Genomic DNA, 72,089 nt, shown 5'->3' on the forward strand with positions numbered 1-72,089 from the left:
TTTGGGTTAGCGAGAATGTAATATAATTTTTTGTGAAATTGTTGTACTTTCACATCAACTAAAACTATTACTTAGTAAGATCACAATTCTAGCAAGAGATTTGCTTATTGGTTTGTAAACGATGAAGATGTGATCATGTTTAAATATTTTATATATATATATATATATATATTCAAATAGTTGTTGTATACTTACATATAGTTGTCAGGAGTCTTGTAATTTAACTGATTGACATCTCTTAGTGTTTTCAACAGAGATATCCAGGGTTTGAATTTCCATCTCCCCTAACAATCGAATCTTTTTTAAAAAAAATTTAGAATGAACCCATAACCAATGCAACATATGTTATGCGTATAAGTGTCATTGAGTTTTCAATATTTGTTTCAAGATTAGAAATTTAAGTTTTTGTAGGCAAGTCATGCACCCTTCATTATCCATATAAAGATGTCTCAATTTCATCTGTTTCATATTTAAGATTTATTTATTTATTTATTTATTTTGCATCTAATAATGTACAGATTTCCATATCATTTAAATTTTAAATAATATTGCAATCTATACACTTTTAAATATAAAATTTAATACGGTATGAACTATGAAATGAACTCATTTCAAATAGAGATTATCCTTTTCGATATTGAAAGGTCCTTTGTACTTCTTTGTTCATTTACTTGGAGTCAGTATCTCATTTTATTTTGCATTAAATGGGGTTAAACTCGATACTCAAAGTAGGTATTTGACAAAGGTGATCTTAAAAAAAAACGAGAAATTATTTCTTACACCTTGTATGGTATACTATAATTTCTCTCTTTCATATGCAAAAGCAAAACCCTAAAGATGGATTTTTTTTTTTTTTTGGTTTCTTGACAAACGAGAGTATTCAGACCTCTTTGAGAATCTAATTATTCACTCAGATGTATGTAATCCTCTGTCCTACACACACCAGGTTATTATAGGGAAAAAATCCTTTAGAGGTAGCTCCAAAATGTTGGCAAGAGATTTTGAATCTAGAATCTCATAAATATTATGAGGCCTTAGAAATCACTTAGCCAACCCCTAAGGTTTGGATGAAATTATTCAATATACCAATTTCCTCTTACATAAAAATGGACCCCACATGTGGCACTTGCATTGTTGTGCATGGGATCCATATTTATATGAGAGGGAGACATTGTGTAATACTATAGCATATAAAAGGACTAGAGACTTCGATTCTCTTTCTATGAAGATGGGTATTAGTTAAAGGACTAGAGACTTCGATTCTCTTTCTATGAAGATGGGTATCAATTTTTGGTGAATCTGATGAACGTTGGAGGTGGGAGAGACATTGCGAACTTGTGGTTGAAGGGAAGTAAAACAAGTAGGATAAGAATGACCTATAATTGGAGAGCTTTTTATCATGGGAGGGGTGTAAGAAGACAATACTTCCGAGAAGAGGTGAGGGTTTTAAGCATGGCTCTGACTATATCAACTAGGCAATCCTTTATGGCAAAAACTAGGACCAAATGATAGTAACTTAATCGGATTAACATAATTTATTTATGTAGACACTTCATTATGCAACAACCATTTGAACTCAATTGCATTGCTATTTTCATCCCATTGCAAATATCATCACCACATCATATCATAGGAAAGAACTATAGTTTTTTCTGTTTTCCATTGCATGATATAAATCTTGAAGTCATAACCCTCAAAACGACAGTTCTTGAACCTTAATTGGACAACCGAATTAGAAGATATCAAAGAAACAAGTTTTAACGTTAATGTGCACTTGTATAAATTAAATCCTGACTACATGTGATTAAGAACTCTTGATTTTAATTGGTCTATTTTTAGTCCAAATTAAATTAAATGATGTGTGATAACACTATTGGTTGACGATACAATTTACCATGGAGTTGCATGCACTAAATTAATCTAGTTGTTAAAGCATTAATGTTTCCCTTTATTTTGGATGAAATTACTCTATTAAAGGGATGATTTAATGATAATTGAGGCATGAAAATTTTGGAAGGAAGTTAGTTGGGTCTTATTTATGGTAAAGTAAAGTTAATTTTGGAGCAATTAATGATAATTAGGCTGAAACTGTTCTCCATGAATGAATCTTGCTCTTCGTGAATATCTCTCAAACTACTTCGAATTTTTAAGTGAGGTCAATTTTTATGGAAAATGGACCATTTTCATTAAGCAATGAGCGAGATATGATCTTTTAAAGTTAACCCTGCTAGTTGTTATGGGAAGAACCGAACTTTCAACCTTTTTACTTGCTCTTCAATCCGTCCAAACTCTCAATTAATGCTCCTAATTCATAATTTTCATAATCCCACATTGAAAATCTCTCATTCTAAACCCCACAGTATCCAACATAAATATTCCCCTCTATTATCAGTTCAAAGCACTCTAATTTCGTTATTTAGAGTTTTTCCTAGTTATAAATGTGTTTCCATGTTTTTGATTTAAAATACTAGAATAACATATTCTAGATTAAGGTTTATCACATCACACGCATATTCACCATTTGTTTCAATTCTTTCAATCTATCGTTGCATACCTAGAATAGAGTTTCATCGTTCTCTTGAATGTTTTTTTTTTTTTTTTATCTTTGCAATCACATGTTCTTGGATATAGAAACTGATTGAATGATTTGATATGATCATTAGCCACCAAAGTCTGGAAGACAGTTTCATTGGGCCATATGGGTGCCTAACTCCTTCCTATCTTGGAACCAAGCCTCCAAACTTAGATCAAAGGTTATAGATCAAGTCTTTTCCATGTAATATTATTTTTGTAGAATTTAACTAGGATTCAAAATCATGTACTTTTGACTTAGATTGTATTTAGGACCAAAACCAAGTAATATTCAGTTACTACACAAATATGTACAATTTCAATTCATTAATAAAATTCAATTCATCAATAAAGATGAACTTTTTAATTCTTTTGGTTTTCTTATGTTTCAAATTAAATAAGTTGCAACTCAATGTAAAACCCTTAATTTAGAAGGATGATAAAATGAATAAATCTTTCATTCTTGAGAGGCAATAATACAACTCCACCCATTTGCATGGATTATGCCAAACCATTTGAAAGGTTGAGGCATGGATGTGATTTCTCACAACTTCTCATAAACAAAAACTCTATAATTCTAAGTTTTTTAATTTTTTAATTTTTTTTTTTAATATGACAAGGTTCATATAGGACAAACACATCTAATCCAAAGTTAGGCTCTAGTAGGTCACGTGCCAACACTTTTATTATTTTTTAATTTTCTTGGTCACTTTTGATAGACAATAGTAGGGATTTTCACCAAACCGCACAAAACTGCCTACAAAATGGCATAACAGTAGCGCACCGTAAGTAGCAGTGCACTACATCGCATAATGTAGTGCAATGTATAGTTTTATAATAAAAAAACCACACAAACCGCACCCTTTCTATATATATTAATATATTTATTTTTTTAATATTAAATATATTATTAATAGTTTAATAACCCTAGTTTTCAACGAAAATAAAGTTTAATTACCCTAGCAAGTGTTGATTAAAAAAGCCAACCCAAAATAAAGAAAAACTAGCTCAATAGTTTAAAACTTAACCTAAAACAAAGGGAAAAATCAATTTTGGGCTAGGCAGGAAAAGCCAAAAATTTGAAAAATATGCCGACTTTAAACCGCTCAAATCACATCTTATATACTGCACTGCACATGTGATCGCAAAAAAGAAGTGCAGTGTGGTTATAGTTTTAGTTAAACCTTAAACCGCACAGCACTGCACATATGACCACAAAAATGAAGTGCGGTACAATTATAGTTTTGGTTAAATCAAATCACAAAGTGCGATACTAAAAATGGCCTAAAACCACACTGTATCGCAAACACCCTTACACAATAGTGTACGGAGTAATTTCTCCATAAATAAAATCCACTCTTATAGATGAGAGTGTAGTACAACTCAATAATTTTATTAAAATAGAAATACTAGATACATAATCAATTCTTACCAATTAAATAGAGAGATAGCAAACACTTATTTCAAGCTAGATATATTTTTTGTGAAACTTCTAGCTTGATACCAAGTTTCACGGTTAAGATGTACACATATAACCATATAGAAAAGTCTTATAATAAAATTACGACAAACTAAAATAAGTTCACATTCATAGTCATATGTCCAAGGCGTTTCCATAGTAAAATTACTACGGGGCCATGAACAAGTTCAAAATGAAACCACAATTATGCCATGTCATAACAATATAATTAAACATAATTAATGCATAGAGATAATAAAGTTTCTCCGCAACTGGATTGGATCACAACTTTCTCACTCTAGCAGCTGCAGGTTGGGGCTAAGACTAAACAAGGAGTCGATGAAGTCGTCCTCCCATCCCTTAACAAAAAAATCAAACCCAAAATTTTCATTAGAAAAAGTTAAGAGATTTTGAAACTTAAAAAAAAAAAAAAAAAAAAAAAACAATTTAGTATATTCAGTAGTGATAAAATTAGAGCTCTTTAAGATCATGCCTGGCTTTCCAATGGGGTATTAACATTATTCTCCACCTGAGATGTGCCATAAAGATCATTTGAGCTCACGAGTTGTTGCTGTACACATTATAACAAAAGGGTTACGAACTTAATTATGATAAGGAGGCAAAAATGATTGTATCAAAGCAGTGGCGAAGCCAGACTGTCTTTTTAAGAGGGCTAATGTGTAAAAGTCAATATATATGTTTTTACTTTTTCATAGAAATTGCAAGAATGAGGAATGATTTTTTCAAAAACCTAGGCCAGTGTTTCGAAGAAATGTTAAGGAACATCAATGTTTTCATTACTTCATTGAGAAGCTCTTAAACTATGTGTCTGATTCAAAAAATTATTAAAAATAGTTTAGAGGTAAATCATATATGAACTCAAAAGTAATTTCCTCTCTTAATAGGGTTTGTGTAGACTTATTGTAAGTAAGATATTATAGAATGCTTAAAATAAAATAAAAGCTGAATTTACCTGGTTGAGGTTTTGATCAGGGCTCTCTGCCGAAATAAACATGTCGACATCAAAGTCCAAGTCCACTAGTTGTTCACCGCCTTGATTCTGAACACAGTGATAGTAAATTTGGCGTCAAGAATTATCACAGTGACTATGACAATGCAAACAATAAAATTTCTTGGTTGAAATTTTGAATATTGTCAATGGCTACTAATTCTTGAGATTATTTGAGGTTTTTGTGAGGAAAAAAAAATAGAGAAACAAACAAGCAAGTAGCGAACAAGAAAATTAACTATAAACAAGTTGGCTACTAATATATGCGAATTATAAATTCTTCTTGCATTTGTATATTGGAGAGGGAAACTAGATTAAGTACTACAAGAATAATTTAATTATATGTATTTATTGTAAAGCAAAATCAATACTGAAATGCATTAGAAATATACCTGGCTAAAGGCTGGTTCACTTAAAGGTGGATTCTCTTCAAGACTGGATGAACCAGAAAGTTCAAGAATTTGGAGTTCATTCACAAGAGGATTCTCTTCAAAAGGTTCTTCTTCCTCACCTTGTTGCTACATACAAAGTAAAACAATGGTTCTTAATGAAGCAATTAAGAATATATATATATATATATAGACACACACATACAAAATGACTTGTCACCATTTAAAAAAAAATAATTCAAAATATTTATTTATTATATTATTTAACACCAATTACATTCTTATCACATTAATTTTTGAGTTGTTTATAGTAAAATTTGTAATATTTTTTTCAGTGTTTCATAAATTCATTCACAACCATTGAGATGATTTGTTATTAATGATAAATAATAGAGTAATATCAATAGTAAGCTTGTACAAAATTCAATAATAACTTGTTACCCTAATAAGTTCTAAAACAAACTGTCTTACATATGAACCACTATAAACATAAAAATCAAACTCAAAGTGACTTTTTGCTAAAATATTTTTTTTTCTAACACACCTGAGAAGGAGGTTGGTTGTAGGTTTCCTCCAAGAAAAGCTCATTGAGATCATCCTCCCCTAAGTTTGGCATGAGAGAAATGGCATTCAGCAGATCATCATAGGAATAGTCATTTTCTCCTCCATTCACAAGATTGGGTTGTTGCTGTGACTGTGTTTGAAATATTGGCAAACCATTTTCTTGTTGATTGACATTGTTAAACCATGGTTGCAATTGGTTTGCATTCTCAAACCCAGCAGAAGAAGACTCTCCTTGTTCCATGTTTTTACCAAAAGTTCCATTCCCCATTGTTGCAAGACCGATATTGTCATTGTTCCCGTTCAACATTCCATAGCCACTGTAACGACCATTTGGTGTCCCATTGTCATTGAAACTCTTTTCATTTGTTCCAATTAGCTCTCTCCCGTTAGTTATTTGGATTCCAGCATTAACACCGTTGTTATTGCCAAAATTTTGAGCTGCATTTGAACTGTTGAGAGACCCCGTATTGTTGTTCGCAGTTTCTGGAATATAACTAGGGTTGAGAATTCCAGGTGTGTAAAAGTTGTAGTTCAACATGGAATCATTTCGAAGATGAGGCCTAATTGGTTGAGCTTGTTGTGGGTATGTGTCATTACAATTTGAAGTATTCACTAGACCATTAGTAGCATTATTCTTAGGGCCACATGTCATATCTCCCAGCGATGGAAAATTCAATCCAACATTGTTAGCAAAAATTGGACGATTTGCCTGATAAAGAGGAGGTCCATTTATGTTTCCAAACAATGGCTGCTGAAGATTGTTTGATGAGCGCCATTGCTCTTGTCCTAGTTGAGGCACAAAGTTGGAACTTGAAGAATTATGCTTAACGGGAAAATGTGCAGGGCCTATGTTAAGAGCATTAAAGGAATCCCCATAACCAAATTGAGCTCCACTTGAAGATGCCCTATTAGAAGGGATACCACCAAGGACAGAACCATTAAGTGTCATAAAATTACCTCCAAATCCTGGTTGGAACATAGATGTTCTCCTTTGTTGTTGTTCTGGGAATTGGGGATAGTTTTGTTGGAAATTTTTGAATATGAGTGATGGAGGAAGACCAGAGGCAAAGCTTGATCTCATAGACAAGCCCTTTGAGGTGTAAAGACCTCTTTCCGCGACTCTCTTTAGGAATAAACGATACTTCTGCAATATTCATATGCATATATATGAGCAATTATAACGATTAAGAAATAATTAACATAATTGTGCAAGTATGTTTTCATTGAAAAACAATAGTGATTCATAATGACTTAGACTCCAATTCATAAGTGCACCTTACTTCTTTCAATAATGGTAGAACAGTTTCCATCATTGGCAAAAGCGGTGGCATAAAGGCTAAAACTATTGTTAGGGTCTAAGGTACTCTAATGTTTTTAGTGTGTAATCTAATACACTTAAAAAAAAAAAAAAAAAAATTCTTATCAATCTTTATAAACGAACGGATATGTTCATATCTGTACATTTTAAATACTCTATTTTCGCACAAAAACAAAATAATAATAATAATAATAATAATGATAATATTACTTATACCCACTTGAAAAGTGGTGCATTTCTTATTAGGTACAAATTTATATTGGTCAGAGCAATTGAGATAAACTTTGTTCAATTGGTGATACGTGGACTTCGCAACATAACATATTTCAAAGAGTTATATCATCTATATACTTGCAAACAAAAAATTTAATATTTTATGAACATCAATTACTTCATTGTATATGCACTATTTTATTATATTTTTTGTATTTCTATTTGTTAGAAATATGATGTTAAATTATTAAATTTATCATTTTTTAAAATTTTTAGGACAGTCAATTATTTATTTATTTTTTGATACAAAATAGAATTTTTATTCTAGCCTAATCTAAGTGTATATGTGTGTGAAACTCCCTTTTAGAGACTTGAATTTCGGCCCTTGCCCCTCGCACTCAATAGGCATTTATACTTGTGAAGTGACCACCACACTAAGGGTGCGCGATAGTAGACAATCGATTATTTAATGTGGTAACAAAGCAAGAGATCTCAAGTTCAATCTTTATCTCCTCTACTCTACTTCTCATTTAAAATCTCAAATATTGAGCATCACCTATTATAAAGGAATTTGAGTCTACATATGAGAAGAAGTGTTAGAACTTAGAAGTATGTGGTTAAATGATTAAATTTACCATTTGTTAATTACTTAAACTTTTGAAAAAATTAATAATTTAACACTATTCCCTATGTGAAACTATGAATACTAATTGGTTGTTTTTGTAAATGTTGTTTTTGAATAAGAATAAGAATCAGAATTATGTAAATGTTGTTTTTGAATAAGTGTCTACTTTATGATGTTTATGCCAGCAAAATTTTATGATATTATTAAGGAAATTTAAACAACTTTTAGTATTCTTTTTGAGAAACAAACTAACTTCTAAACACACACACTTTAATATTTAATTACACTATTTGAGGGCCCAAGTAAAATAAAACACAAAGATGTAATGCAAATAAAAAGATCTAGGATTTTTCTTGATGGTTCCCCTGTATGGCATCTGTAGGTTTTTTTTTTTTTTTTTTTTTTTTTTTTTTTTTTTTTTTTTTTTTTCCTTATAAAAAAAGCTACACTTGTTTAGAATGCAAAATTTTCACTTAATTTTAAGAATTTGAGTTGTTCTCATTCAATTCAACGTCTATTTCCAATATATAAAAAATAAAAAATAAAAAATTCAACATCTATTTGTGGGTGGCATTTTTTAAGAAGTTAACAAAAAAATTTCCCCCATTTTTTTTTCTCTTTGGAGGTGAGGTTATAAGGATGAAGAGATTAATCTTTTAATAAATTGATGATTTCAAAAATCATAATTATTTAATTCAAAAATTCTTTTTGATAGGATTTGATGAATTGCATACGGACTACCCTAATAATCCAATTGGATCTTGATCCCTTATTTTCTTTCCGCATTATCTACAAAATGAATTAGGGTATAAAGCCTAAAGCGCTTTTGGAAATAAAGACATGAGATTTTATCTTGGAAATATTATTTGAAAATAAATAGTCCTATACAATCTAATTGTCTGTTTCGAACAGCTCATGAACACTTGGTTGGAGGTCTTTAGAACCATCCTTTTGCAACTTTCTTTTATTATTTTTTAAGTTTTTAATGGTCTAAGTTGTCAAATTTCTAGCCAAGAGTTTCGTAACTTAATTGGCATCTCTTCATGCACATAGTATTTGGAGTTTAATTAGAAAGAAAAAAGGTTTAAGCTAGCATATTGTAACTATCTAAAAAATAGGTTATCAATGTTCTATGTTCAATAACTGAATGTACAAGATGCTCAATTGTACAAGTTTTATAATTAAATTATAACAAATGACATTTAAAAAATTAAATAAATTTTGATCTTTTTTATTTGCTTCCATTTTGCATGAAATTATGATGGCACATTGAACTTAACAACAAAAACCTAAGCTTAGCCAAAAAGGATATATTAATGAAAATTTTAATGTAGAACCAAACCTGTAAATGACTGGCGACATTTTCTCTAGTTAAGCCCCGCACATTCATGATCTCGAGAATCCTCTTAGGCACAGCCTCTGAAAGAATCAAAATTAGAAAGATAAACATTAGAAATACTAACATAAATATATAAATTGCTACTGAAAATAAGCTTAAACAAAGTGGGAAAAGTATTTGTAATTAGCAAGAGATCCCTTACTGTCCAAGCCTATATGCCTTATGGCTTCCAAGAATCGGTTGTGAAGTGAAGTTGTCCAAATCACCTTTGGCCTTTTACGGGCTCCACGACTCTTTTGATTCCCATCTTCCTTTCCCTTTTTTGGGGCACCCTTTCTCTTGGAATCCTTTTTATCATGTTTTTCTTGATTCACAGATGATTCTGCAGATTGTTTTTTCTCGCAAGAAACAACCGATGATTTAGCTGGAGTGTTTTTGACTTCTTCGATAACAACAGATTTGCCTCTTTTAGCTGCAACAGCATACTGCCATAAATTTTTGAGGTCTTCTGGGCTTACTGGTTTTACCATATAGAAAGCAGCTCCACCCTCTAAACTCTTCAACATGGCATTCTCTTCATCATCAGCGGACATCACTGCATTACAGTGAACAAATACATTAGGTAAGAAAATTATGTTTTAAGATGAAATAATACAAGTTTAGTGAAAGGTTTTTTAATTTTATATTTTTGGGTGTGTGCATGTGTACAAAAACTTGAAATGCATAGTTTTTAAAAAGAACAAAAAAGTTTAGATAAAAAATTAGTTGTAACCTTAGGTTACAACTTTACTCAATAAAATAAATATTAATATATATTTTAAAAAACTAACATTTGAATTGTATGTTCTTTATGCTCTTGTATTAATCGGATATTATTTATTATATGATATGTAAACTTATATTTTATGCATAATTTTAAATTACAAAAACTTACAATTTAAACAATTTATTGATGACATAGCTATTGATATTTAATTATCCAGAAATTTTGCAAGCATGAAAGATACAAGAAGAAGATATAATTCAATTGTGAATTTGTCAAAATTCATCTCTAATAAAAAGATATTAAATAAGATTATAATCTTAGGTTACAATCAATTTTGTAGATAAATTTTGTCCTTTGAAAAAATGATGAGAAAATATCGTGCTTAATGCGTTTATCCTTATGTATAACAAAAGCCTATTGAACTATGTAGACAAACATTTAGCGGAACATTTTATAGATGAAATCAATGGCTTGTTATTTAAGCAAACAAAACCATAGCTAGTGAATTTTTTTTTTTTTTTTAAATGTGAAACAATTAGAATCATTGATGTAAAATGGTACTCACTAATCACAGGCAGCTTGAATTCTTCTTCGACTTGCTTTTGCAATTCAAGCCCATTCATTACAGGCATATGCAGATCTGTAATAACAAGGTCGAATTTTTGCATCCGGAGAGTAGCCAAAGCATCCAGTGGGTTTCTAACAGCCACAACTAAAGTAATAGCAACAAAGTTATTAGCTTATAAAGGAATCGCTGTAGAAAGGAAATATTGAAATCTTTTTCCTACTATGTTCAAATTAAACAAAAGTGATTTCACATATATAGCATTCCCAACTAAGATTTAATTTTAAATGCTTGGTTGAAGAATGTTAAATTAATTGATCGGAGGAAATTTGATCATTATAATGCAATATAAAAATCGTTCCACAAAATTGACAAATATATATATATATATATATATTACATGTAAAAAATAATAGAGTAGGGTTGTCTACAGGTCGGGTCGGGTTTACGCCCAACCTGCAATCGATCAAATCAAATCGGGTGGGGTGGGGGTTGCCAGACCCGCAATTGACCCATAAAAGTATCTGGTTTCACGAGTTGGGTTTCATTTGGGTGGTGATTGATTTTGGGTGAAATCGAAAATTGCCGAAAATCAACGAGATCTAGCTAGATCCGGCCAAGATCTAGTGAGATCTAACCAAATTTGGCGGAGATCTCATCGAATTCGATGAGATTCCCGCTAAATCGTGCTAGGAACTCACTGGATCTAGTGTATTTATGCCGGTATAGCTATATTGCTTTCCAAAAATCTGTTAAAAATTAAGCTGAAAAGGCTGCTGGAATGCTTGAAAAATTGCTGAAATTGATGTATTTCAGGAGGATCGGGTTTCATGGGTTCTAAAAGAGGATACCCGCAACCGACCCGCTAGGGTTTTAGGTAGGTCAAGACCCATGTTTGACCGTTGGAGAAATAGGATCGGGTGGCAACGAGTTGAGTAGGATTGGGTGGCAATGGATCAAGTACGGTCGGGTTGGACGAGTGGGCGGGTGGGTTGGACACCCCTAGAATAGAGTATATACCCAAATCTTGTAAATCTTGGGAAAGGATTAGAGGCATATATAGTCTCTTGGTAAGAAAAGAATATTATATATTTCAATCATTTATGTCATGGATTATAAATTTAAAAAAAAAAAAAAAAATTGTAGTACACAAGTAAGAACTTTGAGCCAATGAAAGAGTAAATACAATCAAAACATAATAGTTTGAGAGAATAAGATTATAAAATTTCAATTTGTAATATATGTGAACAAAAATTAAATCTATTATATGTGCAATAGATGAAGACACTAATTATGCAACATTTTTCACGAAACTTTTTCTCATAGTGAAATGTAGATAAATGGAAGGAATATCTAAAAACAAGTGAAAAAACATGCATGCATAACAAATTAATGACTATAAGAAAATTCATGAAACATAATACTAACAATATAAGGAAAGGTTTCAAACCAATCGTGTCAAGAAAGAACATTAAAACAATTTACCGTGTTTTAGTAGAAAGCCAAGTATGTTAACTTAAATTCTCCCTTCAATCTTCTCCAAAAAAAAAAAATCTCCCTTCAATGTCTTGCAGACAATGAAAACGAAGAAATCTTTTAGATTAAGTCAAAAAACATGCACACAAAGCCTTACCAAATTAGTGTGATATGAGATCCATAATCACAATACTAGAAAACAAGTGTGAGATCTATTTTAAAGGGAAAAATTAAAATAAAAAATCATATTTTTTGGAAATTAATGAAATTCAAAATTTTATAGGCAGAAGAATTTTAATCGTCTGTGTATGTAATTCAAAAGTTATTAGTCCCCAAACACATAAATGAAATAAAAATGGCTGGAATGAAAGTGTGTACCAATAGAATGAACATTATAAAACATGTATATAAAGGCTTGTCAAAACCCTAACCATGCAATTATCTGTGAATTAAACAAGAAGCTAAATTCAAAGAGATTAAAGTCTTTAAACAAAAGTAAAAAGTACCATCATATTTCCATGTTCTAAGCATCGCAGAAACAATGGCAAGAGATGTAGTATCATCATCTACAACCAAAATATGGATATCTACAATGGGGGTTTTGTTTTTGAAAGATTGATCTACTCTAACTCTCTCACTAGCCATGGCCATGGTCAATAAATTATGATTTTTTTTTTTTTTTTTTGATGAGAATATATACTATGAATTTGGGGAGAAGAGGGGGATATATTTATAGTAGAAGCTGCTAATGGAATCAAAAAATGAACGCAAAGAATGTGCAACACTTGTCAAATGACTGCTTTTGTAGAGATAGACGAAAGGAGAGAGCTTTATAACAATTTTTTTTTTTTTTTTTTTAAATCTCTAGATAAATGTATGTCTTTTCTATCAAATTTTGAAGGAGGCATACATGCATCACCCCCTGAATTTTAATACTAATTAAATTAAAAAATCTAACCCGACATAAATATTCAATGCAATTTAGCTAAAATAGGAGGTTTTAACATAGAGCCTTTCTAAAGAAGATTTCGCAATCTTTCATTTAAATTGCCTCATCATGTACTTCTTAGTGGACGTAACTTGTTAATTGTTGAAAAAAGAAAACATTTTAATGCAAAATAGATGGTGTTTAGTTATGTCCACATTGATTTGATGTTGGTAATTAGCATTGGTAAAATAAGCATTAATTTTTTTTAAGTTATATTAATTTTTCTTTTAGTTTTAATCACTTTTATTAATTAAAACATGAAATAATGTATAAGATAGCTTCAAAGATGATCTAACTTAATTTTTAAGTATTCCTCAAAATATTTGAAGAATTTATTTTGATGTGGAGAGTTACATAATAGGGTTTTAGGGTTTTTTTTTCTTATACTATTTATAACAATCAGAGAATCACATGAGGGATATTCGGATTAACGGTAATAACGACTTAACGACCAAATCATATATCTTAAATATAACTCATCTACGTGTCGCAAATCCTTCTAATACTTCATTTCATCTTATTAATAAATTTTAGATCACTTTAAATATAACTCATTCACTTAATAAAATGTTAAAACACTTTAGACTTTACTAACAATCTAGCTAGTTGTTTAATATTATTATGAGAAGTATAATTAAAAGAAGAATTTATTCATGGCATCTATTCCAATTTTTAATTTTAAGTGGTTACTATTTATTTATTTATTTAAAGATGAGGGGAAGAAATTCACATGACTTCATTCAAGTTTTTTTTTTTTTTATAATTAAATTGAGATTTTCCCTCTTTTATAACTTAAAAGGAGGATTTCAATTCTTAAAAAGAATCAAAATGTTTTGAAATATCAAACAAAGACACTTGGCCCATAAGCATGAGCCTAACGTCTAATACAAAATCACAGATTAATCAGGTACAGTGCCAAAACGTGTGCCAAAACGTGTGCCAACAGAGAGACACTCTCATTGGGCTAATTTGGTGGGCTTCTGAAAAAATCTATATGGATACCAATGGACCCACTTCCATAAATTTCTTTCCATACTTAACCCACCTTTATATAAAAAGGAAAATTAATAAATGTGGCTTATCGCATACAGTACAGAAAATTACTCCTAACAAATTTTTGTTTGTCACATTATAACGTGATTAAGTAGGTTAAGACCTACTTAGTGTAACTTGTAATATTTTTTATTCTTCCTCTAAGAGATTTAGAGATTAAACCTCGACTACATTAAGGATTAATTAGTATTTTAATTTGATGACAAATAACAAGCTCCACCATAAAGACAAAAACCCTACACTGCCCTTAAAAAAAAATCACAAAACAACATTAATTATAATTGATTGAAATACGTTTCTTTTTTTTACCAAAAAAGGATAGAAAAACCAGATCTGGCCCATGGAGATTGTAAAACCACTCAATTAGTTTCTATCCAAAATTGTCTCTACATTCCACAATGAAATGACTCTATAGCCCTCGATTAAGTCGAGTCAAATGTCTAAAATACCACCAATGGGTGACTCTTCTTCCATACTTGGATATATAATTGCAAGTGACGTGGCGCCACATCACAGTATCACAGTGATGAAACAAGGTCCTTGGCCCACAGTTTGAGACCACTGCATTTCACATAATTAAAAAGGATCCAAAATCTTGATAAAATCTTAATAATAAATTGCTTAGATAAGGATGCACTGTAAAGTCTGATCCTCATTAATTAAACCCAAATTTTACTCATTTTAGGTCAAATTACTTTTTAGTGTAGGAACCTCAAAAAAAAATTATTTATTTTTATAGAAAGTAAAAGTAATAAATAAATTTATAATTGGCAGTTTCAATAAAGAAAAAGTTTAGCCTGAAACAAGTTTGAAGCTCTTTTCTCCACCTTCACCTTTTCCAATATATGTTTATCTTAAAAAAAAATAGCTTTAGGCTCAATTTATTCATAACTTAACTTTACCGGTCTTGAACTTATTGTAAAACCACATGAATATTGGAAAACAGAAACGAGGTGTTTCACAAGTATTTTAAATATGGCAAAGGACAATATGATATTTGTGATTTTTTTTTTTTTTTTTTCCTTAGGTCAAAGTTTGGTTACAAACTTAATAATAGCCTTAGGGTACAGCCAACAATAGGAAGATAATATGTTATGACAAAATTGATGGCCTTAGGCTACAACCCATGGTTTGTAAATCAATTTATTGGATCACCATAAATAACTTGTTTTGACTAAATCTACAGTGTAATTGCTTTAAAATTTTTGAGGATCTTTTTATTGTTAGGACTTTAGACATGAGTAATGTGTTGCATTTAGATAAATTAATAGCTAGACATAAGCTCTTATAGTTAAGTCTAGTACTCGTACTAGTGAGTCATTAGTTAGCTACTACTATTGTTTTTCGTCTTATATAATAAAATAATGTAATGAGTGAGTGAAGTAAATAATTAAGGGTCCAGTTAACATATGTCCTTAAGACACACATTAATAATTTATTTTTGGAAACATTTTATGGGGAATTGAAAAAACTGTCAAAAAAGTTAGTAACTTTTTCATTTTTCATAAAATGTTTCTTAAAATGTTTACTAATGTATGTCCTAAAGACACGCGTTATTAAAACTCAATAAATAATGGGAGTGAAGTAGTCTTTAATTGATAGGGAAATTTTAGTCATAAATTTAATACCCCCAAAACATCGCGCAGAAAGGTCGTTGGCACCCACATACCTGTTAGCTTCACGAAAACCAGTGGAAGAGTTAGGCTGACAACCCCATACGAGACAACCCCACAAGGAAACTTGACAGGCGACTCTATAGGCCGACAAAATGCTAGGACGGAGCAGACGACTAGCGGATGTGGAGAGGCCAACGAGGTTAAAAAGGCCGACGGGTCCAACTTGGCTTAACTTGACCCCCACAGATATCTATGTAAGGAAATTTCTTGTATCTCACAATCAACCCCCAATCAAAGTAATCCCTACAAGGAAAAGATCCTACAAAGTACGTGCATTAATGAGGATCATCCCTATAAGGAAAAATCTTTTCCACCAAGCAACGAAGGTCAGCCCTACACTAATATAAAAATCCCAAAACCCTCACAAATCAAGGTACCCATAATTTACCCCAGTTCTGGCACTATAGAGTTGCAAAAGTTTCTAACTTAACCTTCGGAGGATATTTGGCTGGTACCACACTAGTGCTCTCTACAACGTCTTCTTTGTTTCTGTTTTGCAGGTTCTGTCTAAGGCACATGAGGATAGTGCGGCTCGCTAACGATTTTTAGGCATCATCAGTTGGTGCCGTCTCTGGAAAGTGTAGAGAGTAAAACAGTAACACCTTATTACCACTTCTCAGACAAAGAGTTGTATGGTACTCTTTCACTCGATGGCAACCAATAACTATACCGGAGAAGAACCACACACTGTAACCCTAGAAAGACAGGTATAGACCCTAGCTGCGGCGGTGGAACGCCTTACCAAGCAAAACCACGGCCTGGAAGAACAGTTGCGCCAAAGGGATGCTGGGCCTAACAATCATAAGGAGGAGCAAGAGGGCACCAGCACCGAAAGGAGGGACCAAGAAGGACCGAAAGGCAGCCATGCCCTAAATAGGTAAGAGCAACAAGATACCAGTCGTTTGTCCGTCATAGATATGGCACCACCACATATAGTTGTGGAGATGCAGATGATGAAGGAAAGGATAGACTTCATGATGAATGCCTTTAAGGGGCGGGTGTCAAACGACCTTAACAAGTTGGTCCATCGAATGGACTCGCCTTTCACAGCAGCCATTGTTTCATTCCCCCTTCTTGCAGAGTTTCGTATGCTGCAAATAGAAGCTTATGACGGGTTAAAGGATCCCTTGGATCACTTGGAGTCATTCAAAACCCTTATATACTTACAAGGTGTGGCAGATGAGATCATGTGCCGAGCCTTCCCAACTACGCTGAAGGGTCTCGTGAGGGTGTGGTTCAACAAATTAATGCCTAACTCTATCAGTACCTTCAAGTAGCCGAACGCGCAGTTTTCCTCGCACTTTATCGAGGGATACAGGTATAAGAAGTTCACTGCATGCCTGATGAGCATCAAGCAATAGGAGGACGAGACACTAAGGTCTTACATAACCTGTTTCAACAAGGAAGCTCTTTCGATAGACTAAGCTGATGACAAGATACTAGTTACTACATTCACCAATGGTCTATGGAAGGGGAAGTTTCTATTCTCCTTATACAAGAATGACCCAAAGACTCTGACAGATGTGCTTTATCGAGCTACTAAATACATAAACGCAAAGGATGCACTGCTAGCCCAAAAAGAGGAACCTAAGAAAATGGAAAGGCAAGAAGATGTTCAGCAGGAAAGGGGACGAAAGATAACTAGAACTGAAGACCGACGGGAGAACAGACGCTCCAAACCCCCCACTGGAAGGTTCACCAACTTCACCACACTAACTGCCCCAATTGATCAGGTATTGATGTAGATCAAGGACGACACAGCCTTGACGTGGTCTGACAAGTTAAAGGGAGATCCCAGCAAGAGGTCCATGGATAAATATCACCGCTTTCATCGGGACTACGGTCATGACACGTCTGAATGCTATGACCTGAAGTAGCAGATTGAAGCCCTTATTAGACAAATGAAACTACAACGATTTGTCAGCAAAGAAAAGGCAAATCCACCATAGGACCAGGTTGCTAGAAGGGATAACAAGTGCCCCAGGCCAACAATAGAGGACATAAGGATGATTGTAGGGGGCACTACGACTTCAGGTTCATCCAAGAAGGCCCGTAAGACTTACCTTTGGATGGTTCAGAACGTCCAACTAACAAGCTTCATCCCAAAAATGGCGTGAGTCAACAACCTTATAATTGGATTCTCAAAAGAAGACGCTTGACGCCTCCACCACCCACACGACGATGCACTCGTTGTTAGTATTCGGGTAAAAGACTATAATACTCACCGGGTCCTGGATGATAATGGAAGCTCTACTAATATCCTCTACTACCTGGCATTCCAGCAGATAAGGATTGAGAGAAAACGACTCATACCAGCCAATGCCCCACTCGTTGGGTTCGAATGAATAAGGGTATACCCCTTCGACGTGGTCACATTGCTCGTGACGGTCGACGACTACCCTCAGCAAATTACTAAGTTCATTACATTCCTTGTTGTCGACTACTTGTCTACCTACAATGCCATACTAGGTTGACCTACCCTCAACTCATGGAAGGCTGTGACTTTAGCCTATCACCTGATGATCAAATCTCCTATCGAATATGCAGTAGAAGATGTACGTGGGGACCAAGTTGCAGGACAAGAGTGCTACATAGCAATGCTGGAGATGGACGACCACTTGCAAACCATGAACATTGAAGACCAGAAGGCGGTCACAAAGCCCGTTGAAGGATTGGAGGAGATACTTCTTGATAACTCTAGGCCTGAACGAACGACTAGGATCAGCACCCTCGCCAGTTTGTCAGTCTGTCAAGTGTTCACAGCATTCCTAAGAGAAAACCAGGTCGACTTTGCATAGAGTTATGAAGACGTGCTAAGGATCGATCCTTCAGTCATGGTGCACAAATTGAATATGTCACCCTCTTTTCCAACTATCCGTCAAAAGAAACGAGTGTTCGCCTAAGAACAAGACAGGGCTATAGCAAAAGAAGTTTGCAAATTACAAGATGCAGAGGTCATCAGAGAGGTGTACTAACCCGACTGGCTGGTCAATGTAGTGATGGTTAAAAAAGCCAACGAGAAATGGAGGATGTGTGTAGACTTCACGGACTTAAACAAGGTGTGCCCCAAGGATAGCTACACCCTCTCGCGGGTTGACATCCTGATAGACTCAACAGTAAGACATCAATTATTGAGTTTCATGGATGCATTTTCTAGTTAAAACCAAATCAAATTGGATAAAGTTGACCAGGAGAAAATTTAGTTCGTCACCAACCAAGGCCTCTTCTACTATAAGGTGATGTCATTCAGTCTCAAGAACACGGGCGCAACATATCAAAGCTCATGAATAAAATGTTTGCATATCAGATTGGAAGAAATGTCCAAGTTTACATAGACGATATGCTAGTGAAAAGCCAAAGGGAGGATGATCAATTAGACGACCTCAATGAGAACTTTAACACCCTTCGCTCTTACAACATGAAGCATAATCCAAGAAAATGCGCATTTAGGGTGACGGCTGGAAAATTCTTATGGTTCATGGTGTCTCAGAGAGGTATCGAAATCAACCCAAACAAGATCCGGGCCATAACAGAGATGGCACCACCAAGGAACACAAAAGAAGTGCAACGCCTCAACGATAAGGTAGCCGCAGTGAATAGGTTTGTTTCAAGGGCGATGGATAAGTGTCTACCTTTCTTCCACATGCTGAAGAAGTCCTTTGAGTGGACGCCCGAATGCCAACAAGCTTTTGATGTTCTAAAAGCATACCTCTCCTCCCCACCATTACTAAGTCCTTCCCAGTTAGAGGAGGACCTATTTCTCTATCGAGCCCTCTCCCAAGCTGCTATCAATGTGGCCTTAGTCAAAGAAGAAGAGAAGGTGCAGAAGCCCGTGTACTACACTAGCCAGGCACTTCGTGGTGTAGAGGAGAGGTACCCACCAATGGAAAAGCTCACATTCGCTTTAGTTATAGCAGCCCGTAAGCTCAAGCCATACTTACAGGTCCACATTGTGGTTGTTCTGACAGATAAGTCCCTATGGTGGGCAATGAGTAACCTTGAAGTGGCTAGACAGATGGCACTATGGGCAATAGAGTTGAGCAAGTTTGACATACAGTGCTACCCATGTACTACCATAAAGGGACAAGTGGTCGCTAACTACATTGCGGAATTCACCAACATGGAAGGCCAAGGTAGGAGAACTTTCCCAATAGAGTATTCACACGAATGGATCGTCTAACGGGCAAGCTAGTAGAGCAGGTATAATGCTTTATTCTTTAGAAGGGGATGAGATCGAGTGTATGGTTTGTCTCGACTTCCCTACGACCAACAATGAAACAAAATACAAGGCCCTAGTGGCAGGACTAGATCTTGCCAAAGCCGCAAGGGCCACGAGTGTGGTTGTATACTTAGATTCTCATGTGGTCACCAGCCAGGCGAAAGGTGACTATGAATGCAAAGGGGAAAAAAATGAAGAAATACCTAGAGCAAGTAAAGAAATGGATAGGTGAGTTTCAGACTAAGTTTGTTCAAATCCCCAGGGAAGAGAACGAGCAGGCTGACCATCTTACGAAAGCCGCATCAATAGAACACAAGATCATCCTCGGCAAGGTACTTTCTTTTGTTCAGCTCTTACCTTTCATAAATGGCGTCAGAGTGCAGGCAATAAACTCAGGAAGCAACTGGACCACATCGATAGTTTCTTATTTGAAAGACGGCACACTACTTGACGATAAGGAGGCCGTAAGAAAGCTAAAGGTCCAGGCAGAACGTTTCATCATGATAAAGGATGTCTTGTACAAAAAAGACTTCTCCCACCTATACCTAAGGTGCTTAGACCCCGAGGAAGCAGACTATGTCATGAAAGAAGTCTATGAGGGGATCTGCGAGAACCATTCCAGGTCACGGTCGTTGGTGCATAAGTTGACTTGGGTTGGATACTATTAGCTCACCATGCAAAAGGATGCCCAAGCCTATGTCAAAGTATGCAATAAATGTCAAAAGTTCAGCCACATCATTAGACAACCCTCAAAAGAGCTCACTCCAATGATAGCCCCGTGACCTTTTGTTCAATAGGCGTTGGACATCATAGGCCCATTCCTAATAGCGATGAGACAGTTGAAGTTCCTAATGGTCGACATAGATTACTTTACCAAATAGGTGGAAGCTGAAGCCCTAACCATTACCAAAGAGAAGAACATACGAGGTTTTGTATGGATGAACATCATCTGTAGATACGACATACCTAGAGTATTGATCTCAGACAACAGGAAGCAGTTTGACAACAACTTGTTCAGAGATTTTTGCTCGCAATTGGGGATCAAGAATCACTATTCTTCACCCGCCCACCCTCAGGCCAATGGACAGGTCAAAGTAACGAACTGATCCTTACTCAAAATCATCAATAAGGGGGCAAAGGGTATATGGCCAGAAGAATTGCCAAGCACTCTATAGGCGTACAAGACAACGACAAGGATGCCTACAAGAGAAACACCGTTTAGACTAGCATACAAAAGCGAGGTTGTCATCCCAGCTAAGGTCAGACTTACAAGCTACAGAGTGGGAAACCATGATGAGAGCAAGAATGATGAAGCCATGCATTTGTAGCTTGACTTGGTGGATGAGGACAAAGCAGTGGCTGAACAAAAATTAGCGCAGTATTAGAATTGCCTAATCCTTTGACAAAACTCACTTTACTTGTAATTTGGTAGATCTAAGATGTGTTCAATGCTTCAAGGAACAAGGTTTCAAGTTCAAGTATTAAAGCCATGCAAGTCTGTCTAAGAATCAAGTGAAGAAGTGCTGAATTTTAAAGCTTGACAACTAGCTCGACAACTAGCTCGACAAATAGCATCTATCGAGGTTTAAAAGGCAGTTTAGCCCGATGCTCAACAGCTTCTTGATAGATAGAGTATCTATCGAGATTAAAGAAAATCAATTTTTCATATCTGATTTCACTCCAATCTGTGTATAAATGTTTAGGCTTTCTTATCTCACAACCCTAAACATATATAAGAATTGTTTTAAGGGCCATCACAGCTGATACACCTTAATGCAAAAGTTTTTCACAAACATATTGTGAACCGAAGACATATGCCCTAGTTCATCTTTCTCTTGAAAAAGCTGCTGCATTTGTACGCCATAGGGTTTAGTAACCAAGGAACTTCGTGATCTTCATTGTATTGATGAACTAAATAACTTTGCAGCCAATATCCTTCCCAAGTTGGTGTGTAAGTCACGTACTGGGATCCGCGCATCAAAGTGATTAGTCACATACTATGAGCCGTGCATTAAAAAAAGAGATTGTCACTACAAAACAAGTCCAACTGGGTATTGGGGTAAGGATTCAACTATAGATTGGTATAAGGAATTGGGATTCCTTTACTTGTAACCGCTTGTTGTGATAATAGTGGATTCTCAAGAATTGTGACCTTAAAATCACCTGGTGCAGTTTTTGCCATGTAGGTTTACTCCATTCGTAAACAAATCATCGTGTCAATTTATTTTTCACTACACATTAACTTAGTTGGTAATTTGTTTGTGTTACCATGCTTATTGCATGCTAATTGAATTAATTTATCAACTTGGCTAATTAATTGGTTAATTTATCACAAGTGGTCAATACATTCTTGGCCTATCAAGTGGTATCAGAACAAGCACACTCTAATTAGGATTAATATTTGCTGTGTGGTCCATTAACCCCTGTTGTCATGGCTGCAACCGGCATGAAAAGATCTTTGTTTTCAAATACATCTTGTTTTTCTAATCTCTAGTTGTTTGAATGTATCAGAAAATGCAAGTCTAAAAGTTATTTGAATTCTATCATGATGATCATTGGAAAAGATCTTAACTTGACAAAGAAGAAATTAGACTGTCTCATAATGAAATTGTGCAAAGGAGTTTGTCTGAGAATAGTGAAAGTTAAAAGTTTTGTTCATAAATGGCATATGAGAGAAAACACTATTCCTACTGATCTATCATCTAAGCACGAAATGTACTTCATGATGAAGTTCGCATTTAAGGTTATGGACATAAGTTTGAGGTACCTTAATAGCGGCTACTCAAAACACATGACTGGAGACCGATCTCTCTTTAAGGTTTTCGATTCTAAGAAATGTGATAATGTCACTTTTGGTGATGGGAGCAAATCACAGATTAAAGGAAAAGGAACCATCTCACTACCTGGACTGCCAGACATTGCAAATGTGCTATATGTAGAAGGCCTGAGAGTGAACTTGTTGGGCATAAGTCAAAAATGTGATCAAGACTTTATGGTTCTATTCTCAAAAGGAAAATGCCTTGTGTTGGATAAGTCTGGAAAGAAACTCATAAGTGGTTTTCATACTTTAGACAATTGTTATGGTTTAGTCCCTGATGCTGATATTATGTGCAATAGTATTCGATTGCCAAACAAAAATCTATGGCATCAAAGGATGGGATATGCTAGTTACAAACATCTTTCAATTGTATCTAAGCATGAATTAGTTTTAAGGATGCCTAAGCCCAATAGAGTGAACAATGTGGTGTATGGACCATGTCAGCTTGGGAAACAGATGAAAGCTAAACATCTGGGTACTTAGGCATTTGCTACATCCAGACCATTGGAGCTACTGCATCTGGATCTCATGGGTCCAACTACAATTGAGTCCCTTGGTGGAAAGAGATATATCATGGTTGTGGTAGATGACTTTACTAAGTACACTAGGGTCATCCTTCTACAATCCAAGACTGATGCTCCTGAGCACAAGATTGTAGAATGAGAAGAGTTTGAAGATTAATCAAATTCAAAGTAATCATGGTAAAGAATTCGAGAACTCTTACATGGAGTCCTTTTGCACTAGATCAGGTATATCTTAGGAATTCTCTGCTCCTATTACTCCTCAGCAGAATGGTGTAGTAGAAATAAATAACATAGTTATTCAGGAGATAGCTAGAGCCATGCTGCATAACAAGGATGTGGCTAGAAACTTGTGTGGAGAAGCCATCAACACTGCGTGTCATACGGTTAACAATGTGTATTTCAAACCCGATATCAAAAAGACTCCCTATGAGCTATGGAAGGGAAGGAAACCAAATGTTAAGTATTTTTGAATCTTTAGAAGTACTTGTTTCATTCTTAAGGATAGAAAGAATGTGGGAAAATTTGACTCCTGAAGTGATGAAGGAATATTTCTAAGATACTCTTCTACAAGCAAGGCTTATCGAGTATACAACAAAAGAACCAAGAAGGTAATGAAAACTATAAATGTTGTTAAGGATGAATCTTCAGAGTCCGATTCTAAGAAACTTAGTGAGGAAATCCCCAAATAAATCCTTCTTCCTGAGCCCAAGGACGTTCAAGAAATTGTTGATCAAGAGCCCGCATCTCTAAGTATTCCCGACACTCTAAGTGTTATAGAAGGTTCAGCAGACATACCTACTTCACCTGATTCTAAATCCCATGAAGAGAAAGGACCTTCCTCCTAGATTAAATTGAATCATCCTCCCAAAGTTATTGTGGGAAACATGAATAAACTTACACTAAGGAAGCATACAATTGATAAATGGGTTGCTAATTTTGTGTTATATTTTTGTTATTTGTCGCAGGTTGAACCCAACAAGGTTGAAGAAGCTCTTCAAGAAGAAATTTGGTTTGAGGCTATGCATGATGAACTGCTTCAATTTTAAAAGAATGATGTCTGGACTCTAGTACCTAGATCGGAAGGTGAGCACATTATCGGCACAAACTGGATATTCTGCAATAAGACTGATAAGAAGGGTAATGTGATTCGCAACAAGGCTCGTCTTGTGGCTCAAGGATACTCCCAAATGGAAGGTGTAGACTATGATGAGACATTTACTCCGGTAGCCCGTATAGAGTCTATCAGAATTCTTCTAGCCCTGGCATGTCACTTGAAGATCAAGTTTTACCAAATGGACATAAAGACTACTTTCTTGAATGGGTTCCTTAAGGAAGATGTTTATGTGGCTCAACCAAAAGAATTCATTGATCCACACATTTTAGATCATGTGTTGTACCTCAAGAAGGCACTTTATGGCTTAAAATAAGCCCCTAGAGCTTGGTATGATCGACTTACACAATACTTGGTGTCACATAGTTTCACACGAGAAAAAACTGATCAAACTCTCTTCATCAAAAGGGAAGATGACGAGTTGATAGTTGCTCAAGTCTATATTGATGATATCATCTTTGTGTCGACTAAGGATGAACTTGTGCTCATAGTTTCTCAAAACTCATGCAGGCCGAGTTTGAGATGAGTATGATTGGAGATTTGACTCACTTCCTTGGTTTGCAGATCCGTCAACAAGCGTTAGGTATATTCCTATCTCAATCAAAATATACTAAAAATCTTGTGAAAAAATTTGGTTTGGAATCTGCTAGTTTTGTTAAAACCCCTATGAGCCCCAATGTTAAACTCACTATTGATTTGTTAGGTAAAAGTGTTGATTTATCTCTTTATAGAAGCATGATAAGTAGTCTTTTTTACCTTACTGCTAGTAGGCCTGACATTAGTTACAGTGTGGGAGTATGCTAGATATCATGCTAATCTCAAAGAGTCTCATATGATTGGTTTGAAAAAAATCATAAAATATGTCAAAACCATTGTCGACTTTGGTGTGTGGTATAGCAAGGACACAAATGGTGTCTTAGCTGGGTATTCTGACGCAGACTAGGTTAGGAACGCTGATGATAGAAAGAGTACATCGGGGGGTTGTTTTTATGTGGATAATAATCTTGTCTCCTAGATAAGTAAAAAGCAGAATTCCATCTCATTATCCACTACAAATGCTGAGTACATCATTGCTGGTGGCTGTTGCACCCAACTTCTATGGATGCAAAAACTCCTTGATTACAGTATTAGTCAAGAGCATTTTACCATCTTCTGTGACAATACCAGTGCCATCAACATCTCTAAGAATCCAGTTCAACATTCTCGAACTAAACACATAGAGATTCGACATCACTTCATTCGAGAGCTTGTCGAAGATGGTACTCTCACTCTTGAGTTCATTCACACTGATGATCAAAAGGTTGATTTGTTCACCAAACCTCTTAATAGCAAACAGTTTGAATTCCTTTGCCAAAACATTGGTGTTATCTCCATAGATTGATCTCTTCTTCTCCTCCTCCTTCCTCATGCATTTACATCTAGTTTATGCTTCGCTTTGTTTAACATTTTTTTGTTTGTTTATTTTTCAGTTTTGCTTTATTTTGTATTTCATAAAAATAAAAAAATAAAAAAATAAAAAATTGAAAAATCAGAAAAATACAAAAACAATGAGTGTTTGTGTACATTGGTACTTATGTACCTTAGATGGCCATTGAAACAAAATTTTCTAAACTTGTATCATTTGTAGTTTAGATGAGCATTTCTATACACAACTAAGCAAGTGAGTTTTGTGGCTCATGTTTGTGATGAGTAAGATTAAGTAATATATTGTACTTAACACTCGTATCACTCTTTTTGACGAGAATGACTAGAAAATCCTAAAAGAAATGCATAAATAACCATCTCATCACTATTGCCTGCCAATCATGATATGACATCTATATGTTTTGGCATAGCAAAAGTGCAATGTCAAAAGCTTAACATCATTGGTATTTCTTTTCTCTCTCTTATATGCCCATGCACGGTATGCTTAACAAAAGAAAATATGCAAAGAAAAATAAAAGCAAAAAGAATCAAAATGTTTTATATATGATTGTAAGCATGTCTTCTAGGAGATGTGGAAGTTATATGATGTACCTCGAAAGTAATAGTCTCCATCAAGCAATTATGATTGTGTGTGAGTTAAAGTAATTTTCTCATATCTCAAATCATCATAACATGTAAACACTCATGCAATCTTGTGATGTTTTTCACACACAACATGTAATATTCTTTGCTACTCTTGATACATGTGCAAGTAATATGTGTTAATGTATGCTCACTAAACTATCTTGACTTGTTTTTTAAATATAAAATTGGTTAGACTTATTTAGTGTGTGTGTGTGTGTGTGTGTATTTTGGATTTAAATAATTGACATTTTTCTTGATGAGAGATGTTTTTGAGAGCTTAAAATATTTTTTGGATCTTTGGTTGAGTAGCATGTTTGATTGCATTCATGTCTGTGTTTTTCTATTCTTTGAAAAACTGTTTTTCAGCAATCTCGACAGCTTCTCGATACCTCTCAACAGCAAGGCTATCTATCGAGCCTCTTAAGCTTCCTTTCTCGATAGCTATTATCGCATTTTCGATCCATCGAGGTTTTTGAGAATCAGGTTCAATAGCTACTCAACAGATTCTCGATCCATCGAGGAAGTTTCTGTATGCTCGATAGATGCTCAATAGCTTCTCGATCCATCAAGGTCACATTGTTGTATACACCTCTTGATAGCTTCTCGATAGCTCTATCTCGCTTTTTTTAATTCTCGACAGCTATCGACACCTCTCGATCCATCGAGAAACTGATATTTCTATAAAAAGGGTCAGTACGATTCTTTTCATTTTCTCTGATTTCTCTCAATAGAAACTCTCTCCTCTCTCTCCCAAACACCTTAAACTAAAACTCTTCACTTACCCCACTTGATTTTCAGCCTAAATCAAGTTTTCTTTATCTGGTATGATCCATTTTCTCTATTTTATCATGCATTTCATATTTTCTGACCTAAGTTTTGGGTTTTTGAAAAGTTTTCGAGGTTTTTCATGTTGAATGAGGTTTTTGTGAAATTTTTGGGATGGGTTTTTGTTCAAATGATTTTAAATCATCATGCATTGCATCACATGTGCATTTTAACTACGATTCATGCATTTTAGATGTGTGAATATTATGTTGAAATGTTGTGTGTTAGTAGGTTTGGATTGGGCTGAGCCCGTGATATTTTTACTATTGCATATCACATGCTCATGCATTTTTCATGCATACGTACCTTCGTTTCTTTATATTCTTATATTGAACTGTTTAGTGCTTTTCTACATGTCTCAATCTCTCCCTCTCTCTTTCTTGCATTAGTTTGCTCTATGCTAAACGCAAATCTACTTCGTCTCGAAACCATCTTCGTTCCGGGGCATCTTCTTTTTCTTCCCCTTCTGATTCTACTCCATCTCATATCCGGTTTCGTGATGATAAACCCCGTAAGGACTTTTCGGAGAACTTCTCATAACGAGGCATTCATTCGAAACGCCAAGTCGTTCTATCGGATTTTTTCAATATTAACCTTCCCACTATTATCTACAGTAGGGTTTGGAAGTCACTGTGTGGCATCCTGGTCACTTGTCCCTCCATGATCATACAGGAATTTACTCTAATATGCACAGATTCGATTATTTAGTACCTCATTTTGTCACTCGCGTTAGAGGTACGCACATCGTAGTCACTCCGGATCTTATATCCAAGGTGCTACATGTACCAATAGTAAAGTTTGCTGACTACCTCAGTTGTGAGCGTATAAGGACTGTGTCCAAAGACGAGCTCTCATCTCACTTTTGTGAGACACCTTCATCTTGGGGTGACTGTCAAAACACCCCTTGCTCGGGCTTTCCAAAAGGTCCAAGGTTTCTTAGCATGGTAATGACATTTGTTCTTCATCCATTGTCTCACTATAACTCTATCATAAAGCCTCATGCTCAATTTTTGTTATTCCTTCTTAAGGGACTCACTATTGATTTTCCCCTCTCACTTCATTCTTTCCCTCATAGATGTCTATAAGGATACGATGACCTGTGATAAGCTTATTTTCCCTTCAGCTATCACATGGATTCTCTGCCATTTTTTTGTCTCCTATCTAGAATCTACACACTTTTCCCCTATGTGTGCCATAAACGCTGCTACCGTCAGACAGAGCAAGGCCCAGCTTCGACCGAAGCGGCCACGAACAGAGACAGCTACTCCTCCAACTTCTTCCGCTCCTTCCACGTTCGCACCTTTTTCATCGGTGGGTGGTGTGACCCTCAAGGCGATCATGGCACAGCTGCAGCACATGGATGCTCACCTTGACACACTTAGTGATGAGTTGTGTCAAGTGAACACTCATATCAGTGATGAGTTGTGTCAAGTGAACACTCATGTCAGTGATGAGTTGTGTTAAGTGAACACTCATGTTAGTGATGAGTTGTGTCAAGTGAACACCCATGTCAGGCGTATTACTCAACAACAGGCTCACCTTAATGGCTTCGTAGAGTCTCCCTCTCCTTCTCCAGAGGCATCTAAGGACGAGGACGATAATGGTAACTCTGGCAACGATGATGATGATGAGGATGAGGATGCTAGCTCTTCCGGTGACGATGAGATGACTGCTTCATTTACTTACTCTTTGTCATTCATGACAAAAAAAGTGAGTAGTTTTGGATATGAAAGTAATCATGTACATATGGGGAAGGTTAGCATAGGAGATTTTTGTTAAAAAAATGTTTATATTTTGAGGGATGTAGTGAGGACTTATGTATTTTTTTTCTTACTTTCTAGATACATGGCTCTTACTTTGTGATAGCAAACCTAGTACTTATGATGTTATATATATATGATAAGGTTGTTATTACAGTTCTTTCACCTATCTCTACATGTGTTGTTTATTTCCTCTCTTTATGCAAATGCTTCTTATATATTGTATACAATATTTTATTTCTATTTCACACTAAGATGTCGTGATGAGTTTTGTTTAAAGTGTTTCAGAAATACAGGTTGTCAAAGTCTTCTTGCCATAAACTCTCTTCTTGCAAAGTTTTTCAAAAGTTCGTGCTAGGATAGATTTTATTGTATTCAACAAGTGAGTATAAGTTGAGTGACTTATGACTTCTCTCATATGTTCATTTGTTTGTTGTGGTTTTGTCACGGATTGCCAAATGGAGAGATTGTTAAGACATATGTGAATCATGTTATGTTAGGAACATATGTCAATATAGAATTGGCTAATCCTTTTACAAAATGCACTTTACTTGTAATTGGGTAGATCTAGGATGAGTTTAATGCTTCAAGGAACAAGGTTTCAAGTTCAAGTGTTAAAGTCATGCAAGTTTATCCAAGAATCAAGTGAAGAAGTGCTGAATTTTAAAGTTTGATAGCTAGTTTGACAGCTAATATCTATCGAGGTTTAAAAGGCTGTTTAAGCCTGATACTCAACAATTGCTCGATAGATAGGGTACCTATCGAGATTTAAGAAAATCATTTTTTTAGATCTGATTTCACTCAAATCCTTGTATAGATGTTTGGGCTTTCTTTTCTCACCATCCTAAACATATATAAGGATTATTTTAAAGGCCATCACAGCTGATGCACCTCAATGCAAAAGTTTTTCACAAGCATATTGTGAATCGAAGACATATGCCCTAATTCATCTTTCTCTTGAAAAAGCTACTGCGTTTGTACGCCATAGGGTTTTGTAACTAAGGAGTTTTGTGATCTTCATCGTGTTATTGAACTAAAGAACTGTGCAGCCAACATCCTTCTTAAGTTAGTGTGTAAGCTGTGTACTGGGATCCGCGCATCAAATTAGTTAGTCACGTATTGGGAGCCATGCATTAAAAGGAGAGATTGTTACTAGTCCAATTAGGTATTGGGGTAAGGGTTCAACTGTAGGTTAGTATAAGTGGATTCTCGGGAGTGGTGACCTTAAAATCACTTAGTGGGGTCTTTGCCATGTAGGTTTTCTCTATTCGTAAACAAATTACCGTATTAATTTATTTTCCCCTGTATATTAACTTAGTGATTTGTTTGTACTACCACACTTATTGCATGCTAATTGAATTAATTAATTAACTTGCTAATTAATTGGTTAATTTATCACAAGGAGTCAATACATTCTTAGCCTATCAACGCTTCATGGGATCTCCACCCATCTTATTTGGCCACTTGAATTATGGCTCATTCTTTATCTTCTCCAGGATTTCATGTACAGGCTCCTTGAACACCGTGTTAACTACCTAGGCAGTAGCAGGCCCAATATGCCTAGCAAAATCTCTCCTAGGCCTATTGTTGTTGTACCTCGGTCTAAAATATCTTCGGTCTTGAGTAATTACCTTCGCCTTCCCCTTTTCTTGCTGGTGATCCTCTTCAACCCGTTTATACTCATCAATTTGATCCATTAGCTGATGCACACTTTGAGCAAGCTTCCTAGTCAAGGACTTCCTCAAATTATGCTCAGTAGGCAGGCCGACCTTAAACGTGTTTATTGCTATAACATCAAAATTTCCATCTATCTCGTTAAACATCTCCCAGTACCTATTTGAGTATGTCTTCAAGGTTTCTCCCTTTCGCATAGCCATAGATAGAAAGGAATCTAAAGGATGAGGAACTCTACTATAAGTGACAAATCGGGCCCCAAAGGCCCTGGTAAGCTCTTGAAAAGAGCTAATTGATCTTTCCTCCAACCCATCAAACCATCTCATTGCCACTAGCCCTAAATTATATGGGAATACCTTGCACATTAAGGCCTCATTCTTTAAGTGGACAGCCATTCTTTGGTTAAAATGGCTAACGTGCTCCACTGGATCCATCCTACCATTATACATGGCAAATGTTGGTTGAGTAAACCACCAAGGAAGTTTCCCCCCCTCAATTCTTTAGGTAAATGGTGATTTTGAAATTTGGTGCAAAGCCGTACTAATAGCATCATTTCCTAAGCCCCTATGGGCTGGGCTTCTGCTCCTTCGTTTATGATGGCAATCTTCAACATAAGAGAAAGACTCACTAGGGGGGAGTCCTTGATCTGGGTCTATAACTGTCATCATCATTAGACTGAGACTCTGAGCTTGAAGGAGTCCCCCTCCCTTGCTTACGGCATAGCTTCCTCCATAAATGATCTATCTCCAGCTGCATGTTTCTGGTGTCTTCTCCATAGGACACATGACTCCCACTTCTAGAATGACTCCTATTGGTATGAGTGGTGTGTACACTAACTTCACGATTTCCCCTTCGTTCAAGATTAAAGAAATGATCTTGACGTTGGGATCCTATAGATTTTTCACAGTTTGGCCCTAATCCCACCACGATTGAACAAGCTCAAGAATGTTCAATTTCCCATAGACGATGCCAATTGTAAGAGCACGTTTTGCTCCACAGCCAAAAAAATGGATGGACAATGGCCCAATGAGCCCAAAACAATGAATTTGTTAGACAGTGGGCTTGAGACTGAACGCTCAATGAGTTAGGAAGATATTGTCACAATAGCATAGTTATTAGTGGAATGAACAAATTGTTTGAACAAAAAAGGCTCTTCTCAGTCAAGTCCGAGGAAGGTATGTTCTTATATATTTCTCTTAGACTCATACAAAAATTACTGTTCTTGGTTACATAGTCATACTTTCTATGGTTTTTCTCCCCTATCTTTCTGTAAAGGAGTTCATCCCTTTTATACTTCATTTATTTCTTTCATCTTAGCTCTTCACGTGTAGAACAGACTACTAATCTTCTTGATACTTGTCTTATTAGCACCTTCCTGAAATCTTTGGCGTTAACTATAAGGCTAAAAGTTACTGTTCAGGTATTACTTTCACATTAATGCGACCAGGAGGTTAGATGTAGATCTTTCAATGCGGTGATAGTAACTTTCTTCTCAGATATTTCTCACTTCTCTTTTGTCTTATATCTTTCTGACGCTTATCCATCCAAGCACGATTGCCTGCTGCCCATTACTTAATGGGTAGTCGGACTTTAGGCCTCCGTACTGTTGGCCGAGGTAGCATTGCTTCTCGGACAACATCACTTACTCATCATGTCCTGACCTCTTCCTCGGTCTAATATCTATCTGCCTTCATTTGCACTGGTCTATCTTCGGGCTATTTGATGTCCCTTGGCGCGGCCCATGGCCCAATATTCTCAGTTGGGTCCTTCATCCCTATAATTATGATAATCAAAACTCATAACAAACTTATACTAAATATGTATAATTTATTCTCTAAATTTTATTGTAGATAATTTGTTCTCCCTAAAAATTAAACAATTTCAAAAAGTAATTTCCATCACTCAATTTTTACATATATATAATTTTATCATTTTTTATTGATATTATTCTTTTATGAAATGGTCATATTCTTCTAACTATTTTTGTTATGCATTATATTTTCCTTTTTTTTTTTTTTGGTACAATTATAAATTTCAAAGTTATTATTCAAATTCTCATTCTCTTAAGGAGATTATTATGATAACCAAATAATTAATAGTACTCTCAACCCAAACTTGTATTTTGCCATTCTTAAGAAGGTACACCGAATTGTACCGAAGTTATCTGAAATGGACCAAATAGACCAAAGTGGACCGAATTGATCATAGTGGACCGAATAGACCTAATTGGATCGAATATACCTTAGTGGACCGTATGGACCAAATTGGACCGAATTGATTGAATAGGCCAAATTGGACTGAAGTAGAACATATGGACTGAATTGGACTAAATAGACAGAATTGGATCGAATTGGGCCGAAGTAGACCGAATGGACCTAATTGAACCAAATTTGACCGAATTGGACCAAAATTGATCGAAGTGGACTGAAGTAGACCGAACCAGACCTAATTGATGAAGTGGATCAAAATAGACCGAAATGGACCGAATGCCGATTTGTAGATTGTGTTTTGATATAAACTCAATTTCTTACTTCCAAAATAATCAAATTTTAACTCAAACAAAATCAAACCAACCAAAACTATGAGAGAGAGAGAGAGAGAGAGAGAGAGAGAGAGAGAGAGAGAGAGTACTTATAATAGGGAACTAAAAAACATGACACCAAAACGTATGAGCCCAAAATAAAGTTTTAAAAATCACAATTATTCATTAATATAAAGTAGAGTTATAAGAAAGAATAAAAAAAATGAAGAGAGAGAGAGAGAGAGAGAGAGTAGCCACTTTTCAATAGAGAATGTGAGAGAGAATACTAAGAAATTTATAGAAAATTATATGAGAAGAAAAACAAGTAAAAATAAAAAATATTGTAATAAACACCAAATTATCCAAGTCATGTTATGTTATGTAATAAAATAACATTATATTCTTATATATTTTCTTTATATATAATGCAATAGGATAACATCTATGAAATGAAAGAGACAAAAAAAGATAACAACTTAATCACATCAACCCAAAGTAAAGTTCCTAATAAGTTTTTTTTTTTTTTTTTTTTTTTNCTAGGAGTTGGGTTGTCACGTTTACGACTCTGGTAGCGCTCATCCTCGTGGGAGAAAGTTTCGCTCAGGGGTGTTTTCGACCTTTGCCTGTAGTCGTCATCATTTTCGTCGACAGAGGGTAAGTCAGGGTTGGGCTCGGATTGCCTTCGCCGTGCATGGCGCAGCTTTCTCTTCAAATCATCTATTTCTCGCTGCATGGCCACCTTATCGTCCTGTCTCTGGGATGCGTGACTCTTAACCTCTTGCGATCGCATGGCCTGGTCATTATTGTGCCTCTAGGGCACGCGGCCGCTTCTATGGGTGTGGCTTTCGCTAGTTTGTGAGGTATGTACGCTTCCCTCTCGAAATCGTCTGTTCTCCTCGTCTTGGCCATGCCCAGTGTCACCATAGTTATTCTGAAGCTGGGATCTAGCCGGTTCATGCCGATGGGAACTCCCTTGGTGAGGGTCTGATCCTACCATGCCTGGCTGTTGTCCTTACTAATGCACGATTTATTCCCACAGACAGCGCCAATTGTAGGGACCAGGTTCGGGCCTTCCAACGTGTTAAGGGAGTTGACCTAAGCCCAGCTAGCCCTGCAATTAATTTGTAGAGAGCGGGGTCAAGAACTAGGCCCTAGTAAGGGATACAATGACCATGCATGGTATCTCGTAGATGAAAATGAACTATGATGCTCCTCGGCCTTTCTCTTGGGAGCTTGCAGTTCTTATTACTTCTTTGGTGATTGGTTACAATTGCTTCCAGGAGAATGCCGATTGCTACCGTCTTCTCCTCCCTTTTTTCCCTTTTTTCTCCCCCCTTTTCCTAAGAGGGATCCCTTACTATATATACTCCTTTCCCTATTGATCCTAGCCCTACATTTGTTGAGCAACCAGGCCACTACTTGAGTACCTGTCCATCAGCCACCTTCCCATTCTTCCTGTGGGTTACAACAACCAAGGCAACACTGTTCTGTAATCCCCTCCTCATTAATGCGGCCAGGACGTTAGTTGTGAGCATTTAATGTGGAGGTGACAGCTCGTCTTAAACTTGCTCCTCCGCCGTGCTCCTATTGTTGACGCGTGGCACTTGCTCTTTCCTCCTCAGATATTCAAGAAGACCCCCTTGATGGTGTGGTGCTTGTGCACTTCTATGGTCTCAGATGTCCGAGGACAGAATCGTCCTCGGACCAGCTCCTTGGACACTGGATTTCTTACTTTTATCCTCGGACCCTACATACATCCTCAGTATAGGCTTTTGGGCCTGATTCGAAGTGGGCCGGGGCTGCCTGACTTTCTGGCCCCACATATATATATATATATAATCAAATGGTTGATATATGTGTGTGTGTGTGTGTGTGTAGATACATATGTATGTACGTTACTGTCTATATATATGAACAAGATGAGTGGTAGAGATCATGAAAATTTGACAACTAATTAATTTTGGTTGTATCTATTGTCAAAATTTTAGTATAAAACCATATTCATTCTTGGTTTTTTTTTTTTTTTTTTTTAATTTTATTATTATATATATTATATATATATATATATATATATTTATAATGATTATATTAGTTGGTTTACATAATACACATGTTTTAAATTATACAAGAAATATATATAATTTTTAAAATTGTATACCAAACACCATAAAACATTCTTAAGATCATTTTCAAGGTCATTATCAAACATTGGAAATAAGACAGTTTTTTAGAAAATACTTTTTGAAAAATAAACCATTTTTTAGAAAACGTTAATGCTAAAACAAACAGAGCGTGAAAGTCTTCCTCTCATTTAGCAAGATAAGCGAGGTGCATTTGATTTTTTTTTCTCCCTCATCCCTTTAGAGCGTTGCCATCAGCATTAGTTGTGCTAAAAAAAAAAAAAAAAAGAAGAAAAAAAGAAGAAGAAGCTATTTTGACACATTAAAAAGAAAGTTTATTTATTTTAACACACCAATTTACAATTCACCTACATCACATCTCTTACTTTTAACACATCACCATTAAAATAACCTAAAATAAGATCAACATCTATATCTATATATTATTATTATTATTATTTATAAAAGCTAAAACATAACATTTATTGTTGCTATGCTTTTGTTGAATAACATCAGGGCTACATCATCCACTCATTTCCAACATTCTCTTTCTTATTTTTAACTCTCTTATTTTGTTATTAATTTCTCAATTTAATGTTATATTTTCTCCAACTTTTCCTCTCCCTTTTACTTTTTCATTTCCCCACTACTGTCTATCTTAATATCACTTATCCTCTATTCTTTTATCTTCCTTTATTTTGGGCTTTTCTTATTCCCCCCTTCCCCCTCTTACTATAAATTTCAATTTTTAATCTCATTCTATACATAGTTTTCCCACACACAAAATGTTATTTCTCTATCTCTCTCTCTCTCAATTTATTTTTCCATTTTTTGGTGATTTTTTTTTTCCTTGTATCTTTACTTTAGGTTGATGATTTTTTTGGGAGAAATTATACCTTACCCACTTATAGTTTGCCCGAAAAACACTTTGCCTACCTGTGGTTTAAAAATTAACATTTTACCCATCTGAAGTTAATTTCGTTTGTCTCCCATTACCCACCTTTGTTAAAAACAGGGATAAATTTGTATTTTTGTTACCATTTTATGTCTCAATCCTCTCAAAACATTAAAAAAAAAAAAAAAAAAAAAAACTGAAAAATCAAGGAAAAGAAGATCTAAAAGCTAAGTTTTGTAAAAATTAAAACCTAATTTTAACATCTTCTTTTCATGCATCAACTTTTAAATCTTCTATTTCAAAACCTTCCCCTTTTTCTATAGAACTAAAAGTTAGAATAGAAGATCTACATGACCAGACAAAAAAATGGAATTAAGGATCACTTTGAAATACTTACATGGAGAGAACGGTGAAGAGCAAGACCATCAAGAACATTAGGAAATAATGATGATCCAAATACTTCATAAATGGCCAAGAGGCACTGCTTGGCTTCTTCATGATTTAGAAAATTCCAAATCCCGCCCACACAGCAACCAAACTACCCCAATTGCATAACCATAGGCTCCTGTAAATGCCGCAGACTGGAAAAAAAAAAAAAAAAAAAAAAAAAAAAAAAAAAAAAAAAGAAGAAGAAGAAGAAGAAGAAGAGAAAAACACACTAAATCAATCCCATTTTCCTTAACCCACATTATTATTGTTGATTTTCTAAAAAAATTCTATTTTCTAATAACATCATGGTTGACTGCTCCAAAAAAATTTGACATGTGCTTGGGAGTTGGGACCCTTATATATCCAGTTATATTACATGATGTGGGTTCTATCCTCACCAAGAAAAAAACACAGAAAAGCAAGGATGAATCATGTTATGTATATCCTCCTCAAGAGGCAATGTAACTTACAGCCCAGTAATGCTTGTTCCAAACATTGTAACTTCCTTTGTAGTAATGGAAGTGGTGCAGAGGATCAGCCCTCTTGAAGTTTGGTTTCTCAGTTGACACTATACATTTTGGTGAAAACAAAGTGGTGTAAACCAAGAAGAGAACAAAAGGAAGAAGAATCCCATTTGGATTTAAAATAGATCTAAAAGTTGATATATGAAAAGAAGATATAAAAATTAGGTTTTAATTTTTATAAAACCTAGCTTTTAGATTTTCTTTTCATTTTTTAAGTTTTTTAAGTTTTGAGAGGGGAGAGACATCAAAGGGTAACAAAAATACAAATTTATTATTGTTTTTAAAAAAGACGAGTAATCGGAGACAAACGGAGCTAACTTCAGGTGGGTAAAGTATCAATTTTTAAACAATAGGTAGGCAAAATGTTTTTGGGGTAAATCACAGGTGGGCAAAGTGTAATTTTTCTTTAAAAAAAAAAAAAAAAAAAAAAAACTTATTAGGAACTTTACTTTGGGTTGATGTGATTAAGTTGTTATCTTTTTTTGTCTCTTTCATTTCATAGATGTTATCCTATTGCATTATATATAAAGAAAATATATAAGAATATAATGTTATTTTATTACATAACATAACATGACTTGGATAATTTGGTGTTTATTACAATATTTTTTATTTTTACTTGTTTTTCTTCTCATATAATTTTCTATAAATTTCTTAGTATTCTCTCTCACATTCTCTATTGAAAAGTGGCTACTCTCTCTCTCTCTCTCTCTCTCTTCATTTTTTTTATTCTTTCTTATAACTCTACTTTATATTAATGAATAATTGTGATTTTTAAAACTTTATTTTGGGCTCATACGTTTTGGTGTCACCTCAAGAGGAACCTTGACATGTTCGCATAGGATCCCTGCAATGCCCTAGGGATCGATCCATCCTTCATCTGTTACCACCTTAACATCAACCCGTCTGTGACCCCCAAAAAGCAGCCGCCCCGACGCCCGTCAAAAGAGCACGCCAATGCAATTAGGGAAGAGGTCAATAAGCTTAAGCGCGCGGGGGCTATTAAAGAAGTTTTTTACCCCAAGTGGTTGGCCAACACTGTGGTGGTCAAGAACAAAAGCGGGAAATGGAGGGTTTGCGTAGACTTCACGGACCTGAATAAAGCATGCCCAAATGACCCCTTCCCAATGCCACGAATAGACCAGCTGGTAGATACAATCGCAGGCCATCCTCGAATGAGCTTTCTAGATGCCTTTCAGGGCTATCATCAGATCCCACTAGCCTCGAAGGATCAGGAGAAGACAGCCTTCGTGACACCCATCGGGAACTACCACTACAAGGTGATGTCATTCGGCCTGAAAAACGTTGGATCTACTTATCAGAGGATGATGACAAGAATGTTCAAGCCGTTGTTGGGCAAAACCATCGAGGTCTATATTGACGATATGGTGGTGAAGAGCAAACTGGTGTCCGAGCATCTGGGGGACCTCGGCTGTATATTTGACGTCCTAAGAAAGCACAAGCTACGACTAAATGCTTCCAAGTGCTCGTTTGGCGTGAGATCTGGCAAGTTCTTAGGCTACATCATTACCCACCGAGGGATCGAGGTTGACCTCTACCAAATCAGGGCTATCCAAAACCTAAGGCCTCAGCGAAACCCCAAGGAGATCCAGAAGCTCGCTAGAATGATCGCGGCTCTGAATCGATTCATTTCCAGGTCGGCTGACAGGTGCAGACCCTTCTATCTCCTGATCAATAAGTGGAAAGGATTCGAGTGGTCCGAAGAATATGCCATGGCCTTCCAGCAACTCAAAGAGTACCTAGCCTGGCCACCCATCATGTCTAATCCAGAAGCCGATGAGGTCTTATACGCATACATTGCCGTGGCGCACCACGCTGTGAGCCTGGTGCTGATACGAGATGACAGTGGCGTTCAAAAACCAGTCTACTAAGTAAGCAAGTCATTGCACGAAGCCGAGGTTAAGTACTTACCCTTGTAGAAAGCCATACTCGCTGTGGTCCACGCTATGCGAAAGCTGCCCCATTATTTCCAGGCTCACACGGTGGTCGTTTTAACCCAATTACCCTTGAAGTCCGTACTTCAGGCTGCTAATTATACGGGAAGAATTGCGAAGTGGAATACCATCCTAGGGGCCTTCAACGTTAAATACATGCCTCGGACCTCCATAAAGGGCCAGGTTCTGGCAGACTTGACGGCAGAGTTTGCTGAGCCAACTATAGAAGTGGGGGCCGAGGGAAGGATCTTTGATGAGAAGCTAGTTGGAGCAGTCTCCGTCCTAAGGTCACCATGTTGGAAAGTATATGTTAATGGCGCGGTAAACTAGAGAGGGTCAGGAGTGGGACTAGTCTTAGTATCCCCTGAAGATCATGTCATAGAGAAGTCCTTGAGGCTCGGATTCTCGGCCATAAACAACGAGGCCAAGTATGAGGCATTATTGCAAGGAATGGTCATGGTACAAAAGATGGGAGGAAAGTCAGTGGAGATATTCTCAAACTCGAAATTAGTGGTAGGGCAGGTAAAGGGAGAGATGGAGGCCAAAGACTCGAGAATGCAAGAGTACCTGAGCCAGGTCAAGCGCTTGCAGTCGGAGTTCAGCCCCTTCAGCTTGTCTCACATTCCCAGGAGTGGGAACAGCCACGCCGATTCGTTAGCCACACTCGTGACTTCCTCGACAGGGGGTCTGCCTCGGATCATACTTATGGAGCATCTGGAGAGAGTGAGTGAGGTGGCGAAGGGAGCAATCCCCATCCATCAGGTTGGGATGGGCCCCGGCTGGATGGACCCCATAATGAGATTCCTCAAAGACGATGTTCTGCCCGAGGAAAGGTCAGAGGCAGAGAAAATACGAAGGAGTGCTTCTCGGTTCTGGTTGTCTGAGGACCACAAGTTGTATAGGCGCTCCTACTCTGAACCATACCTACTGTGCATCCACCCCAAAGCAGCAGAATTACTGCTCGAAGAGCTGCACGAAGGAATCTGTGGGAGCCATACGAGAGGAAGATCCCTGTCCCACCGAGCCGTCACGCAAGGATACTGGTGGCCAGGAATGTAGAAGGAGGCCCTAGATTATGTCAAAAAGTGTGACCAATGCCAAAGGTTCGCCCCGAATATTCATCAACCCGGAGGGGCCCTCAATCCTTTGTCCAGTTCATAGTCGTTTGCCCAGTGGGGCTTGGACATTGTAGGACCTTTCCCCAAAGCGCCAAGGAATAAGAGATATCTCCTAGTGGCCACGAACTACTTCACCAAGTGGGTGGAGGCAGAGCCCCTGGCCAACATCAGGGTCGTGGACGCAAAGAAATTCCTTTGGAGGAACATTGTCACACGATTCGGTGTCCCGCATACCCTCATCTCGGATAATGGGCTCCAATTCGATAGCAAGGCCTTCAGAAGGTACTCTTGTGAACTTGAGATCACAAATAGATACTCAACGCCCGCCTACCCTCAAGGAAACGGACAGGCCAAGGCTGTCAATAAGGTCATCGTCAATGGGCTCAAGAAAAGACTGGCTGACGCCAAGAAAAGATGGGTAGAAGAGCTGCCCCACGTTCTCTGGACGTACCGAACTACGCCCAGGCAATCAACAGGGGAAACACCTTTTGCCATGACTTATGGTGCCAAGGCGGTGATCCCTCTGGAGACAAACTTCCTAATGCTAAGGACGAGCTCTTTCACTCCAGGTAGCAACGACGAACTGCTGGGGAGGAGCCTGGACCTGGTTGACGAACGAAGAGAATGAGCAATGGTCCAGCTGGCCTATTACCAACAAAAACTCTAGTAGAGATATGACGCCAATGTAAAGCTCAGACCACTAGCATTGGGGGACTTGGTGCTGAGGAAAGTCGTAAGGGCTGCCAAAAACCCTTCCTGGGGAAAGCTGGGACCTACCGAATTACCTCAATAGCAGGAATAAGTGCATACTATTTAGAAGATTTAGATGAAAAACACGTACTTCGCCCATGGAATGTAAATAATCTGAAAAGATATTATTATTAATGAAAAAGTTTCTTTTGATCCAGATTTTAAGCCTGTCCTGATTATGTAGCTCCCATTTCGATGGCCATTCTAAGTGAAACTAACTATTTCAAAAATATCCTAAGGGTTGGACAGAACCAAGGCCTTGCATGGTCCTCGGACTCAAGCCTATGGGGAAACTAACTACTTCAAAAAGGTCCTAAGTGTTAGACAAAACCAAGGCCTTGCATTGTCTTCGGACTCAAGCCTATGGGGAAACTAACTACTTCAAAAAGGTCCTAAGTGTTAGACAGAACCAAGGCCTTGCATGGTCTTCGGACTCAAGCCTATAGGGAAACTAACTACTTCAAAAAGATCCTAAGTGTTAAACAGAACCAAGGCCTTGCATGGTCCTCAGACTCAAGCCTATGGGAAAACTAACTACTTTAAAAAGGTCCTAAGTGTTAGATAGAACCAATACCTTGCATGGTCCTCGAACTCAAGCCTATGGGGAAACTAACTACTTCAAAAAGGTCCTAAAGGTTAGACAGAACCAAGGCCTTGCATGGTCCTCGGACTCAAGCCTATGGGGAAACTAACCACTTCAAAAAGGTCCTAAGTGTTAGACAGAACCAAGGCCTTACATAGTCCTCAGACTCAAGCCTATAGGGAAACTAACCACTTCAAAAAGGTCCTAAGGGTTGGACAGAACCAAGGCCTTGCATAGTCCTCGAACTCAAGCCTATGGGGAAACTAACCACTTCAAAAAGGTCCTAAGGGTTAGACAGAACCAAGGCCTTGCATAGTCCTCGGACTCAAGCCTATGGGAAAACTAACCACTTCAAAAAGGTCCTAAGTGTTAGACAGAACCAAGACCTTACATGGTCTTCAGACTCAAGCCTACGGGAAAATAACTACCCCAAAGGGGACCTATGTTAGAAAGGACCAGAACCCTACCTAGTCCTTAGGACATAAAGGGTCTGCCCAAGCATACACGCCCTCCCGTTATTATAATTATTGCCATGATTGGCCGAGATACAAGTAAAGTTAAAATTATGCAAGTAAAAAAAAAAAGGGAGCGGATAACATGCAAGCGAATAAACAGCCAGAACAGATAAAAAGGGAAATGAAACTCGCATTGCGATAAGTCCTTAAAAGTTGCATGACAAGAGTTGCATTACATTGTAAAAAAAAATAAAATAAAATAAAAAGACAAAGCAAACGGCAAAGGCAGAGTAGACCGGGGCGCCAAGGGACCTATTCCTTCTACTCAATCTCGCCCCCAGTGGATGGCCGATTAGCGGCAGCCTCAAGGTCCTCTGAGCTCTAGTTTAAAGGGATAGCCTGCAGAGGCACGGCAAGTATGGCTGCCTCCTCGGTGGTGGGGACCTAGGCGTCGGAGGGGGGATTCGCAACCTCTTGGGGCGCCTCCTCGTTGGGGCCTTCCTTTGATTCAGCAACCAAAGCTCCCTCACTCGGAGTAGCCCCAACCTCCTTAACAACCTCTTCAGCCTCAGAGCCATCAAGAGCGGCCTCGCTGATGGTAGGGGGGTAGTATACGCTCTCCGCCTTCCACAAGTCGAACAAGGCCTCCACCCCGGCTTGTTTGAGGGCCTTACCCCAGACCTGGGAACAATAGCGCCAGCATACACCAGGAACCTGAGCTTTGTAGGCGGCTTCTATCTCAGCTACCCCCCCAGCATAAGCTGCCGCCTCGGCATCCTCCTTAGAAGCCAGGGCCTCTTCCCTACCAAAATCCGCCTCAGCCTTAGCCCTCAGGGCCTCGTCTTTGGCCCATTCTGCCGCCTTTTGGGCCCCCTCAGCAGCAACCACCTTCGCTGTCAGATCCTCAATCAGCTCCTTTACGATCATCAGCTGATCTTCCGCCTCGCCCAGACGCCTCGTCTGCTCTTTGGCCTGGTTCTAGGCACCAGCGAGACCCGACTCCGCGCTATCTCGAGCCCTGGTCATCGCCTTTAACTCTTCCCTGGCCGTGGCGAGGTCAGCCTCGGAGGTCTTGAGAGTCTAGGTGGCCTGTAAGCACTTCTCACGCTCCATGTCCAGGGCCCTCCCCTGGTCGTTGGCCGCCGCCTCTAACCTAAAGGTAGCCTAGACAGCCTGCCAGAATAACGAATGCACAATAAGCCAAACTCAGAAAATGGAAGAAAAGTTGAAGTCAGAAAATTCATAAGTACTGGGGTTCTTACCATTCCCAAGTACCGCTTGAGGCTGAGGAAGACCTGTTTGCTCCTCAAGGAATCCAACTCAGCCATATCCGCAGGGAGCAGCAGGTATCTCTCTAGCGCATCAGCCACATGCGCACCTTCGCCCTCCTTAAAATCCCTGAAGGATGCGTCATCCCTCAGAGGCTCCCCATGGAGCATTGGAGCGGGGAGCCAGGCTTGAGCCTCAAGCGGGGTGATGACCTGCCTATCTTGACTTTTGGTGCCTATCTTTATCTGCTTATAAGGCTACAGAGTGTTGTCCCCATCTTGCGAGGACACTGACTTATCCTCCATAAGCCTTTTGCCCTTGTCCTTCTTCTGCTTGGGATCGGTGGGCACGGACCCAGAGGGCAGACTCGTCTGAGGCGGAGGAGGGGGAAGCCTAGACTAGGCAGAAGCCGACCTGGTCTGGGCAGGCTGAGTCTTGGGAGGAGGAGGGGGAAGCTTTGGCTGGGACTTCCTCGGTTGGCCTTCGATCAGATCTAGCAGACTGGTGTGGGATTTCCTCTTGTAACCCATCTCGAGCCGAGGAGAGGTCTTTGACGCTAGGAGGTCTGCTTCGATCAGACAAGGATCGCCCAAGTCTCCAAAAGGATCCTCGAACTGATTGACTTGGTCAAAAATGTCAAACTCTTCCTCAGCGGGGCCAAAATCAGCTACTTCCTCTTCCCTCTCTGGATTTTCCTCTGTGGCCTCGGCGAATCTGTGGGAGGAAGAAGGGCCGGCCAATGTGACGACTTCTGGAATGAAAGGCTCCTCGGGGAACAGAAACCTGTCCTCGGTTATAGTGATTCTCTGCAGCCAAGGGTCGTTTGCTCTGATCACGTGCTTCGGAGCCGCGAACGATTTTTGAACAGGAGTGTACCCCAAGATTTTGTGGGCGGCCCTAACTTGATGGTCAGCTTCGTTCATGAAAACCGCCGCCCTTAGCACTTTCAGCAAATCCTCCCTATTAACTAGGTTGAAGTAGCGCTCGAAAGCGTGCCGGTCTGCAGGAAGAAGACACATTCATGTTAGTAACCAAACGAGGCAAATTACACCAACAATAAAAAATAAATAAAAAATAAAAATAAAAATAAAAACTTGAACCCCCTCCTATTCCCACTGCCCCACCTGGTGTCCCCTCCGTCGTTGGGCAGTAAAGGCCATCGTGCCACTCTCCGAACACAATGAGGAAATCCTCGTTCAGCTCCTTGCTAGACTCAGGGAGACACTGGATAAGCCGTACCCTATCATCCCTTGTCTTTATGTAATACGACTTGCCCTTTAAGAGCTGAAGGTTGTAACACCAGTTTACATCGTGGTGGGTCAACCTCAACCCCATCTTCTCGTTCAAGGCGTCCACACAACCCAAAATTCTTAAAACGTTGATGGCGCATAATGTGGGGGCTAGCCGGAAGTGCGTAAGGTAGTCCCTCATCACCAGCCCCATAGGGATTCTCATGCCCCCTTCGAGGAAAGCGATGATGGGAATCACCACCTCGCCCTCCTCCCTCTGAAGGAGCCACTCCCCCTCCTCACAATACCTCAAGCCCACGTTGCTAGGTATCTTATAGTCGGCAATGAATTTCTCCATCGCCTCCTCAGTGTAGACATACTTCTTAAATCTACCCATCCCAAGTGATGCCTAAAAGAACTAAGAAAGAGCAAATGAAAGAGAAGAAGGAGTAGAAAGGAAGAGAGCTCAGAGAGGGATAGAGCGACTTACACGAATGAGGAGGAGCTCCTCGGACAGGCTTTTTGTGCTGGAGATGTAAGTGAAAATTTAGCTAGACTCAGGATAGACGTGCGAGAACTCTTGATTACGAATGAAAAAGAGGAAAAAAGCAGTTCGAATGGGTATTTATACCCCAAATCGAGGAACCGTGCAGGTTTTCCTGCTCATAAATGCAAGGCGAACCTCCACCGTTAGATTGGCATCACCTCGTTGAACGTGGAGAGCACAGACCCTCCTGAATTTAATGAAGGACACATTACGCGCACCGAAGCGTCAGCAACGCGCCTTGTGCAAATGAAAAGACCCGAGTACTGACGAGGGACAAGACTCGACTGGACATGGAGCAGGCCCGAGGATGTCAAAATCCTTCTTCCCACCCGAGGATGCGGGCAGCAAGATTTTGAGGGGCTATTGTGGGGCCAGAAAGTCAGGCAGCCCCGGCCCACTTCAAACCAGGCCCAAAAGCCCATGCCGAGGATGTATGTAGGGTCCGAGAATAAAAGTAAGAAATCCAGTGTCTAAGGAGCTGGTCCGAGGACGATTCTGTCCTCGGACATCCGAGACCATAGAAGTGCACAAGCACCACACCATCAAGGGGGTCTTCTTGAATATCCGAGGAGGAAAGAGCAAGTGCTATTTGTCAACAATGGAAGCACGGCGGAGGAGCAAGTCTAAGACGAGCTGTCACCTCCACATTAAATACCCACAACTAACGTCCTGGCCGCATTAATGAGGAGGGAATTACAGAATAGTGTTGCCTTGGTTGCTGCAACCCACAAGAAGAATGGGAAGGTGGCTGATGGGACAGGTACTCAAGTAGCGGCCTGGTTGCTCAACAAATATAGGGCTAGGATCAATGGGGAAAGGAGTATATAATGTAAGGGATCCCTCTTGGGAAAAGGGGGGAGAAAAAAGGGAAAAAAGGGAGAAGAAGACGGTAGCAATCGGCATTCTCCTGGAAGTAATTGTAACCAATCACCAAAGAAGTAATAAGAACTACAAGCTCCCAAGAGAAAGGCCGAGGAGCATCATAGTTCACTTTCATCTACGAGCTACTACGCATGGTTGTTGCATCCCTTACTAGGGCCTAGTTCTTGACCCCGCTCTCTACAAATTAATTGCAGGGCTAGCTGGGCTTGGGTCAACTCCCTTAACACGTTGGAAGGCCCGAACCTGGTCCCTACAATATATATTTGATAGGGAAATACATTTTCAATAAGTATAAATAATAATAACTTTTAATTGTCTACTCTTTTTGTTGGTATACTAATTGTCTACTATGATCAACCACAAGTCTTTAATATTACTTTAAATTATGTATTTACATAATGTATCTGCATAATATATCATCACTGCATAATATCGACATAAAGTATCTGCCAACAAATGCAATTCTCCTAAACAATTATCATTCATTATATAACAATATTATTAGTCCATGGTAAATATTGTCCCATGTAAAAGCAATTTAGAGCAATATAGGTATTATGTTTAAAATTTTCATCTTTTACTTCATTCATTCTTTCTTCTTCTTCTTCTTCTTATTTTTTTTTTTATTATTTTTTTTTTTTTGCACTTTATGTACAAAAAAGAAGTAACTTCTGCTTGGAATCCATCAAACCAAAAATTTGTTAGAGAAAAAGGAAAATCAAGCTTGAAATTCAAAGTAAAGAATTGGGATTTTGGTAGAGAGAAATGAAATAATTATAGCTCTAAATTTTTTTCTTTTTTGCAAGTTGGAGCTATTGACCAATCAGTGAAGGAAAAAAAAAATCTAATCAGAGAATTGTGTTACAAATGGGAAGAGAAACACAGAGAAAAATGAGAAGAGAGACAGTTAGAGAGAGAGAGATCTATGAGAAGAGGAGAGACTGAGTTAGTGATAGTGAGGGTGTGAGGAGAGAAAAAGTAAAGGGAAGAGAAAAAAAGTGAGAAAGCTTACCATGAGAGAGAGAATGCGCCAAAAAATTATATTTCCCACGGCTACAGACAAAGATAATATTTATAAGAGGGGTAATTCTACTGTACCCCCTCTTTTTTTTAGGGGGTACGGTACCTGCTAGTAAGCAACCTGATATATCAAGTTACCAAAATATCACATTTGATGGTACCATCCTCACATTGTGTAGTACTAACATCACATGTGATTGTATTTTTGTCACATTTGGTGGTTCCCTTATTTTTTTCTCACATTTGATAGTACCATTTTGACATTATGCAGTACCAACATCACATGTGACTGTACTTTTGTGACATTTTGTGGTTCCTTTATTTTTTTTCTCACATTTGATGGTATCATTCTCACATTGTGTAGTACTAACATCATATGTGACTGTACTTTTGTCACATTCGGTAGTTCTTTTATTTTTTTCTCACATTTGATGGTACCATCCTCACATTGTGCAGTACTAATATCACATGTAATTGTACTTTTGTCACATTTGGTGGTTCCCTTATTTTTTCTCACATTTGATGGTACTATTCTCACATTGTGTAGTACTAACATCACATGTGACTTTACTTTTGTCACATTCGGTGGTTCCTTTATTTTTTCTCTCATTTAATGGTATCATTTTCACATTGTGTAGTACTAACATCACATGTGATTGTACTTTTGTCACATTCGTTGGTTCCCTTATTTTTTCTCACATTTGATGGTACCATCCTCACAGTACGCAGTACCAACATCACATATGATTATACTTTTGTCACATTCGGTGGTTCCTTTATTTTTTTTCTCACATTTAATGGTATTATCCTCACATTGTGCAGTACTAATATCACATGTGACTGTATTTTGCCACATTTGGTGGTTCCTTTATTTTTTTCTCACATTTAATGGTACCATCCTCACATTGCGCAGTACCAACATTACATGTGACTATACTTTTGTCACATTCGGTAGTTCCCTTGTTTTTTTTTCACATTTTATGGTACTATCCTCACATTGCGTAGTACCAACATCACATGTGACTGTACTTTTGTCATATTCGATGGTTCTCTTTTTTTTTTTCCTCACATTTTATGGTACCAGTCTCAAAGTGCAATACTAACTTCACATATAACTATACTTTTGTCACATTCGGTGGTTCCCTTTTTTTTTCTTCACATTTTATGGTACCAGCCTCACATTGCGCAGTATCAACATCACATGTGACTGTACTTTTGTCACATTCGGCATCTCCCTTATTTTTTTCCTCCCATTTTATGGTACCAGCCTCATATTGCGCAGTACTAACATTACATGTGACTGTACTTTTGTTACATTCGGTGGTTCCCTTATTTTTTTCTCATATTTGATGGTATCATCCTCACATTGGGGAGTACTTAGTTTATGAGTCTCTGACTTTCTTCTCCTTTCTCTTAGTTTTTCTATATTCTACGCTTCTCTCTTCAATTTCGTCTCTCTCAAATTCTTCTCCTCCAAGCCATCCATAAGAACCTATCTAAAGCGACGATTACTAAACAAAACCCTAAGCAAGACCCACAAAAGAAGAAACAGATCCTTAAGCCATGAATGGTACCTCACCAGCTCTAGCAAGGGAATTGTTCTTGCCAAACAATAAAAATCCATTGTTTATTTACTGCCCTGCGTTTGTCACATTTGGTGGTGCCCTATTTTTTTTTCCTTACAATTGATGGTTCAATCATCACAGTCGGCAGTACCAATATTGCATCTAACCATAATTTTACATTTGGGCCCATCATTGAAATCACTTTTTTACTTACTAATAACCGCTCATTAAAATAGTAATTTTTTTAAAGTTATTAAAAATTTTAGATCTAAAATCTATAAATAAATAAATAAAAAACAAAAACAAAAAAAACAAAAGCATCCCAAGAAATTAGCCCAACCACAATAATTACTTTTGTTCACAAAAAAAAAAAAAAAAAAAAAAAAAAACAACTANTTTTTAGTGTTTGGTAATACCAAAAAAAAAAAAAAAAGGTCAATAGAGAACTATCTTTAGTCAGCGGAAAATCCTAATAAAAATAAGGCTTATTTTCTATAAGTTGTTTTCCAAAAACTATTTCTGGAAACAATCTCTCTCTTACGCATTGCATCTCTTGGGTCATTCTACTGTACCCACCTATTTTTTAAGTGGGTATGCTACCCACCCAAATCTCTAGCCGCATATTTTTATTAATTCAATCCTGACCATTTGTTTAGGTTTACTACTAAACTTGATACGGTAGAATAGGTAGTGTATAAAATCAAAACAAAAAACCAAAGAAAAGAGAGAAACGAGAGAACGAAAGTCGGTTTAAAAAAAAAAAAAAAGGGAGAATGAAAGACAGGGAGACGAAGAAGCAGATCGTCCACCACAAGCAATGTGCCACCGCCACCACCAACACTCACCATCCACCTCCTTTATATCGCCTGCCATTGCCACTGGTGAGAATTTTTTTTTTTTAGTATTTGAGAATTTGTTTTTCTTTCTTTATTTATTTGATTTGGGTATTTTTTTAGGTTAGCTTTGATCTAGGTATTTTATTATTTAGAAAAGTCTTCTGTAAGAATTGGGTTTTTTTTTATTTTTTTTTTTTTTCTTTTCCTGTTTTTGGGTTAATTTGTCTGGGTATTTTAGCTTGATTTAGTTTTGGTATTTTTTGGGTTATATGTTTGCTAGTTATCTGTGATGATTTGGGGTCATTGAAGAATTATAAAATGAGATAAATTATGTGCCGTTTCCTTTTCTTATTGAATACGGTGCTCACCATTTCTATGCGTGCATCTTTCCATGAATCAAATGATTTAACTCAGTTATCTAGTCCAACACTGAAGTGTATTTTTATAATTCAAATTGTGCATTGAAATTGGCTTCCCCAAATCACTGTATATAATACTGGCTAAAGAGACATTGAAAATTTAAACCAGATTGAATGTACTATCTAAAAGGGCTAGGGGCAATAATAGAAAAATGCTTGCCATCTGAAAGCACAATGCTCTCTTTGTCATCTTAGTTGTGAGGGATACCGTAAAGAGTTTAAAAAGTTCATTAAACTAATATAATTATAAAGTATTTTGTGTTGCGTGATATATTTTAAATTTCCATCCTTAACTACAGAAATGTTGAAAACAACAAATTTACTGGATGGAGTTCGGACCAATTGAAAGAAATAAACTTAGAGTGAGTGTTCTGTTCAAATTACTCTTATTTATGGATGCAATTTTTAAGAAGTTGTTTCTTTGACTTTATGATTATCTTTAATGAAGATCTGGAGGTAATTCCTGGTCATCTAGAGGAGCTCATCCTCCTCCTCCTGGTACACCACATGTTCTTGATCAACACACTACTAAAAAACATTCTGGAGGTAAGTTTGTCGTGAGTGGAGCAGCAATAGTTGGAATAGCTTTGGGTGTATTGGCAGCAATTGGGGCTCTAATTGCACTATTTTCAAGAAGAAAGTCATCTCCTTCCTCACATTTCCTTGATGAAGAGAGATCTAGCCAAAGTAGATCATTTACTCCTCTTGCATCCCAGGAATTATCCAAAGACTTGCCTACCGACATAAGCAACGACTTCAAAGGAAAATTTTCTTTATTCTGCATTCTTTTGTAGGGAGGTTACTATAATTGTCATAATAATGTTGCAGACATAAATTTCTTATTAGGCCTTAAATTTTCCTCTTTGCTTATTCAGATTTGTCCCGAAAAAAAATTCTAGAACATCTGTAGCATGATATTGCACCTTCATTAGTAAAAAGGCTCTGGAATAGAAAGTGTATGCCATGCCTATCCATGTAGGGTCTATGATATTCGGTGTAGATAGACTTGTCATTAACTAAATATTAATTAGTCTATTTGTGGCTGGCATATCTCCTTTGTCTATGCATTCTTTAGATTGTCTTTTGATTACTTGATCAAAAGTAGTGCATTGCTGGGCATTCGATGTCTAGTTCATCATTCTATAATGTTTGATTGATATTTCTTAAGATGGTTATTTTATTTTTGTTGTGTGCCTAGTAAATGTGGACTTCGCCTTGTAATCTAACTAACTAGATATTATACTGGTGATAGGGCATAGGTCAGTGGATTCATCTGCTTCAATTGATATAAAGACTTTGCAAAAGTCTCCCTCAGTTGGTTTTAAGCTTCCACCTCCTGAGTTTAAGCAAACTTATAATGACAATGAGTTCGCTAAACTTCTGAATGCTAGAAAAAGCACCTCCCTTCGTGCTACATCTTACTCTTTGGTAGATTTACAACTTGCTACTGCTAATTTCGTGTCAGGCCGCCTTCCTAGAAAAAGCATCTCATTTTATAATTGAAGAATTACCTATTATTGGGATATGAAGGAGCAATACATCAAGCCATTAGAGATTAACTATGTTTCAAATTATGGTATGTGAAAATGTGGAAAATATAAGCTTCCTAATTGAATTGAATGATGGAATTCTTCAGAGGCAACGGCAAAGAAAGTGGACTTGGATTTTTGTTTGATGTTCCTATTGTAGGGTACTTTGTAATTTTTTTTCTCAAAAAAAAAAAAAAAAGAATTGAAATTTGTGTTACATAAGAGCTATAAATTTTGTTTGATGTTTTGAATCTCAAAACAGAAGATGAGTAACTTGATGATGACGCATATTTTGATTGCTAGTTTGTTCCTTTAAATTTTTGTGTAAATGACACATATTTTGGATACTTTATCGTCTCTCTTAATACATAACTTTTTAGTTGTTAAGAACTTCGAAACAATTTTTTAGTTTGAGATTTTAAATGCTGTGAAAAAAGTCATGGATTAGGGTTCTCTCTTTCTATTGATATAGAACATTTTAGTTGTCAAAGTTAGCAAGACATTTTTTTAGTTGGTTATGATGACAAATTTTTAATCATCATCTTGTCAATTGGATTATCAATGACTTTTTCATTACCTTATGTATTTATTAAAAAATATTACTAAAATTAAAATGTAGAAGGTTTAAGAAAATAATAATTGGAAAAAATATTTTATTGAGCTTAAATCCAAATCCATATCAAATTAGGTATCCAAACAATGGAATTTTAAATCCTTCATTGTATAAAAAAACCAAACAAGGAATTTAAAATCAATGGATTTCAAATCAAGGTTCTTAAATCCATTAATTTTAAAATCAATGGGTTTCAAATCAAGCAAATAAAGTGGTTGAACAAAATTTTTATTGTCATTTTGGTCTTGCAAATAGAGGTTTTAGGGGGGTATTTTGGTCATTTTTATATTTCAAGGGTCCTTCGGTCATTTTTTAGGTTTCAGGGGTATTTCAGTAATGTTTTAGGTTTTGGGGCATAACGGTCATTTTTAGGTTCTAAGCGTATTTTAGTAATTTTTTAGGTTACGGGGTCATTTCGATCATTTTTTAGGTTTCAGGGGCATTTCAGTAATTTTTTAAGTTTTGGGGGCATTACAGTCATTTTTTAGGTTTTAAGTGTATTTCAGTCTTTATTTTAGGTTTCAAGGTCATTTCAACGAGAGAGAGAGAAAGAGAGAGAGGGAGATAAAGATTGAAGCAACTAAAAGAAGGCAATGCCATAAATTATATGGCTTAGTCTCAAATCCTAGTAAATAGGTCTTACTTACACTGAGGAGTTAGTGAGGGCTACTATCAACCACCCATATGAATGAACAAAGTATATAGAGATGAAAATAGACCTTTTAACAGCCAATTATGTTCAAATTACATGTTCCAATATTTTATAGGAACAAATACCAAACGGCTTTAGAATGAAGAGTTTGTATAAATTTCGTGAAATTCGGAGAGAGAGAGAGAGAGAGAGAGAGAGAGAGAGAGAGAGAGAGAGAGAGAGATAAGTACTTTGTGGCACTGATAAGTCTTCAACAACGAAAACATTTCATTGCTATTAAGGCTCTCTTAGACTTAGCTAGTAGAGGTTTTGCTGACTCAAATGAGGCTCACATTTATCATTATGGTCGAAAAGCTAAACTCTCAAGGACAAAATTATTTTGATAATTTTTTTAAAAGGATTGGGTTGTTTGTTTTTAGTAAAATTGGTCAATTGTGCTTAATTGTTTTTAACTTTTCAATTGGTAATTTTTGTTATTGTGGAAAATTTTTGAGATGTTTATTTTGTTTTAGATGGGTCTAAATGTAATAATAATTTTATGAAACAAAATTGCATAGACACTTTAGTTGGGTGGTTATACCCGTGTCGGACACAATCATTTAGGACACTTCCGCACATGTGGATCTAATGAAAATGCCTAAAAAATATAAAACCTGGTGTAGTAGCCTTGATTAATGACTATTTCATACTAGATCTATAGTTTCAATTTAAGTGTTTACTGAAAATTTTAAAATTGTCAACAATCTTTGGATTGAATTTTTTGCATAACTTGCTAATTGTATAGTTACCCTATTTCCAACCTTAGACTCCACAATAAACACACGACTGTGATTAAGTTGCAGATGTTGCATAAGAACAATTAGAGAGCACATAAGGTTATACATCTTCAATTTTATAGTATATATAAATAATAAAAATATAAACATTAATAAAGTGACCTCAACTATGTTATTTTATAGGGAGGTATGCTCCTGAATGTGATGGAAGCTACAAAGGGAGATACGTAGGAAGTTAATTGGTATATTCAAATATTTGTGGAAGAAACCAAGATAATTCCAGTTGATGGGGGGGGGGGGGGGGGGGGGGGGGAAGGCTTAATCTAACGTAGTGAACCTAGAGCCCTATGTGAGGATTACTGTGCGTCCGAAGAGAAGGAGGTGGTAAGGGCAAGGCCCATCTGGAAGAGGGATCCCCTAAAAAGAAAAATGGTTACAATCCGAGGAGATCGCCGTCTGTCCGAAGAGATTTTATTCCTCGGACGCGAATAGTATGGATCAATCGAACGTATAAAAGGTCAGAATGATCTTCCAAGCATTCCTACTGATCAAGATAAGGTCTGAGTATATCTGGAGACGATAAGAATGAGGAAAAATCTAAAGGAAAAGCTACTACCACCGTATTTAAGGCATTGCAGCAACTTTTCTGGCCGCATTTATGTGGAGAAGACCCCTGAACAGTGTAACCTCACCTACCGCCACTCACACAGAGCCAAATGAGATGCTTGACGTGACATATACTCAAGTAGGTTCACAGATTAAGTACAAGTAGACGATGGAGATGATGGGAAAGGAGGATATATAAAGGAAAGAAGCTCCTGATAGAAAGGGAGAGAAAGGGGAAGAAAAAGGGCAATAGGAAAGAGAGAAAGGCTTTACTGTAGCTCTAAGAACTGTAATTACTACGTAATCAATGATATGCCTCTTCGGACATCAATTCATTTCATTTTTACGTGTAAATTCATGCTGGTTTATACTTGGGGGTGGTGATTAACTGTTGTCAATTTTATAGTTAATCTAACTCTTTTACCTATTCTCTACAAATTCATTATTTTGGGCTTGGGCCACAAATCCTAACCCTACAACTGTAATGCCCCCAAAACTTAAAAAATAACTGAAATGCCCTTGAAACTTAAAAAATGATCGAAATGACCCCGTAACCTAAAAAATTACTAAAATATGCTTAGAACCTAAAAATGACCGTTATGCCCCCAAAACCTAAAACATTACTGAAATACCCCTGAAACCTAAAAAATGACCGAAGGACCCTTGAAATATAAAAATGACCAAAATACCCCCCTAAAACCTCTATTTGCAAGACCAAAATGACAATAAAAATTTTGTACAACCACTTTATTTGCTTGATTTGAAACCCATTGATTTTAAAACTAATGGATTTAAGAACCTTGATTTGAAATCCATTGATTTTAAATTCCTTGTTTGGTTTTTTTATACAATGAAGGATTTGAAATTCCATTGTTCGAATACCTAATTTGGATTTGGATATGGATTTGGATTTAAGCTCAATAAAATATTTTTTCCAATTATTATTTTCTTAAACCTTCTACATTTTAATTTTAGTAATATTTTTTAATAAATACATAAGCTAATGAAAAAGCCATTGATAATCCAATTGACAAGATGATGATTAAAAATTTGTCATCATAACCAACTAAAAAAATGTCTTGCTAACTTTGACAACTAAAATGTTCTATATCAATAGAAAGAGAGAACCCTAATCCATGACTTTTTTCACAGCATTTAAAATCTCAAACTAAAAAATTGTTTCGAAGTTCTTAACAACTAAAAAGTTATGTATTAAGAGAGACGATAAAGTATCCAAAATATGTGTCATTTACACAAAAAATTAAAGGAACAAACTAGCAATCAAAATATCATCAAGTTACTCCTCTTCTGTTTTAAGATTCAAAACATTAAACAAAATTTATAGCTCTTATGTAACACAAATTTCAATTCTTTTTTTTTTTTTTTTTTTGAGAAAAAAATTACAAAGTACCCTACAATAGGAACATCAAACAAAAATCCAAGTCCACTTTCTTTGCCGCTGCCTCTGAAGAATTCCATCATTCAATTCAATTAGGAAGCTTATATTTTCCACATTTTCACATACCATAATTTGAAACATAGTTAATCTCTAATGGCTTGATGTATTGCTCCTTCGTATCCCAATAATAGGTAATTCTTCAATTATAAAATGAGATGCTTTTTCTAGGAAGGCGGCCTGACACGAAATTAGTAGTAGCAAGTTGTAAATCTGCCAAAGAGTAAGATGTAGCACGAAGGGAGGTGCTTTTTCTAGCATTCAGAAGGTTAGCGAACTCATTATCATTATAAGTTTGCTTAAACTCAGGAGGTGGAAGCTTAAAACCAACTGAGGGAGACTTTTGCAAGGTCTTTATATCAATTGAAGCAGATGAATCCACTGACCTATGCCCTGTCACCAGTATAATATCTAGTTAGTTAGATTACAAGGCGAAGTCCACATTTACTAGGCACACAACAAAAATAAAATAACCATCTTAAGAAATATCAATCAAACATTATAGAATGATGAACTAGACATCAAATGGCCAGCAATGCACTACTTTTGATCAAGTAATCGAAAGACAACCTAAAGAATGCATAGACAAAGGAGATATGCCAGCCACAAATAGACCAATTAATATTTAGTTAATGACAAGTCTATCTACACCGAATATCATAGACCCTACATGGATAGGCATGGCATACACTTTCTATTCCAGAGCCTTTTTACTAATGAAGGTGCAATATCATGCTACAGATGTTCTAGAATTTTTTTTTGGGGACAAATCTGAATAAGCAAAGAGGAAAAGTTTAAGGCCTAATAAGAAATTTATGTCTGCAACATTATTATGACAATTACAGTAAGCTCCCTACAAAAGAATGCAGAATAAAGAAAATTTTCCTTTGAAGTCGTTGCTTATGTTGGTAGGCAAGTCTTTGGATAATTCCTGGGATGCAAGAGGAGTAAATGATCTACTTTGGCTAGATCTCTCTTCATCAAGGAAATGTGAGGAAGGAGATGACTTTCTTCTTGAAAATAGTGCAATTAGAGCCCCAATTGCTACCAGTACACCCAAAGCTATTCCAACTATTGCTGCTCCACTCACGACAGACTTACCTCCAGAATGTTTTTTAGTAGTGTGTTGATCAAGAACATGTGGTGTACCAAGAGGAGGAGGATGAGCTCCTCTAGATGACCAGGAATTACCTCCAGATCTTCATTAAAGATAATCATAAAGTCAAAGAAACAACTTCTTAAAAATTGCATCCATAGATAAGAGTAATTTGAACAGAACACTCACTCTAAGTTTATTTCTTTCAATTGGTCCGGACTCCATCCAGTAAATTTGTTGTTTTCAACATTTCTGTAGTTAAGGATGGAAATTTAAAATATATCACGCAACACAAAATACTTTATAATTATATTAGTTTAATGAACTTTTTAAACTCTTTATGGTATCCCTCACAAGATGATAAAGAGAGCATTGTGCTTTCAGATGGCAAGCATTTTTCTATTATTGCCCCTAGCCCTTTTAGATAGTACATTCAATCTGGTTTAAATTTTCAATGTCTCTTTAGCCAGTATTATATACAGTGATTTGGGGAAGCCAATTTCAATGCACAATTTGAATTATAAAAATACACTTCAGTGTTGGACTAGATAACTGAGTTAAATCATTTGATTCATGGAAAGATGCACGCATAGAAATGGTGAGCACCGTATTCAATTAAGAAAAGGAAACAGCACATAATTTATCTCATTTTATAATTCTTCAATGACCCCAAATCATCACAGATAACTAGCAAACATATAACCCAAAAAATACCAAAACTAAATCAAGCTAAAATACCCAGACAAATTAACCCAAAAACAGGAAAAGAACTCCTTTTCTATGGCTAAAATTTAGTAGTGATTTGCCCTATTAGAGTTTATTGTTTTTTTTTTTTTTTTTTGAGAAAGGTGTATTATTGTTGGAGTTTGCTTTTCTTAGGAGGAAAACAATTATGCTATTCGCAGAGTTAATTATTGGTAGGAAGCTCTATGATTTTTTATTTTTTTTTATTTTTTTGGTGAGTTTAAAGTTGATAGTTTAAGTAGTAACAAACCCCACTATTATGCAAGTGGTTTTATACTATTCATGAGTAAAGTTTAAGTGAGCTGGAGCCAATAACTGTACCTGTGAACTTTTAAAAGAAAAGAGAAATGCAATTATGGTATCATCAATTAAACGTATTCCTTATTTATTGTGTGGACCTATGGACGGAGCTATCATTGGAACAGGGGGCAATGACCCCCTCTATTTTTTTAAAAAATATTATTATATGTATGTGTATCAATTTTAGTAATTTTATTCTATAAAATTACATTTTGTTTTCCGTAAACAATATTATTGATTCTTTTAAGAATAATACTATACTCACAAACTTTTTTACAAACTATTTTGGTAGTAAATTCTTATTAGTTCGCATATAAGCTCACCACTCATATCATTTTTTACTTAGTGGTAACCACTTATCACATCAGTAATTTATAAAAAAAGTTTGAAACTCTAGCATTTTCCTCATTTTAGTGACTATAAAAAAATTTATAGATCTAAAATCTAAAACAAAATATACAAGCCTCATAAAAATAGCTCAGCAACAAAAATTACCAATAGTAAAACTAAAAAAATTAAGCTCAATTAACCAATTTTATCCAAAATAAACAATCTTACCCTTTAAAAAATTTTAAACAAAAATAATTTTGTTCTTACCCATAAAAAAAAAAAAAAAAAAAAAAACTCAGCAGTTAAGTAGTATTTGTGTGAGAGGTTGAAACTGTCACATGCAACCAATAGTAAAGCCGTCCCCTTAACTTAAAGTTCTAACTCTGTCCCTGTGTAGACCTTTGGTAAAGTTCTAACCAAGTCTTTAACAATTGGTCCTAGTCTTGGTTGGTACCAGAAATTTGATTCTTAGCCTTTGAAGTTTGGAAATATTGACTTTTGAAAATGTAATTATACCATGTTTGGTTTTTTAGAAATTTGAAAATACTCAAATTTTTTTATGAATGATTTTTGCATTTAAAAAAAAAAAACGAAAGATATCCTCATATTTGATTTATTTTTAAGAATTATATCTAAACTATACTCTTATTGCCAAGCCTTTTGTAGCTTATGCCTTGTATGATACTTCGTGAAAAATTAAAAATTGGGTAAAAAGCCTTTTCCCCTCTATGGTAATTTATAATTTCTCTCATTATCTTTGAAACTAACCAAATTCTCCTTCTATGTTTGGAAAATGAACAAATACCTTAAATTCGTTACTTTTTTAGTTAAATCCAATGAAATTATAATGATTACAAATGCAATATAAGAAACTAACAGTGCAATCTTCAACTTTTTCTTCCTTATGGTGTTCAACTATAATTTCTTCAAAAAATTTGCTAGATTTAACTGAAAAAGTAACAAATTGGAGGTATTTGTTTATTTCCCAAACATAGTGGGAAAATTAGTTAATTTTAAAGATAAAATTGTGAATTGTAAATTACCCTAAGCATAAAGAAAGGAAAGTGTTTGTTTCCCTTAAAAATTCAATTCTACAAATGGAAATAATGTCTAATATAATAGTATATTGTAATTACTTGTTGTTTATACAAATGGAAATAAAATCAATATAAACATAAAGGAATAGTTTCCTGTGTTACAAATATCTTTCCTTTTCAACTATTTAATTACTTTTTCGTAGTTTCTAAACACGGTTTTGAAACAAAATCCAAAAGGTCCTCAAAACTCAAAAGCTAGCTAGCTTCCACGTGATGCGCATTAATCCTGTCAAAATCACTGTCCTCAAAATTGCACACACGTTTAAAAAAAAAATAGCACACATGTTTATGTAGTATGTACCATAATTCTCGTATCACTTTACTAATCCAAACATTCCCCACCTTCAACCACCAAAATCAAAGTCTTTAGTTTCGGTTAATAGGTAACCGGATCTTTGTTAATAAACTATTTAAAAAAAAATTATATATACAAATTATTTTATAATATTTTTATAAACGGTTGATTTGGTTTTAGTAATTTTTTAATAATTATTAATAAACATAAATGTGATGTTAGTGGTGAACCCATATTAAAATTAATAAGAATTTATTACATCAGCAGTTTGTAAAAATGTTATAAAATAGTTTGTGACTGTAACATTACTTTTTTTTAAAAATTGTGATACCACTTTTATGGAAAAAAATTATTAAAAAAATTTGTTCCTTTTTTTCAACTCTTCTATTAAAAAATTTAAAAATTTTAATAAAATTTCTAAATTAATGCACTTAGTATATTCATTAACTATTTTTCTTATTAAAAAAAAAAGAAGTGTATCTTTTTTTGGGTTAAAAAAAAGAAAAGAAAGAAAAAAAGAAAAAGTATATCAATTAACTCTTTATAGTCCAAAACTTATATATAAAATAAAATAAAATAAAAAGGACCAAGTTACTGCACGTGGGACAATCAAGGTCGTTGAAGTTAGTTGCCTTATCCAAATCCTGAAACACAAGAAAATTAGTGCTCCATTTTTTTTTACTCTCACCGAGCACATCTAACTCCTTAATTCTCATCCATGGAGAACCTCAAATCTACCTTCCCAATTTTCACTAACAACCCATTTTTCTTCAAAACAAAAGCTATCAAACCATCCAAGTTTTCAATCAAGCCACCCCCACCAGACTTTGATTTTAGAACAGAAATTATGGATGACTCTAGAGCCAAAATAGCCCGAACTCACCCTCAGTTGCTTGATTTGGCTAATAATGGGAGCTTGGTATTGATTGAGAAAAGTCAGTATGGTCCTGTACCAGCATGGAGGACCGAGTTTGTGGAGCCTGAGGCGATATGGTTGGTTGGAACTACGCATATATCAGAGGAATCAGCTGTGGAGGTTGAGCGCGTTGTGCAGACTGTGAAGCCTGATAATGTAGTGGTGGAGCTATGTAGAAGCAGGCAAGTGTGATTTGGTAGTTGGGATTTTTTTTTGGGGTTGAATTTAGTTTGTTGATGCAAATTTTGAAAGTTTATTGAAGATGTCAAATCCGAATGCATTAGGATTTTGTTTAGTATTCTGAAATGCTGCTCTATAAAAGACATTTCCTCAGAATGGAGAAATGCTACCGTTATGAAATTTTTAGGGCCTTTTCACTGTTGGATATATGCTTGTGAGTGGAGTTAATATAACAAAATTTGAACCAAACTTACAAGTTTTTTGATTAATGATGCCCCTTTATGTTATTATTATTTCTCTAACATTTACCACTTGCCTTACGACTTGCGAGGGAAGGTGTTTGACAAATTTTTAAATGGAAATGACATTGTGAGGATTTATAACAATCATTACTATCATAGTTTATAAATCAATATCCTTGACCACTGGAAAGTGGCAACTTTTAAGGATTAAGCCAGCAATTTCATCAGGAATCTCTGATTTACAGTCTAGATGACAGTAAAATCTTCTATTGGATTGCATTTATATGATAGGAAGGACACAACCTTGTCCAAGATGGTTGTTCCTTTTAAAGGGTTTTACTCAATTCCCTTGAATCCCAACTTTTGATGGTTTCCATGCCAGGTTGAGCTCAACCACGTTGGTGAGACAACAATTAGAGGTCATTTAAGTGAATCTACATGGGTACTCAGCATGATTTGTCCTTGCTTTCATGTTTTTCATTGACATTTGAAGGAGTCCATCTACATCTTACTGTTATGTGTGGAGTGCCATATGTTGCCCCTAGTCGCAATTGACAATAGGCACTAGTAGTCTAGTACCGTCCACTCATTTTTCTAGAGTTAGAACCATTGAGCTTCACATTTAAGATGATTTACAATAACCGTTGTAACTCTTACCTCCATATGCAGTACAGGTCAGGGGCAAGGTCTTCACTCTTGAAGACATCTTGCATCACTTTGCCTAAATCCAATGAAATGGTTTGAGTTTGCAGCCATGAGGGTGCTACATTACTTACTTACAAAATAGTGCATATATGAACCTTAGAACACCTTTTACACTTGCAAATAACATACAACTAATGGAAAGAAAAAGAATCAACATTTATGCAGGAAATTAATTTTATAGAGTGCAAGGCAAGGAAGCACGGGTGTGCCGATTTGGCCAGCGCACCTGAGTTGGATTTGCGTGGATGCGCCATGCGGCCGTGGACGTGTTTGCACATGCGTCCGTGGACGAAATATTTTTTTCAAATGTGGCCCGATTCTGTCTGAAATGGTTTAAAATAGGACTCAATTTGGTTCGATATGGGCTGATACAGTCATAAACAGGACCCAATTTGGTCTGATATGGGCCGAAATACTTGTTTTTTTTTTAAAAAAAAAGTAAAAGATTAGATCAAAACACATCGTTTTGTTGGCAGACTTTGAAGGAAACAACCCTAAAATCATATCAATTCTCACTTTATTAACTACTATTGCTCTTAAATTGATATATGTTTATCATTATATGAAAAAAAAATGTTTAGCAATATATAGAAATATAAATAAAAATATATTTAATAATTAATTAATAAATGTATTCTGCCGCATCCATGCCCTACTCTTTCAAAAATTTCCGTATCGCCGCAACCATGCTTCCTAGGTGCAAGGTCTGCCAGAAAGACTAAAACTTATTACTTTTGATTCTAGACACATTTTATTTGGAAATAGCATTAGATTAATTTTATGAGCAGATTGTCTTGACAGTTAGCAAAAAGAAGTAACATGATTGTCAAATATGTTTAGCTTCAATCCACATCTTAACTTCAATTGTCGCAGAGTTCATTTTCAGAGCTGGAATTATGTACACTTCCAATGATGGTGAGGTTGGCCAACAACTTCGTTCAAATATGTTTTCTTTGAGTGGGACTGGCTTTTTTGGTGCTGTTGGTCGTAGCATAAACTTAGGTAAGCTTTAATTTGTTCTGCACCTTCATTATGTGCCTATGAAAACTAGTTACTGAAAATCATAAGGCAGGGGGTCAGACCGCTCTAGCACTTCGTCTACTGCTGGCAATCTTTTCCTCAAAACTCTCTTCAGATATCAACCGCCCTTTTGGTGATGAGGTAATTTCTTTAGATTCAAAATTAACAAAAATACAATCAAGGACTTAAAAAGCACCATACAAATATGTTTCTTTGGAGCATCTTTATTTACAAAAATTTCTAAAATCTGTAGTTCCGAGCTGCTCGAAAAATATCTGAAGAAATTGGTGCTCAAATAGTTTTGGGGGATCGGCCAATTGAAATTACGGTATGGACATATGTATTAACTCTTGCATACACATGAGACAACTTGATAAAATGATACTAAAATATTCCAGCTAGTTCTTAACTCCTATTTCTGGTCATATTGATTGCTGTTTTAGCAATTATTGCACTACATTTAGTACATTTATTGGCTCTTGTTTTGAAAACTGGATTTTTTAGTTATGCATAATTTTTCAAATAACAGAATTTCCATTTCTCCTATGTGTGTTCTTGCAGCTTGAAAGGGCTTGGAATTCTTTGACATGGACTGAGAAACTAAGTTTGGTGACCTCAGTTATTCATGGGATAACATCATCATCCGATATGTCTAGGAACAGTCTCAAGGTTGATCCCTTACACTGTTTAATTGTCATCTAGGTAATCCAACTTTTTCCTTGTTGAAGTCTGATGAGAGAGAGAGAGAGAAGGGGGGTGGGGGGGGGAGGAAGATTTATGGTTTGAGGATTTCTGCATCTTTGACAAAGTTTTCACCTCAGAAAGCTTGGATATAAGTATGACTGGTTCTATACTTTCTGAAAAAAAAAAAAACTCTTCCCTGAAATTATATTATTTTTTGATTCTGCATAATCTCCTGGCTGTTACAGTTCCCACGCCTCTATTGAAGTTTGAAAATGAAGTGATGACTTTAAGTCTTTGGATTGTCTATTTCATATATTGAACTTGAGGAAGCCTTTGTTCCACTGAACTCGGGTTCGTTACAGGATTGTTTTTCACCATCTCCTTGTTCTTTGTTTTCACTTGGAGGATATCAGTTGTACCAGTTAAGCAAAATGATGATATACTGATTCCTAATATGTGCTAGAAAGCTATATTGCCTTACATGGCAAGGACCATAGAAATTGGTTGCTAGCCTCTTATGGTGGTACCTAAGTAAAAGCTAACAGTGTCCCCGGGGGAAGGAAGGGGAAGAGGCAGTACTGCATATGTTATTAAAATGGTGTTCTTGTCATATAGAAACTTTGGATCCTTCCCTTACTCAACCATTTGAATGCTTTTTCAACCAGGACGGCAATGAAACCTATATTTTAGGTTAATGTGTGTTTCTTTCTCAATTAACACATAAGAGTGAAAATGTAGTAAATCTTACCCGTAGTGTATTTTTGTAATTAATTGGACTGCTAGACATTTGTTTTTGGGTTTAATGTTCTTTTTCTGTTTAGACAAAAATTTCACAACTCTATTTTTATCAATCCTAGTGTCATACCCATGGACGTAGATGTCCTGCTGATGCCCTTCTTAAGTATGTTTTCTGTTCTGAAGGATTGGAATTAACAAAAGTTCTGAGCTATTAGGATGTAAAGTCAAACTTAGCTGTAATATCCTATTTTTCTTTGCATTTTAGACTGTAGTTCAACAGTATGGTGACATTAGCATGATTATTCCTTTATAATTTCTACAACCTATTGCAGGAACCAAGTTCAGATGATGGAACCTTTCAGCTCTATGAGCAGCTCAGTTTTTCATTTCCATCACTCCTGCAGCCTCTTATACACGAACGAGACACTGTAAGTACTTCTCAGCCAGAAACCACTAGAAAGCTGCAATGTCCTTCAACTCCATGTTAGAGATGGGTACATTCTCATTTGTTTAGAGTTTTGAGGGAAAGAAGAAAAAATTGTGCAAGAACTTATAATTTTCATATAGTTTTAGTGACTTGTGGAAAATTTTAATCTTTGCTGACTCATATTGTATCATAGTAATCGTGCATCATGTTTCTACTTTACTTTACTAAGGCCTATAATTTCATCTAAGAAATATGCTACTGCTTTCTCAGTACCTAGCATGGTCACTAAAGAGGAGCAAAGCTGTGAATAACAGTAAAAGAGTGGTGGGGGTGATTGGAAAAGGCCACATGAATGGAGTGATATATGCACTAGTATCAGACCAAGGAGACTTGCGGTTTCGAGATCTTGCAGGGAAGAGGCCAAATGGTGAAGGCTCCAACCGGTGGATTGATGGTCTTCTTAAGAGTTTGGTTAGAGATACTGTAATTGGCATTTTGTTGTGGGCATTATATGAAGAGATAAAAGGTGGACTATAAAGTTCAATGATCCTGATTTTCAACTGTTGTCCATTTGTCCAAGATTCAAGTTAGAAAAGTATTAAAAAAAATTGGATGATAATTTGAACAACTAGTATTCTTTCATAATTGAAATATAATTGTTATTTGTATACCCTGTTCGGAAAGAAAAATGATTATTGGTGTGGCACCAAGTTTAAGTTGTTAGTATTTGTTAATACGGCTATATAGTCTTTCTGTTTCTAAAGAAGTGAAAAAATAAACTTGTCAGTGGAAATTAATCTTCCCAATTGATTGAAGAAACATCATTTTATGTGTTAGAGCATCAGTCCCCGGCCTTCTATATGGTATACTAGCGTTGTAAAGATAGTTTTCACATTTTTTAGTGTTTGGTAATACCAAAAAAAAAAAAAAAAAGGTCAATAGAGAACTATCTTTAGTCAGCGGAAAATCCTAATAAAAATAAGGCTTATTTTCTATAAGTTGTTTTCCAAAAACTATTTCTGGAAAACAATCTCTCTCTTACGCATTGCATCTCTTGGTCATTCTACTGTACCCACCTATTTTTTAAGTGGGTATGTACCCACCCAAATCTAGCCGCATATTTTTATTAATTCAATCCTGACCATTTGTTTAGGTTTACTACTAAACTTGATACCGGTAGAATAGGTAGTGTATAAAATCAAAACAAAAAACCAAAGGAAAAGAGAGAAACGAGAAACGAAAGTCGGTTTAAAAAAAAAAAAAAAGGGAGAATGAAAGACAGGGAGACGAAGAAGCAGATCGTCCACCACAAGCAATGTGCCACCGCCACCACCAACACTCACCATCCACCTCCTTTATATCGCCTGCCATTGCCACTGGTGAGAATTTTTTTTTTTTAGTATTTGAGAATTTGTTTTTCTTTCTTTATTTATTTGATTTGGGTATTTTTTTAGGTTAGCTTTGATCTAGGTATTTTATTATTTAGAAAAGTCTTCTGTAAGAATTGGGTTTTTTTTTTATTTTTTATATTTTTTTTTATTTTTTATTCTTTTCNTAATACATAGTTGAGATGAAAGTTCAAAAAATAAACTTTCAATTTCAACCATTGAATAAAAAAAAAGTTAAAAAATGGTTGAAAAGTTAAAAGTTAAAAGTTAAAAATGAAGTGGTAAAAATTGACGTGAGTGGATGTAATGTAATCACCGGATCCAAATCCAACAAAATACTAAGAACAACTCCATATAAGGAAGAGCTACAACTAGGTATAGGTATGAGCCCACAATATAATTAGTGAGTAATCTTCTCCCATTCTTATACTTTCTGTCTTAAACATTAGAGCTGTTTAGGCCAAAACCACGTCAATACCGCTCTATGATTCTTCTATGTTGGCAGACATCTACTAGAACTATCTATTGCCCATTCCATTAACGATTTTAATATATCCCACATTTTTTCATCTCTTTCTTCTAATTACTTAAAAAAAAACTAAATCCTATTATGAACAATTCAATTTACATACTCGCTCCATCCCAATTTGTTAGTTTTCTATTCCATTGTAGGATGTCTAAAAAATGAAGCCCTCTTTCTAAAATTAATAAATAAAATTCTACTAAGATCGCTTTAATTCTTTCTCAAAAAAAAAAAAAAAAAAGACCCCTTTAATTTATTTGAAAAGTCAATGCTATTCATTTTCTATAATTAAATTAATGAGGGTAGTTTGGGGAAATTTGTACATTTTTAACAAACAGACAATGCATTAAATGATGTTTTGTTTAAAAAAGTTTGATTTTCTAAACAGAACCAATAATTTGGATGGAAGGAGTATATGTCAAGAAAATCCTCCAACAGACTTCTCTTTCTTTCTCCTTCCTCCTCTCTTTTTTAGGAAGTCTCTTACATTTATATAATTTTCTTTTAGACTATCTTGGTTGTCCACTTGTCTTCATCTCAACGTTCACTTGAGCATATATCCCATTAAATATCTTTGTCGGTCTCCATGAGTGGCGGTAGTTGAGTTTGCACTGTTCAGAGGTCTTCTCCACATTAATGCGATCAGAAAAGTGCTGCAGTGCATTTAATGCGGTGGTAGTAGCTTTTCTTTTATATATTTCTCCGTTCTTATCATCTCCATACATGCCCAAAGTTTATCCTTCTCATTGGAATTGCTAGGAAGATCACTCGAACCTCCTAGGTATTTGCTTGATCGAGACTCTTTATATTCGAGGAGAATACGCTCTTCGGTCTGCTGATGCTCTCTTCGGACTATACTCATTGATCATTTCCAGGTATATCTCCCCACATGGAATCATTTTCAATCACTTTCTTCTTTTCGGATACACCTTAATCTTAAAATAGGGCCCCAGTCCAATACACAATGTGATTTTTGCCCCCACAATAATAATTCCTTATTTTACTATTATAATCTAATTTTGTGTATACTATCTATCTTAGTATATTTTCATAAGAATATATATATATATATATATTTGTCTAAGTAGCAAAATAACAAGTAAATGATTGAAGGATATGATATTCATTATTTCCTTCGTTCATTTTAAAGTAAAAAGAATACCAGTCATGAATAAAGTTAGCTGAATTGTTTCTAAATAAAAAAAGTTGAGTAAAAAATAAAAGAAACAAATAGTAAATAAACTATTTATTATCTCATATCATTGTAATTTAAATGATTTGATTTTGCCTATTTAAAATCTAAAATACATAAATATTTAATCCAATCATCCAAATTATATAAAAATTAATAGATCAAAGGAAAAAAAAACACAATTATATAATAATGTCAATTTTATTGCTCCATATTTAATTGAACTTCATTCTTATTTTTAAATCTTTCTATAGTTCTATTACTAAAGTTGGGTCATCTACCGTACCCACCTATTTTTTAAGTGGGTATGGTACCCACCAAATCTTAGCCGCATATTTTTATTATTCAATCCTGACCATTTTTTAGGTTTACTACTAAACTGATACGGTAGAATAGGTAGTGTATAAAATCAAAACAAAAAACCAAAGGAAAAGAGAAAACGAGAAACGAAAGTCGGTTTAAAAAAAAAAAAAAAGGGAGAATGAAAGACAGGGGGACGAAGAAGCAGATCTCCACCAAAGCAATGTGCCACCGCCACCACCAACACTCACCATCCCCTCCTTTATATCCCTGCCATGCCACTGGTGAGAATTTTTTTTTTTAGTATTTGAGAATTTGTTTTTCTTTCTTTATTTATTTGATTTGGGTATTTTTTTAGGTTAGCTTTGATCTAGGTATTTTATATTTAGAAAAGTCTTCTGTAAGAATTGGGTTTTTTTTTTTTTTTTTTTTTAGGATTGGTCAATTTTATCGGCTAAAATCCATAAAACGATCTTCTAATAAAAATGAAAAATGATTCCTAAAACCCAACAACTCGATGAAAGTTCCAAGTTTTAAGATTCAAAACATATTGCAGTTGCTCTAACCATTAAGCGCCAGTCAGCTACTGTCTACATCATATCTCTGTCAAAACACATGAGCTCCATAAAAGCTAAAAAAAGTCGTACTATATATTCAGAGCAAAATAAATGCATAGAGTGGTAGGTAAGCGTGAACAAAGACTAATGATCAGCAACAAGCCAACAATATAATCATCAAAGAAATTCGAGGTTTTGAAGGTTCCATGTTTTTTAATGCACATGAGTGAAATTGAAAGGACTGAAGAACCAGATAAATTACAGCTAATTTTGCTTAATTGTAACCCAATACGTGTGCCCACTTCTTCAATTCCTCAAAAGAAAAGTACCAAGCCACGAATTGCCCACGCTTTCTCCCATTGCTTCACTTTCATTTCCCTCTTATAAAAATCCAACAATGAAAACCACAATTCAAATCACATTAAACAACCTTAAGCTTTCCAAACATTTTATCAGAACCCCCAAAAAAGAAAAACAAAAAAAGAAACTTTTCGCCACATTTCAACATCTGTACCCAAAAAAAAAAAAACACATACTATACCCATATATGCTGCATGGCCAGCAATTACAATCCTTCTAACGTGCCCCAAAATCCAAATGACCCACCATCTCCTACTGCCGATGCCACGTCACCGGGACCCGTACAATCTCCGGGTGGGTCTTCGGGTCAACCCGTACTGTCTGGGAGGCACTCGATGTATCGGGGGATTCGGAAGCGGAGCGGCAAATGGGTATCCGAGATTCGCGAGCCACGCAAAACGACGCGCATTTGGCTGGGGACGTACCCGACGCCGGAGATGGCGGCGGCGGCGTACGACGCGGCGGCGCTGGCTTTGAAGGGGTACGACACGCCCTTGAACTTCCCGAATTCGAGGCTGTCGTACCCGATACCGGCCTCCGCGTCGGCGAGCGACATACGCGCGGCGGCGGCGACCGCGGCGGAGGCGGCGAGGGTGAGGACCGAGTCGGAGAGCAGTAGTCGAGGAGCGCTGGAGCAGGAGACGAATGTGGAAACGACGAGTCGCGTAGAAGAGGAGTATGTCGATGAGGAAGAGCTACTGAACATGCCGAATTTGCTGGTGGACATGGCGGGGGGAATGCTGGTGAGTCCGCCGAGGATCGAGTCGAAATCGTCGTCGGATGAGTCTGGTGGAGGTGGAGATAATTTATGGAGTTACACATAAATTAAAATTAAAAAAAAAAAAAAATCCTATATAATGTGTGGTGCTGGTTTTTTTTTTTTTAAATGCCGCAGAATCTTATCAAGGTAGGGTCCTGTTTGTTTGAGCATTCGAGTAAAACCTCGGATGTACGAACCTTTGTCAGAAACCATGTACGGCCAATTTGTATTGGCTTTTTAGTTTTGCCTTAGTTCTTTTTCTCTTTTTTTTTTTTTTCTTTTTTTTTTTTTGAATTAGCTATTGGATTAAGCTTCTCCAAGCTGGGCTTTGTGCTACTGAAGCGTGTCTGTAGCTAGGCAGGTTGGTGGGAGATTTAAGGTGCTTGACTTTGAAGTAAGTGAGTAATGTAGTTTTGCTGCTGCTATTGTGTCTGGTTGTTGTTGTTGTTGTATATATATGTGTTAATGTTATGTAGTAGGGGCTGTAATGCTGGAGAGTGTTTCGGTAAAGTCTGAAGAGACTTCTGAGCACTTTTGCAATGTGTTATTACTATTATGGGGAACTTTCGCAACTTTATTAGCTTTTTAATAATTAAAAAATCTATTCTATCTATTTTATTATTTAATTTTATAACACATTATTGTCTTACTTTATAATACATAAAACATCAATACCTCTATTTACTTTATCACTTCATTTAAATATTTTTTTATTATTAATTTTTAATTTTTACTTTTTAACAATTTTTACTCTTTTTTGTTGTCTGTTTATCTCTCTTCCTCTCTGTATCTCTCTCTTCTATGAAGCAAGAACAACCACCAGGCACAACCCACTGCCAGCACAACCAGCCGTCACAATCCACAGCCATAAACTCACTGTCCCAAAAAAAAAAATCATATCAAACACGCCCAAAAACCACCGCAACTCTAATAAAAGAATAAATAAATAAATAAAAACTAACCACCACAAACCCACCTCAACATCCACCACATACCCACTTCAAAAAGCACCACAAAGAACCATAGAACCGCCGCAACCCACCACCCACAACCAGCCACCACAAACACTCATAGCCCACTGCAAATCTAATCTAAAAAATAATTAAATAACCCCACCACAAACTGCCACAACCGCTGAGGATGAAATGTTTCCTCAACCCCAAAAGTATAAGCAACATCAACAGCTTCAACACTGCTATCAATTTTCATCATTTCCTCTATAATATATTAATATCTGTGATAGGTACAAGATTACATCACAAAGACTTGACCATTACAGAAAATGAGCAAGCAATATTATCTACATATGCCAAGAGGGAGGGAGAAGCTCTAGGCTGGGAGAGAGAGAGACTAAAAGAGGGAGAAGATTGAAGAGAGGAAAAGAGAGAGAGAAACAATTTTTTAATGAGAAAAAGTAACCCCACCAAATAAACTATAGTTTTTTTTTCCCTATGGAGCTGCAATAAACTCTTAGAGATAACCATTTACGGGTTATTGAAAAATTGTTTAGATGTAGCACCATCGTATGCTTTCTAGTATTGATGTGTTAAAAATAGTAATTTGGCTTTTTAACAGCATGAATGCTAATGCTATTAGGATCTATACATATATCTTAGGCTTACTTTTTATTTCTTCGTTTTTTAAGGAAAAAACGTTATTAGTAGGTTTCAAATTTTATGATTATGAGGTCATAGTGACATAGTGTGTGAGCGGAGGAAAACACTTAAGTGCTTCGGGAGCAATGTTTCCTCCTCTCACATGAGAAGTGAGCTCCATGGTGAGTCCCATGCGTAGAGCCCACCCCTCATATGAGAGGAGTGAGCATTACTAATATATGATAAAAGTTTAGCACACTAGACATAAAAAAAAACACCCAAACGTCAAATCTCTCAAATGCCATAAAAATTTAGAGTTTCGTACTGTACCATGTCTCTCATTAATAAAAGATTGATCTTATTTTAAATTTTAAAGGTGATATGTTAAAAATAAGAAATGTAATGTGGAGTATATTGTTAAATGCTATGTTAAAATAGATAAAATAACATTTTAATGTGTTAAAATAAAACTTTTTTTAGAACAACTAGTGCCCGTTTAGTGGCAGTATTTAAGTATAGTTGTTCAGTTTTCAGTATTGTAGAAATACATGTTTCAGGCTCCGTTTGGTACATCTCCTCAAATACATGTTTTTAGGTTTTAAATAACATTACACGTATTTCTACACATTTTTTCACCCACACATATTTTCACACATGTTATCAAACAACAAAACACATATTTTTAAGTGCATGTACCAAACACCCTCTAAGTATTATAAAAATACATATTAGAAGTATTATTGTTATTTAAATACTGAAAACCGATATTTAAACAACAGTAACAAACAATCTCCTAATGTTTTGTTTTGAAAATTTAATACTCAAATGTTGGTTTATTAGGATAGGAACCATCCAAATTCGAAAAGGTTTTTTTTGCCCCTTTATTATTATTTTTTTGGG

The 72,089-nt window shown here is 36.1% G+C and overlaps 4 protein-coding genes and 1 long non-coding RNA gene across 6 annotated transcripts; 3 read left to right on the forward strand and 2 right to left on the reverse strand.

The window, feature by feature from the left end:
* Positions 1-4,517: 4,517 nt before the first annotated feature.
* On the reverse strand, positions 4,518-12,945 carry LOC112008699 (putative two-component response regulator ARR21). The gene is made up of 8 exons (XM_024041032.2): positions 12,801-12,945; positions 10,819-10,965; positions 9,690-10,082; positions 9,491-9,567; positions 5,973-7,136; positions 5,432-5,557; positions 5,004-5,090; positions 4,518-4,601 (listed from the first exon to the last, which is right to left on the reverse strand). Exons 1-8 carry the CDS (start codon positions 12,943-12,945, stop codon positions 4,518-4,520), a joined length of 2,223 nt encoding a protein of 740 aa, XP_023896800.2.
* A 17,907-nt stretch (positions 12,946-30,852) lies between these two features.
* LOC112008700 (uncharacterized) lies at positions 30,853-31,386 on the reverse strand. The gene has a single exon (XM_024041033.2). The coding sequence runs from the start codon at positions 31,384-31,386 to the stop codon at positions 30,853-30,855; it is 534 nt and encodes a 177-aa protein (XP_023896801.2).
* Positions 31,387-49,600: 18,214 nt separating this feature from the next.
* Positions 49,601-51,148, forward strand: LOC136063909 (uncharacterized). The gene is made up of 3 exons (XR_010625555.1): positions 49,601-49,734; positions 50,408-50,470; positions 50,557-51,148. It is a non-coding gene; the product is annotated as an uncharacterized LOC136063909 (long non-coding RNA).
* A 9,085-nt stretch (positions 51,149-60,233) lies between these two features.
* Positions 60,234-65,142, forward strand: LOC112027796 (uncharacterized). Of its 2 annotated transcripts, none has more exons than XM_024060446.2 (7): positions 60,234-60,700; positions 62,532-62,647; positions 62,718-62,806; positions 62,919-62,993; positions 63,227-63,334; positions 64,420-64,515; positions 64,785-65,142. In XM_024060446.2, the coding sequence occupies exons 1-7, from the start codon at positions 60,321-60,323 to the stop codon at positions 65,049-65,051; spliced, it is 1,131 nt and encodes a 376-aa protein (XP_023916214.2). In that variant the 5' UTR covers positions 60,234-60,320; the 3' UTR covers positions 65,052-65,142. The 2 variants fall into 2 exon arrangements, with proteins under 2 accessions (XP_023916214.2, XP_023916215.2); XM_024060447.2 differs by having other exon boundaries at positions 60,594-60,700; positions 62,519-62,647.
* A 3,763-nt stretch (positions 65,143-68,905) lies between these two features.
* Positions 68,906-70,220, forward strand: LOC112027800 (ethylene-responsive transcription factor ERF025). The gene has a single exon (XM_024060449.2). The coding sequence runs from the start codon at positions 69,029-69,031 to the stop codon at positions 69,656-69,658; it is 630 nt and encodes a 209-aa protein (XP_023916217.1). The 5' UTR covers positions 68,906-69,028; the 3' UTR covers positions 69,659-70,220.
* Positions 70,221-72,089: the final 1,869 nt, after the last annotated feature.

Source organism: Quercus suber, unplaced genomic scaffold (genome assembly GCF_002906115.3).
Source record: "Quercus suber isolate HL8 unplaced genomic scaffold, Cork oak 2.0 scaffold_593, whole genome shotgun sequence".
NCBI classification, from domain to species: Eukaryota; Viridiplantae; Streptophyta; class Magnoliopsida; order Fagales; family Fagaceae; genus Quercus; species Quercus suber.

Excerpts from the sequence above, each read along its gene's own strand:
- LOC112008699 (XM_024041032.2), bottom strand. The coding sequence starts at position 12,945 with ATGGCCATGGCTAGTGAGAGAGTTAGAGTAGATCAATCTTTCAAAAAC. Across the intron at positions 10,966-12,800 it reads TAGAACATGGAAATATGATG|TTGTGGCTGTTAGAAACCCA; the intron begins GTACTTTTTACT and ends CTATTACTTTAG. Across the intron at positions 7,137-9,490 it reads ATGTCGCCAGTCATTTACAG|AAGTATCGTTTATTCCTAAA; the intron begins GTTTGGTTCTAC and ends TGAATATTGCAG.
- LOC112008700 (XM_024041033.2), bottom strand. The coding sequence starts at position 31,386 with ATGGCTGTCCACTTAAAGAATGAGGCCTTAATGTGCAAGGTATTCCCA.
- LOC112027796 (XM_024060446.2), top strand. The coding sequence starts at position 60,321 with ATGGAGAACCTCAAATCTACCTTCCCAATTTTCACTAACAACCCATTT. Across the intron at positions 62,648-62,717 it reads TGGTCGTAGCATAAACTTAG|GGGGTCAGACCGCTCTAGCA; the intron begins GTAAGCTTTAAT and ends ATCATAAGGCAG. Across the intron at positions 63,335-64,419 it reads TGTCTAGGAACAGTCTCAAG|GAACCAAGTTCAGATGATGG; the intron begins GTTGATCCCTTA and ends AACCTATTGCAG.
- LOC112027800 (XM_024060449.2), top strand. The coding sequence starts at position 69,029 with ATGGCCAGCAATTACAATCCTTCTAACGTGCCCCAAAATCCAAATGAC.